The 72,089-nt window shown below is 37.1% G+C and overlaps 3 protein-coding genes across 3 annotated transcripts; 1 reads left to right on the top strand and 2 right to left on the bottom strand.

Moving 5' to 3' along the window:
- Nucleotides 1-25,205: 25,205 nt before the first annotated feature.
- Nucleotides 25,206-26,005, bottom strand: LOC103951465. The gene has a single exon (XM_009362830.3). It carries the CDS (start codon nt 25,941-25,943, stop codon nt 25,308-25,310), a length of 636 nt encoding a protein of 211 aa, XP_009361105.2. The 5' UTR covers nt 25,944-26,005; the 3' UTR covers nt 25,206-25,307.
- Nucleotides 26,006-34,686: 8,681 nt separating this feature from the next.
- On the top strand, nt 34,687-35,405 carry LOC125469380. Its single transcript, XM_048566647.1, has one exon. It carries the CDS (start codon nt 34,790-34,792, stop codon nt 35,363-35,365), a length of 576 nt encoding a protein of 191 aa, XP_048422604.1. The 5' UTR covers nt 34,687-34,789; the 3' UTR covers nt 35,366-35,405.
- A 14,515-nt stretch (nt 35,406-49,920) lies between these two features.
- On the bottom strand, nt 49,921-50,726 carry LOC125469401 (late embryogenesis abundant protein At1g64065-like). The gene has a single exon (XM_048566715.1). It carries the CDS (start codon nt 50,636-50,638, stop codon nt 50,063-50,065), a length of 576 nt encoding a protein of 191 aa, XP_048422672.1. The 5' UTR covers nt 50,639-50,726; the 3' UTR covers nt 49,921-50,062.
- Between the last annotated feature and the right edge of the window lie 21,363 nt (nt 50,727-72,089).

The following is a 72,089-nucleotide window of genomic DNA, read 5'->3' as shown; positions in this document are numbered from 1 at the left end:
TCAGTGGGATTGGTCACTACCTTGCAACCTTTTGGGTTTTAAGCATCGTTATATTCTAAACAATTAACACTACCACATCATCTCTACTATAGAGACAATCAATTAGGTTACAATAATCCAATCATTCATTAATAAAGAATAATGTTTTGTCAAACAAAACATTCATCCATCTCTTATAGTGATGGAATTAAGTTCCTTATTCAAATTGGAATGTAAAGACAGTCTTTGGTTTTCCAATTTCTTTGGTAGTTCATATGAGGAAGTAAGTATTATCTGCTTTCGCAGAGATCTATATTTTATTCACGTTCCGAATGTGAAGTATTTTCTCTTCTCTCATTAATCTTCTACTTCTTATTAGCCACACTTTTACAACTATTGTAAAGCATAGTTACTAATACAGAATCAAGCATTCAAGTAGAAGAACCAACTGTTTTGAACTTATTCAAGAACAATTTACAATACCTTCGAAATGTGTGTTCTTGACACTTGCAAGACATTTCTTGCAAATACCCCTTCTAATGTCCATCATTTCATATATAAAGTTTGTTCCCTTGGAGTTATTTCACCTTCTCCATTTGACTTCTCCTTTGAATACAATAGTCATGGTCCCTAAACTCCCACTATCTCTCTTGAAACTTATTTCAATTGTGTTTATACACATCAAACGATTTGGAGAGTGTGCGGTTAATGTTCACTACATAGTTTACAATAAACTTAGTGAACCATTTGGATAGGGACACAAAGGTGAAGTCCTTGCCTAGTTTCCGTCTCTTGAAGTGGCTTAACACTTCAACACTCAATGATTCAAAATCATGATAAGTCCATGTTGATGGACTATTTTTCTCAATCAACCATTATTTTCTAAACATAATTACAAACTTTCAAGAATTGTTTAAGGCAACTCTCATTTCTTCATACAACAATTTGTAAGTGAAGAATCATGGCACATAAAGTGTCCATGCCCTTGTGCTTACTTCTCAAGTTCCTTGTTCATTTAATAAAGAAACAAGCACTAGTGTTTGCGTTAACTAAGGGTTGTTCAAAGCAATTCTTATTTCTTCATACAACAATTTGTAAGTGAAGAATTATGAGACTAAAAGTGTTGTCCTCTTTTATGATAGAGTTATCTAACATGTTCTTCCAATGATACATTATCAATAGGAAGATTGTGAGGATGAGACTACTTAGGTACATATACAATCCATTCAAGACAATCTATGGTATTGTGGTACCAAGTCCGAAAACTGAAGCCTTCAGCTTTTCTTTGTCAAGTTTTGGAGGAAACTCTTAGTAGGGTATGAGAGGCTCACTATTATCAAGCCCACCTCACAATGATATGATGTTGGCTAGCATCAATAATAATGAGAGAGTACGCTTACTCATTTGCATCTCTTGCAAGTACCCATCTTATTTGGCCTCTAGAGAGTGATGCCTCACAATGATATGATGTTGGCCCCATTGCACTTAGTTAAGTCATTCCCACCATGCAATTTCAGGTAAGGGTTCAAGAACAACCTCACAATGATATGATGTTATTCATTCTCGTTATCTACCTTCACAACATCATGTATGTGTATAGGACTCCTCCTAAGTGTAAGCACGCGCTTTGTACTCCCCCATGATAGGGTGAAGTCGGTGTACGGGTTACAAACGATCGGAGCCTACCACGGTAGAATGACACGAAAAAGTGTTCAAAGCACTCTCACGCTTGTCAACTTAATAATGGTTTGGTTAAGGGTTTTAGGTCTCATCACATAGAAGCCTGCTTTTTAATCTTATTAAAACAATTTGGTCCTATTACAGCTATTGGTCCATCTGATTGATTTAGTAGTATATGATACTCTCACTATGCTTGTAAAATGGTTTTTAAAGCAAGAATATATGGTACTACTAACATAAGCTTTGCATTCATTGATGGACTATATAGTTGCCTTAGGGCCTTAGGATGACTATGAACCTTTGATTTGATCCAACACGAGCCTAGTGTTGGATCTCGGTCTAGGGATGGTGATTGATTTTAGTTACGCGTTTAATCATATTAAGGTGTGCTTTTCCTATTGGGCGTTGGACCCAACTACTCCAATTTCTTGCATATCAAATAAAACAAAGGAGTACTTCAAAGTAAAGAAGAGCTTAAGCTCTTTTACAACATGATCAAAACAAATTACTTTAAAGTAAAGAAGAGCTTATGCTCTTTTACAACATTTGATCTTATCAAATTACAACCAAAATCTAATCTACACATTCCCATGGTTCGAACAAATTTGAGAGATGGCCTTTCACATAGCTCAATTATCGTAGGCCTAGGTTCAAAATCACCATTTCTTTAATTAATTAACACTTTAATTAATTAAGCTTGAATGCAACATTGTCATTTGGTTTTTGTATCCATAGAATTGATTTAGATGGAACTAAATGAAATGAAAATCCAATTCTCATTTAAAGATACAAAACTATTTTGTTCTCAACTAATTTGAGCCAAAAAGCAATAACCTCAACCAGTGGGCTATATTGCAAAACAAAAACTTTTGAGGTCACTTTGTAAAAACACAAAAGTCCCTTACTTCATGTAATTACAACTAGAACCCAAAAATTTCAACAAAAACAAAAACTTCATTAAAGGAACAAAACAATTTGTCCTTTAGTGATTTTGAGCCTTTATGTACAAACGTAAATTTATGGGTCAAAGTACAAATACACAAAAGTATCAAAACTTTATGTAATTTCATAAAAGCCCCAAAAGTACCCTAATTTAATAGGGTGGCCGGTCATTGTGAATGGGGATGGTGTGTGTGAGTTGATTTGTGATTTGAAAGGTGATTGAAAGTTGTAAGTGATTGGTATGGTGTGAATAGTTGAAAAGGTATGGGTGAAGTTTGAAAAATTCATACTATCCATCACTAACAAAAACAAATAAACAACCAAACACCTTTTTGAATCAAAACAACAAACTTTTTGTTCTTGGCAAGAACATAACAAGAACAATGAAGAACATCCATGAAAACCCATAAAAGCTCCATGAACATTTTTCACCTAAAGACAACCCCAAAAACTCTCAAACTCAAGGGAAATAACCTATTACCATACTAGGATACTTAGGGGCTCCTAATGTCACTTTAAAACACTTTTAACAAGACAAGCATGAACCCAAAATTCCACCCTTTGGATTTGGCCGAATTTCCCCATAAACATGGCACCAAATTTTAGTTCCAAAATTCATGCTCATATGAACTACATCTACAACATTTGAGATCACAAATTTTCTAACAAAATTTACGTTCAAAGAAGCAAGAATAAAGCTTGTAACAATTACAACATTCAAATCATAAACTATGAAAATACAAAACCCAAAAGGATTCACCAACTACTAGACCTAGGCTCTGATACCACTTGAATGAAATATTTGTGAAAACTAGTTCATTTGAGCAACATCTATGCATGCAATTAATAATTAAAAGGTTGAATCATGCTTGTATGCACTCAAAAACAAAACTTTACCCATGAAATTCAAGGCCTAGTGAGTGTGGTGAACCAAGACTCAACTCAAGAACAAAGTGAGTGGAGAAATATTATACCTTTGTTGATTCCTCTTTGCATAAGCAAAGGCTAATCACGCAAGAGATAGGGCCTTAATTCCTTACTTCTTAGCTCCATGGATTTCTTGGATGAGGATGGTAAAATGGATTCTCCAAGTTCCCAAAATAGAGAACCTCTAAGTCTCCACACCAAGGAGAGCATTGATGAAGAGATGAGTGACCTAGAGGAAGTAAGATTGCTAGTTATGGGCTCTAGGGTGGTTGGCCTCTTAGAGAGAAAAGAGAGCTTGTGTTCTCATATTTTCTCCAAAAGAAAACCTAAGGATGAAATGGCTATAAAGTTGCCTTTACACCACCTCACAATGGAGTGGCAAACTTGCAATTAAGCCAAGTTCACAACCCTTCACTCTTATGATCGACCTTAAGGGTTTATTGGGCTTTCAAGCCCTTTGTGTTTTCAAGTTGTCATACAACTTGAGTTATTGGACTTGACATTCAAGTCCCATTGCGCCTTGCGGCCCAAAACTACCCCGAGGTCTAAAACAAACTTATTCGTTTGATTAATCATCATATTAATTCATAAATAATTAAACCATTTAATTATCCTTACTCATCTCCATTATTTCTTCAATCTTTACCTTACACGGTGTACAATCCATTAGGTTCCTTTTATCGAGGCAGTTGGCGATTAGAACTCTTCAAATCGATTGTGAATTGAAACATACTTTCAATTCTACCTTTAGTGATTATACACCTTTAGGGCTTCTACAAGCCATAAGTGACACCTAGTAGTATGTCATGGCTACCCAAGCTAATCAGAAGAGGTGGAGAACCTATTCAGTTTAGGATTACAATGCAATACGATCTTTCTCTAACACAATACTCTTGACCGCATTGTTTGGTTTGATAGTTTATTCATGTCTACTATACAATGTGATTCATTTACTTATATGATTACCTTGAATGTGATTTGAAATGATTTCCTAAATCTCATTCATACTCTGGCCAGAGATTCTTAATTATATCATAGAGTATTCTCCCTAAAATGGTTTAAAGGTGAGACATCTCTTGTTGCGCATTCACTTGCCTCCATGGCTAAGTGGCTTAACCCCAACTATGTCGTGGACACCCTCTGACGGAGTGACTTTGACATAGACAAAGATCAAGGACCTAACACAAGACAACTACGATGCCTTAGGTCAAATGACTACTTCCTATTATCTCAACCATGAGTTTTCATGTGACATGAATATGAGAACTCCTTGTTAATCGTGTTCAGTGGACTCATTCTCTATTGGGCACCTACAAGCTTGTCTTGATGTCAGTCACACCAATGACTCAAGACCAATCACTTTCCCTAAGAAAAGACATAGCACGTACTGATTTTAACAGACTATCAATGCCTAATTGGCAATCTTATGATCAAGAACGTTTAGGATATGGATACGAAATAGAATGGTCTCATGAATCTAACTTCTTTAGATCACATTCTCCCAAATACATATTCCTTGGACTTTTCGTTTAAACATATAACATTTATATGAGACGGCTTTAAAGAATAATGTTTGCCCTTTATATTAAACTAGATTAGTTTAACATGTGAAATGTCTGTAAAGTATCATCATATGATTGGTTTTAGGGCACATTTCCAACATAAGGGCGCCTGTTATGTGGCAAATCTGGTCATAAGGCACCACATTTTTATCATAACAAGGATGAAAATCAAGCCAACGAAAACAACAACAGCAACCATGCTAATATGGCAATCACTGATGAAGAGTTGGATGCTGTTATGTCTGAGGTCAACATGGTCTCTTATGTGAGGGAATGGCTAATGGATACTTGTGCTACCAAACACATCTACGCTGACATAAATTTGTTCACTGAATACCATTCTACTATCCCTGGAGAAAAGCTATATATGGGCAATTCTGCTTCATCTGCGGGGGAAGGCAAAGGCAAAATGGTACTCAAATTCACATCTAGAAAGAGTTTGACCTTACTGAATGTGCTCCATGTTCCTGAAATAAGGGCTTTAAACTTGTATTTGAATGTAACAAATTTGTACTTACCAAGGGTGGGATGTTTGTTGGAAAGGGATATGTGGTTGATGGCCTCATGAAACTCAATGTAATTGCCATTGATGATGCTAATAAAATAAATGCTTCTACTTATATTGTTGAGTCTTGTAATATTTGGCATGCTAGATTAGGCCATGTTAATTTTTGTTCCATGCAAAGAATGGTTAAATTATAATTATTACCTAAATTTGAAATTGATTTTAATCATAAGTGTGAGACATGTACTGAATTCAAATTTGCTACGCAAACTAGAAAGTCAATGTTGTAAAGATCAAATGAATTACTTGGATTAATTGATAGTAATCTTTGTGACTTTAAATCCACACCAACTCATGGAGGAAAGAATTATTATGTCACTTTTATTGATGATTGCAGTAAGTATTGCTATGTTTATTTGAAGGATGAAGCTTTAAATATGTTTAAGACATATAAAGATGAAGTTGAAAATCAACTTGAGAGAAAAATGAAAGCACTTAGATCTGATAGAGGAGAAGAATACAAGTCTGCTGCCTCCTCAGATTTTTGTGCACAACATGGAATTATACATCAAACAACGGATCTGTACACACCAACAAAATGGTGTTGCCGAAAGAAAAAAATAAAACGTTCAAGGATATGATTAATTTTATGTTAAATAGTTCTGGGCTTCCACATAGTTTGTGGGTTGAAGCTTTACTTACTGCAAATACCATATTGAATAAGGTTCCTCAAAAGAAGATTGACGAGTCACCTTATGAACTACGGAAAGGACATAAACCCACTTAAAAAACCCTCCAAGTGTAGGGTTGCTTAACAAAAGTGCAAGTTCCGTACCAAAAAGAACGAAACTAGGACCTAAAACTATTGATTGTGTATTCATTGGATATACAAACAATAGTGTTGCTTATAGGTTCCTTGTTGTAATATCTTCGATTTCTGACATTCATGTTAACATTATATTAGAATTGGCAGATGCAAAATTCTTTAAGGATATATTTCCTTACAAAGAGAAGGAATCTTGTTCTAATACAAAGATGATTCATGATCATAGTCATGATGAGGCCTCTTCTTCAGGTGTCCAAGAAAATAATGTTGAACCAAGAAGAGGAAAAAGAATCAAAGTTTCTAAAAACTTTGGGCCAGATTTCATTGCTTACTTGTCCGAGAATGAACCTAGAACTTTTAAAGAAGCAATATCTTCTTCCGAGGCTCCTTTATGGAAGGAAGCAATTAAAAGTGAAATGGAATCCATTGTGGAAAATAGCACATGGGAATTGGTTGATTTACCTCCCGGTAGTAAACCAATTGGTCATAAATGGATTTTCAAGAAGAAACTTAAGGCGAATGGAACCATTGACAAGTTCAAGACACGTTTAGTAGCCAAAGGTTATCGCCAAAAGGAAGGGTTAGATTATTTCGACACTTCTTCTCCAGTTTCTCGCATAACATTAGTTACGACGCTAATAGCGATTGCGGCTATGTACAACTTTGATATACATCAAATGGATGTAAAAACAACATTTTTAAATGAAGAACTGGATGAAGAAATATACATGGAACAACCTAAAGGGTTCATGCTTAAAGGACAAGAAAGCAAAGTGTGCAAATTAGTTAAGTCATTATATAGACTAACACAAGCACCAAAACAATAGCACGAGAAATTTGATCATACTTTGTTGACACATGGGTTCAAAATAAACGAATCTGATAAATGTGTCTACATTAAGAGTAATGATAAAACTTGCGTTATTGTTCGCTTGTATGTGGATGATATGCTCATAATGGGAACTAATAAAGATCTAATAAACAAAACAAAGAAAATGTTGAATTCAAGTTTTGACATGAAAGACTTAGGTCAACCCAATGTCATTCTAGGAATTCAAATTAAGAGAAATAGCGAAGGGTATTCCTTACATAGTCCCATTATGCAGAAAAAATATTACGAAGGTTTGGTCAATTTGATTGCAAACCTGTTGTAACTCCTTTTGATGTTGGATGCAAGTTGGAGAAAAATAAAGGCAATGCCATATCTCAACTTGAATATTCTCAAGTAATTAGAAGTCTAATGTACTTGACGAATTCGACTAGGCCTGACTTAGCTTATGCAGTAAGTAGGCTTAGTAGATATACAAGTAATCCGACACAAGAGCATTAAGATGCTTTAGTAAAAGTGTTAAGGTATTTGAAAAATACACTTGACTACAGATTACACTAGACAAAGTATCCACCTGTTATAGAAGGCTCAATTGATGCCAATCGGATTTCTGAGACTACAAAATCCAAGTGGATATGTTTTTACCTTGGGAGGTGTAGCAATATCTTCGAAGTCCTCTAAACGGAAATGTACATCTCGTTCCAACATGGAGTTAGAGTTCATAGCTTTAGACTTGGCTGGAGAAGAGGCCGAATGGCTCAAACATTTTCTGGTATTCCAATGTGGCCAAAGCCTGTAACTACTATATGTATACATTGTGATAGTATGGTCGTGCAATCAAGGGCCAAAAGATATGTATACAGTGGAAAGTCGCGGCACATCAGGTGTCAACATAATACTCTTAAGAAGTTGCTCTCTGATGGAATAAAATCTATTGATTATGTAAAGTTAAAGGAAAATATAGTTGATCCTTTAACAAAAGACCTACTAAAAGAGCACATATTATTTACATCGAAGATGATGGGTCTCAAGGCAATTCAATGAATCGGACTGGGTGGAAACCTAACCTAGCTGATTGGAGATCCCATGGTCCAGGTTCAATAAGCAAACCGGTTAAGTTTGATTCAAAAGTTGAACACACAACTTACCCATTCTTATGATAAAATGTGTGTTATCCACTGAAGTTCAAGGGGTTATGTTTTATACATTTAATGACATTAATATCTTGTTGTCAAGAGGAATATGGCAAACTATTCTTAATTAATGTCACCTATATATGAGTAAATGGGGTCGCATTTATGAGAATTGAAATGACTAAATTCTCTAATGCTCCTACGAAATCCGGAATCTGTTCTGGGCCAAAATGAACACAACCGTATGAATTGACGTGTGGCAGACATGATATGTGTGTAGCATATTGTCTTGGTTTACTACTGCGGTGAATAGTTCAAGATCTTCCACATCTACTGTGTCACCAAGTAAACCCGATATGTTTTCACTAGGTAAGTTCAAGCCCAAAAGACACTTCACCCGATGCATATCATGTCTATTCTCTCTCAGTTTTAGGTAGCCTAGTCATACATTTGCATCTACATTTGCATTCAAATGTGGAGTGTTATACGTAAATTGGTGGTGTTTGAATGAAATTTCAACTCAAATGTGGGGTATTGTGTGAAATTTTGACTAAAAATTTCATTGTCTCACATTGATCACTACCAAAAGATTCCATCACTTTCCAAGGCTTTGTCCCTTATAAAAATTGATTGGAGTGATGGACCATGTAGAATAAAATTGGGCTCAACCTTGGGGTTGGGTTTTGAGGTGTACTAATTAATTGATAATTAATGTATAATTAATTATCAAAAGATGGGCCTTGGACCTTAGGGCTCTTGGGCTCAGGCTCTAATAATTAAATTCTTTAATTAATTAGTTTTAATTAATTTCAAATTTAATTAATTAATTATTTTTTATATCAACAGACTCATCTTTTCGTCTGAAGTGATGAAAGAACGCTAGAGAGCAAAGCACCCCTTTGAGAAGATGTCTCCCTACAGACGCATCTCATTCTCATACCTGTTGCGAATAGGCATAAACTTATTATATATACATCCATCTGCATGACATTTAGAAAACAGAAAAGCAAATTATTCTTCTACAATCCCAAACATTCTTGTTGAGAAAACCACAAAGAAATTCGCTAGAAGTCAAGTTTTCCGGTACTGGAATTCTGACTTAGATCGTTGAATCTTAGTGAAGCAGACGTCCATAGAACTAAAAGCACTGAGTAGGGACGAAATATCTATTTCAAGGACATTACGGTACGCAAGCCTCGATCTTCAATTTGTCTGTTTAACATTATTTCGTTTTGTTCATACTCTGTTAATTTATTTATTTACATTTACTATTTATTAGCATATATAAATTTGTCATTAATTGTTGATATTTATCCAACAGTTATTCCTAAGAGCAAGGCTGGAATGCTTTCCACCAAAAAGATTGATGTTGAGGTGAGTTTGAATTCGAATCCATTGCCAAGCCGTTCCGCTCTTGGAACTGAATTGAGCAGTGGGGTTCTTACACTGAGCAGCCAAGCTACACTGACTAGAAAGTAGAATTGATCTTTATTATGAAGAAAAAGAAATCTGCCACCATGGACTGCACCATGACATTTGATTTGTCAGCAAAGACGGTCCAAACTTTACAATGCGCAGGAGGAAGAAATGCGGTAAAGAGGAGTTCCAGGCGTAAAACAAAATGTTTGGATAAGTTCTCAATGTCCGATTGATTGAGAGATGAAAACCAGTAGTTTGATAATCAGAAAAGCTTAATAGCGGTGCAGGAGGATTAAAATTACTTGTGAACAAGACTAGTTCTTGAATTTTTATTATATTGTGCAACATATGATTTGGTATTGTATATGACATTTATTCATTCTTTTAACCAATTATGCAATTTTTTTTTTTTGTTCATCTAGCGTTTATATATGGGCTAATTGAAAATTAGGGTCAAGCAACTGTGAAGCGGATCTCGGTCAAAATGTTTCTCTATGTACTCTGAACTGTAGGAGCTTGGACGATATGTTGATCAGAAAACAAAGTGGACTCATATAAACAATTTCAACAAAACTATACCATTTGATTTCTTAGCCAATTCACTTGAATAACTACAGCGTACCAATCAAATTATTGGTACCGTGTGACTAGTAGCTCAAAAAATTGGGTCTAAAGTGGTGACCAGCTACCTTGATTAATCCATATTTGTGAGAAAAAAAAGGGCAGTGTATTTGATGGTGCCTAGACGGACACTTGGGTAGGTTAAGCAAGCTAGGCGGGCTGGTCAGAATGTTTTTTTTTTCTTTGAAGTGACTTAAATAATCAGTTTTTCTTTTTTTTTTAAATAATCAGATTTTGTTGTGGCCTATTTAACTTTAAGGGGGGCAGAGAGAGAGAGAGAGAGAGTGTGTTGGGATTTCTTATGTTATATTATTCTCTTTACACAGTGCTTTTATTTATAGTAGGGAATATGAAGAAGAATTAACTTGTTCTCCAAGTAAATACAATCCGATAAGGAAAGAATAACTATTAACTAAATCTATCTAGGATTTACACAATTACAATCCAGAAATATCTATAACACGCCCCCTTGAGTGTGTAAACATTAAAGTAAATTCGTCATCAGGGAAAGTTGAGAAAGTTGATTTGTCGGCACTAAACTGGGAACACACTAGTCTTAAAGAGAAGGAACTTCCATATAGAAATAAGTCTCACAAAACTCAGCGATGGTATAATCCAATATGGGACAAAAACTCAAAGTCAAACGAAAGCGGTGAGCTTAATGCAAAACCAATTTAACATCTACGAGGTGTACACAAGGGTATGTGATCTCGTCACTTGCTAGATCAGAGGAAGTGTCTGGTTATACTATGACGATCTAGATTGGATTTGTAATGAGACATAGTGTCCGTCCACGATAATTCGCGTCGTTCTTTTAGGAACGTTGACGTTCTTATCTCCCCCTAATGACGGGAAGACTGTCTCATGAAAGTGACAATCTACAAAACAAGTGGTAAACAGATTGCCCATCAAATGTTCTAAGTAACGAATATTAAAAGGAGAATCATAACCGACATATATTTCCATGCTTCCCTGAGGACCCCTTTTTCTTTTGTACCTAAGGGTGGCGCAAATGGCACATAGACCACACAACCAAAGACGCGCATATGCGATATGTCAGGTTCGTATCTGGTAACCAACTAACACAAGCTTTACAAGGATGGGTCGTGACGGGCCTCAAGCGAACCAACATGATTTTTTCTTGCAATATTGCATGGGCCCAAACAGAGATCGGGAACTTGGTATGTATCACCAATCGATCGTGCAATCATTTGAAGGTATTTAATGAATGTTTCTGATGTGTCATTCTAGGTATCAACATGGGGTACTTGATGTTCAACTTCAAAAACCCAACCGACATGCATATCCAACGAAAGTTTTCAATGTAAATTCTCCAACTTATGCAATCAAATAGGTTTGATCAGATAATCAGGGTGGTAAGTCTTTAGCTTGTTAATCTGAGCCACCAGTGTTGAGAATGCAGCTTGTGGACAATAGCCACACATGTGACTAATGTGTAAAAGCATTAACCAAAACTATAAAGTATCTAACTAGTCTACACGGTGGTTGAATCAGTCCATAAATGTCCCCTTGAATCCTTTGTAGAAAAGATGGAGGGTGCTAAGGCATGATGCGCTTCCAGGTATGATGTCTTTACTTCTAGGAAGATGATGCCCAAACAGCACATCACGGATCATCCTAGATATCTCAAATGTACATGCATAGCGAAAATTCCTTTGGAATCGCGGGCTTCTAGCCGGGCATATAGTGAGCCTAAATGGGTGTAATCTACTTGCTAAGCATTCCATCTTCTCTACAATATGCTTCTAGCTATATCCGTAGGAAGTGCAATATGGTAATAAGCCAAGGAATTTTACTCCATTTTCTACATTGGTTTCAATATGGTAATAATGCTCTCGAATATCCTTAAGGCTCAAAAGGCATTCTTCTAGAACAAGTAAGTATAAGGCTTCCCTTTATGGTAAAGTTAGTACCATTGGACAATATAGGGCAATGCCATGCCCTATAATCAGGTTGGATAAGCCTGAAAGGTTATCAAGGGATGATTAGGTATAAAGTTAGCATAAAACCAGACTGTTAACTTCCTCACAAAACATACCTAAGCATGAGTTAATTGTTGTCACATGTGGTAATTTTTGTTAAATAACTTGTATTCGAGAATAATAGTGACATCCAAACACCAGCCTTAAATTCGAGAATAAAATAAATTGTTCACAAAGTAAACAAATATACAAGGGGGTCGGCCAATAAGCCTTCCATGTCAAATTTTGCTCTTCTAAATGTGTTAGGTGGAGCAAAATTAGTCTCACAGATTGACTATAGGAATAATACTCCTAAAAAACATTGCTAAAAGCATAGAAAAGTGCATAACCAATGATCTATTCCGTCAAAACGAAGTTAGATTTTGCAGGGTTGAGGTTCGGGAATACTATCCCTTATCCTTGAAGTTTTAGGTGCCAAGGATCATGCTTCGAGCATGATACCACCTCTTGGTAAGCTTGATTATACCATATGTTGTAAAAACAAACTCGAAATGAGATTGTGAGGGAGAAACAGACCTAAACTTGCGTTCGATAGGCTTTAGCCAAAGCTAAAGGGGTCTATTCAGTAGGCTTCTGCCGAAGCAAAGTAATACCATTCGGTGCATCTCTGCTTAAGCAGAGCATACCTTTCGATGCACCTCGGCCCAAGCAGAGCACAACCATTTGGTATACTCTAGCCGAAACTGGGTTATACTGTTTAGTACCTCTCAGCCGAATTGCTAGGGTACCTTTTCTCTCATAAGTGTAGTATTAATCAGATCCGAGCACTTGATAAACTTCGGCTCTCTATACTGCTACTTTAGGAGCAATATAGAGATATAGAAGAACAAGAAAGATTTTCTTCCATCAAAATTCGACCAGATATAAACTTCAGAATTGTACCTATTCATGGACGTAAAGGTGTCAAGCATGTTTTGCTTCGGGCAAGAATTTATCTTTGCACGATTTGAAACGGTCCATGGTGAGTTAAAGAGCCATGAAGTCTTCGGCAGTGAGGTACTATTGATATGCTTCAGGCATAAGTGTTTGAATGAAGATCATGACTGAGGCTTAGTCAGCTCTTCTACACCATAACTGGCTACAATGATTTTGTAACTAGTCATAGTCAAGCGGGGTGTCACGTCTTATATCCACATAAAGTAGTTTCTTGTTCGAAACTTCCAAATCAATGAAATCGAACTTGTTACGATTCAACAATATGCTGAATGGAGGAAACAAGAATGTGATTGGTGCTTTAGGAAATAAAATTTCCATAAACATCAAAGTTAGAACATTTAGGTTCTAAGACATGGTTTGGTTTAAACGGATTTAAGCATGGAGAACTTCAGGTCTTAGCATGAGTATTGCACATTATGAAACTTCAGGTTCATAATACCTACAAATAAATGCACTATATACAAGACATAATATATAAAGCAAAATAAAACAAATATATTAATAGTGGGTAGCTTCGGGACCCTTTGTGTGAAAGTTTAGGGAAATGGCCCTAAAAGGATGGAGCTTCAAGTCTAACAATATTATTTTAATTGGCTGGGCTATGGGCTAGTGAGAAGAATTGGGTTAACAGAACCTAGGCCCAAATACGGGCTAAGAAAGAAAAAGTGAAAAACAACTCCCATTAAATGGCGCAGTTTTTCATGGACTAAAGTAAATAGGCCCAAAAGGAAAGAAAAAAAATATACATTTTTCATTTTTAGATTGCAAGTCCATAAAAGAAACTGGGCTGAGGAAAAAAAAAATCGAAAAAACCCAAAGAAATTATAAGCCCAAAAAGGGGGTTGAGGCCATTTGGTTTAAAAAAAGAAATGGCCCAAAACAGAGGCCCAAAAACTGAAGGACAATCTATTTAAGCCCAAGACAATGGGCTGGGCAACTGGTCTGAGGACCAAGATGAGGCCCAAGTCCTCGAGTTGGGTTACGGACACCCCAGCAAAACCTAGGTGTTTTGCCATCGATGAGACTAGGCATGGCGTTGCAGGAGGCGGCGAATTCTGAGGAATGAGAAATCTCAAACTCCACAGAGATTTTGAAGGAAAACTCGAAGGGCTCTCGTCGAAAACGACGATGTGAGCTTGAGGGACAATTGCCAGTCGTCAGAATGAGCCATGGGATGACCACAGGTCATCAAAGAAAATTGATTTCACCATGTTCTGGTGAAAAATGGTGGTGAGGTAGGCTACAGGCCACCTAGCCAACGGCCCAATCTCAAGGAGCACATTTGTTTTGCAGATTAGGGTTTGGAGCAGTCAATGGCTTCGGTGCGATGGCTCTGCACGGCTCCAGCGTGAGTTAGGTCTTCAATTTTGGATTTCATCTTCATAGCTTGTATCACGTTCAACATAAGGAAAAATAATAGAATCAATAAAAGTATATGAATTCAATAAAATCAAAATTAACCAATTAAAAATAATTGAAACGTAATACTCCCTTAATTGAAGACGAATAAATTCTCTTTAGCACAACATGAAGAGCGTGTTGATAACGTGTTGCGACCTATATTAAACTGAGGGGTGCGCCATAGAGAGAAAGAAAGTGAAGAATAGGCTTGAGGAATTGTGTGTTAATTCCCTAATCCTTATGCCTTTATTTATAGTAGTAAGGAGGAGAGAAACTTGCTCTCCAAGTTATATAAAGTCTATAAGAAAGATCTTCTAGATCACAAAGGATTCCTAATCTATCTCAACTTAGGACTTACACAATCACAATATGTGTTAGACCATATGTCATAGCAATATGAATATTTCATTTTATGAGACAACTCTTTGCCAAAAACTTGCATGCTAAATCCCAATTCTAGTTTTGATAACTATAATTCAAGCCCCAGCTCTTCTCTCTTGCGGATTGTTCTTTTTTTGTCCAGATTGGTGCTGAACTATAGTTGACACTTTTAAATTCAATGGATGGCTTGCATTAAATTTTGAAACATAACTCATTATTTTCTTTTGCCAACGTCTGCAACTATAGATCTACACCAATCTGCAAGGGAGACACGCATGAGATTGAATTAGAGTTGTGAGATTGTTTTAGTGGCCATGTTAAAGTCAAATAGTTGTTTTAAAAATGAAATGTCCAAACTAATTTTTAATTTATTGTCTATTTGGCAGAATTGACAAAAAAAAATGAGTGAACTAAGACTAAAAGAGATGAAAATGATAGTTTCAGAAGATAAAATGAGATAAAACTAATTTCAAAGTGTAAAATATTGAGACTAGAAGGCATTTTCAAGTGTCAAATCACTTAATAAGCCTAATATTATATAATGCTATAATAAACAGGTTTCTTATCACAGTCTCAATCATCTATTTGCGTTTGTTGCACCAGACTGTCTCGGACTGGACTAGCTTCAGGGACTAAGCTGGATTGGCTTAGACTAGACTAAGCTGGACTAGCTTAGTGAAGCGTTTGGTGCAATGTCGGACTAAAAAACTGGACTAACAATAAATTTTATTATTATTATATTTTAATTTATTTTCTATTAAAAATATCAAAATGAATATATGGAAAAATAAAAGGGCATAGCCCTCTTCTTCTTCACGAATTGCAGGTGCTTCTGCAACTTGTAGAATTATCAAACTTTCAACGACTCAAATTGATAGGCAAATAGAACCAAATTTGCAGTTTAGAAGATGAACGAGCCTTGTTTAAGATTTCTTGAACATTGGTTTCACCCTCACCCTCACCGACAGCTCCACTCAATTTGTTGGATTCTTGTAAGACTACCATAAGAATTAATGTAAAAGGTACTAATTAACCAGGTAAGATCATATACCTGCAGAAATTAATGAGAACAAAACAGATCAGAATTTACATAGAACAACTTTGTACTTCATTTCATAAAGTAGGAAAAATAGCAGATAAATTGAAAACAAATGGGTAGCAATCAAAACCCAGAAACCAATCAAATCTGAGAAATCAATCAAATCGACAAATCGATCAAAAACAAAAATCTATCAAAACCTAGTAATAATTTCACGAATCTTCAAAACAAAACTGAAGAAAACTAAGAAGAGAAAGTGGCAGAGGAAGCCATGATTTACGTGGACGCGGCGGTGGTCCTGGGATGGTCCAGCGAGCTTGTCAAGCAGGATGAGGAGTCGAGCAGAGCTAGGAGTCGAGTGGGATGACGTGAGAGAAAAGAAGGGTCTTAGCAATCCGGTGGTAGTCGGGGGGGTCTCGCTAATCAGCAACAACATAGCACCCAGCAAACCCATGTGAAAAAAAAAAATTAAAAAATTGAGGAAAAAAAAAAAGCAATTGTCTTTACTTGATGGGAGAGGTTGCAGAAGAATAAGAAACTTGGAGAGGATGGAGCAGTTTTCTTCAAGGATTTGATTGGGAAAAAATTATCGGCATGTTAGAAATGGTGGGGGAGACCAAATCGGAAGTGGGTATTGGAGGCCTTGATGCGTTGTGGGCTGAAGCGTTGGGAACTGAAGCTTGCAAGGGCTTGGCATCCATGGCGGTCACGACGACGCTCGAAGGAAATCACTGCCATGATGCCCATTTCCTCCCCACGATCTGCAAATCGAAGCAAATTCCTTTGAGATCCAAAAGAACGTAGTCCATAACTCGTAGAGGGGCGAAGCAGAGATAAGGAAGAAGATGAAAATGGATGCGGGAGCAGAGAAGAAGAAGCAGGGGCGAAGCGAAATGGGCTAAGTGAAGATGGTCATAGCGAGTCCCGTGGTTTGTGGAGGGTCTCGCTAAGAACTCTTAGCGAGGCCTCTAATCCACGCGAGTCCCCTTTAGTCCCATTTAACTTAGTCCCAATGCAAACCAGACATGGGACTACGCTAGTAAGTAGTCCAGTCCAGTCCAGTCTCAGCTAACGAGGCCAAACAAACGCCCCCTTAGAGTATTACAAGTCAATAAAATACAGAGTAATTATTTGCGCATTTTGCTTCCATTTTCCAGGAAACTATGAACTCGGTTGATGTTCCTCTAGTTAGCTCATTACCCCAAACATTATATAATAAACATGTTTCTTATCACAATCTCAATCATCTACTGGAGTAGTACAAGTCAATAAAATAGAGAGTATTTATTTGTGCATTTTTCTTTTCCAGGAAAGTATTAACTCTGTTGATGTTCTTCTAGTTAACTCATTATCCAAAACATTATATATACCAAGTTGCACACAACAAACATTCATACAATCAGCACATTTGCTCATCAGTTCATATTGTACACATAGAAAAAGACAGAAACCAAACAGATCATTTTTCTTTCAAAGCTTGTATTCATCAAAAGAAATTAAGATGGTTGAGAAGACCCAATAGGTTTATCCAATAGCCTCAGCAACCAATGGTTGCCAAAGAAGTGATGTTGAGTCTTTGCAATTAGCTGATGAGCTCAAATGCAAGAAGAGAATCAAGTTGGCCATTTATGTTGCTATTTTCATTGTGTTTCAGATCATCGCCATAACTATGATTAGTTTTACTGTCATGAAAGTTAAGACCCCGAAGGTCAGGTTAGGCAACATCAATGTCTAAGAGCTTACCTTGTTAAATTTCAGGTAGACAAGTCATGGGCCCACTCCAATAACACGGATACTTTCCCCACTTGGCCACCTACTCAATCCGTCATGTGTGGGGTAATTCTATATAAATGGCATGTCCTCAAACCTTCTGCATGATGTAAAACAAGGGAATTCTAATACTCCCCCGCACATAAGACCCCATTTTATGGGTCACACATGAAGTTCCACTCATCAACAACCACGTGGAGCTAAGCCGGGGCTCAGCCGTTCGCACGGGGCCAATGGGGACCCACCCATTCACGTGGCATCTCTTGGCCTATATGGAGCTTAGTTGGGGATCACCCGTTGGCACGGGGTCAAAGGGGACCCATCCGTTCACGTGGATGTATGGGCCCGTCGCCTGACTTTGATACCATGTTAAATTTCATGTAGACAAGGCATGGTCGTCCCAACAACACCTTCATTCGACACAAAATTCACAACACAAATCAAGGTCAAGAACACAAACTAGGGTCCTTACAAGTTTGATGCTAGCATTGTCTCGTTTTTATATGAGGCGCGGCTATCAGACAAGTTGTTATTCCAAAGAGCAAGGCTGGAATGCTTTCCACCAAAAAAATTAATGTCGTGGTGAGCTTGAATTCGAATGTATAGAGTGGTTCCAATCTTGGCAGTGAATTGCGCAATGGAGTACTGACTCTTAATAGCGCAGCTAGGTTGACTGGAAAGGTTAAATTGATGTTTATAATGAAAAAGAAGAAGGCTTCCACCATGGACTGCTCCATTGCATTTGATCTGTCATCAAAGACACTGAAAAGTTTGCAATGCAAGTGAAAACAAACCGAAGATTCATTGTACTTGTTTTATATTTCCGCAGATTTTGAATATTTTTTGGGTTTTTCCTTTTGTCCATATATCCTCTAGTCGTATATATGTATTCATACCAAAGCGCAATTTTGCAATTGTTTTTTTTTTTTTTCTCCTTTGGTTATATAAAGATTGAGAGTGCTCTTGTTCCAGATTATGAACTGATTTTTTGTTTGCTAACTTTCTTTTTGTAAAGCTCAGTAACATAATATTGACACTTGATCCCAAAATAGTAACTAATAGCATTCAAATATTTAGTAATGGGAAAGACCATAAAGATTGCAACATGCACATGTTGCCTTCAAACTAAGAGAAACGTTAGTAAAGTGGTTAAACGATCCATTGTTTGGGATGGTGACCCTTTAAATTCATCTAATCCAACCTTAGATTCAAGTGACTAATACGTAATTCCTAGTCTGTCCTACAAGGGGACAAATTACAAGATGTGGTCTTGTTTGCAATGGTATGATATTGTTGTCTAGTTTGTCCAGCAAGATGTTGTTTGATCAACACTTTGATTAATTGTGGTGTTCTCATTCTAATACATATGTTGTGTATAATATAAATGATTTTCAAAGATAAATATCTAGGGAACATGTCATGTTGTTATGTTATTAAACTAATGCATAGTTAACTTTCTGTAAAAATTGAATGCCAAAATCTAAAACTATGAACTGAGGTCTTGTTTGCAATGGGGTACGATATTGTTGTCTAGTTTGTCCAGTAAGATGTTGTTTGATCAACACTTTGATTAATTGTGGTGTTCTCATTCTAATATATATGTTGTGTATAATATAAATGATTTTCAAAGATAAATATCTAGGGAACATGTCATGCTGTTATGTTATTCAACTAATGCATAGTTAACTTTCTGTAAAAATTGAATGCCAAAATCTAAAACTATGAACAAAGACTGATGATGAAGGCAAGATGAATTTTCTGTAAACCTGCAAAGAGAGTTCGTTGCTCTCAGTGCAGTGTGATCAATTGAATAATTCACACCCTCACACAAGAAGCATATAGAAGAAGGAATCTAGCCGTTTGGCCCTAGAGCTAATTTTGAGCGGCATACATTTAACTTAAACTTCTAACAGAAAAGATTTTTGGCACAATACAACCCTAAGGTTGTTGCACATTTGACCCCAAGCATACTTTTGAGCATATAGTACCTATCTTTGCAAAGAGCTTTGGTAAATATATCAGCAAATTGTTCTTCTGATTTGCAAATCACCAAGTTAATTATGTTGTTCTATAATGCATCTCTGATGTGATGATATCTCCAATGTGTTTTGAATCTTTGATGAAAGACTGGATTCTTTGTCCTGGCAGATGTAGATTGATTATCACAGTAGAGAATAGTTGCATCAATTTGTACCTCACCAAAATCCTCAAGTACAAACTTCAACCAAACTGCTTGAGTTGTTGCTTCAGAATCACAAACATACTCAGCTTCTGCAGTTGATAATGCAACACTATGTTGCTTCATTGATTCCAAAGAAAAGGTACCACTACCAATTGTAAAGGCATAACATGATGTGCTCTTCATATCAATTTCATCTCCTCCCTAGTCAATATCACAGTAGCCGACAAGATTGCTGATTTTTCCTTCTCATACTCAATACCATAATCAATGATTCCTTGAATATACTAAGTACTCATTTTACAGTTCCAAAATGTTTCTTGGTTAGATTGTGCACAAATCTTGACAATAGATTTCCTGCAAACATTATATCAGGTCTTGTGGCAGTGAGATACAAAATACTTTCCACAATTTGTCTATAAACTATTTCATCAACTGGTTCACTCCCATCACCTTTCTTGAGTTTGTCATTCACAGCTAGATGAATACTTACAGGTTTACAATCATTCAAATCAAATTTCTCCAAGAGAGTTAAAGCATACTTCATCTGATTGATAAAAATCCCACGTCCAGACTGCACAATTCCCATTCCTATGAAGTGATATAACAAACTAAGATCTTTCATTTCATACTTCTTCATCATATATATCAGCCTTGAATTCATTTATCAACTCCATACTACTTCTAGTATACATAATACCATCAACATAAATTGATACAATTAGTGACTCTACACTTTATCCTTAGAACCAGGAACAGTGAATCCCTCAGGCTGATCCACATAACCCTTTTCAGTTAGTACTATAATAAAAAATGCTGATTTAACATTTAGATGATATAATTTCCAGCTTTTCTGAGCTACAAGAGCAATAAATGTTCTTATGGTATCCAACCTAGCAACATGAGCAAAAATCTTATTGTAATCCACTCCAAACTTTTGTGAACAACCCTTAGCAATCAGCCTTGCCTTATGTTTCTGTTTGGTGTCATCCCAATTCAATTTGGTCTTGAATACCCATTTCACATCAGTAATGGGTTTATCTGTTGGTCTATCAACAAACCTCATGTTTCATTCTTCTTGATCATCTCAATTTCATTGTCCATAGCATTCTTCTAAGGTTTATCAGCAGTAATATCTTCATATTTCTCATTTCAACAATACTGAGATTACATTTTGCATAAACATCACTTAATGATCTTAGTTTCACTGGAGTAATGCTTGCAGAACTGGTTTCACCAACTTTAGTCACAGATTCAGGAAATACAACTCTTGGAGAATTTCTCCCTTCTAAATGTAATTATCCTGTATTCTGGTTACATGCATCCTTTTCAATTAAACTGACATCTTCATTGAAATGCAAGTTCACAAGAAATGAACTTCACTTTTCATTCTCAAAATTCCAACTCTAGGTAGCATTCTCATCAAATATAAAACTTCGAGACAATATGATCTTCTTTGTTTCTGGAATGAACACTATGTGCCCTTTCTCAGTTTGCCATATCCAACAAATATTCCTTTAATTGAACATCCATCCAGTTTGTACCTTAGTTGTCTAGGAATGTGACATACAACCAAAGACTTTAAGATGTTTCTCTCTTGATCTACTTCCAGTAAAAGCTTCAAATGGAGTTGTGTCATTCACTGCCCTTGAAGGACATCTATTAAATATATCGATAGGTATGTTAATAGCTTCACCCTAAAGATAACAAGGCAGTCTTTTCTCATGTAGCATACTCTTTTCCATCTCAACAATTGTCATGTTTTTCCTCTCAGCAACCTCAGTTTGCTATGGTAAATAGGCATCTGTCGATTATTTCTCAATCCCAATATCTTCACAGAAGCTTTGAAACTCATTTGAGGTATATTCTCCACATCTATGACTCCTTAACTTCTTAATTTAATAACTAGATTGTAACTTCTTAATTTAATAACTAGATTGTAACTCCCACCCGACTTGAACCCTTTAAACACTCCAAGACTTGAGACTTGCATGTTAAGAAATACACCCCACACATTCTGGTGCAGTCATCAATGAATGTGAAGAAATACCTATTTCCTCCCATTGTAGTCACTTGCATTGGTCCACACACATCTGAATGTATTAATTCCAGAGGTTGTGAAGCCCTCCACACTTGTTCTTTGTTGAATGCCTCTCTATGTTGCTTTCCTGCAGCACAACTAGTGCAAATTCCACCACATCCTTTGAGCTTAGGTAGCCCATACACTATTTCTTTTTCATCCAACAGTTGTAAACTTTGAAAATTCAAATGCCCCATGTTTCTATGTCAATCCCATATATTTTCTTCAATCACAGCCTTCCTAGCAACTGTATTTATATCCTCTATAAGTAATGAAAAGCATTTATTTCCTGTGATTTGCATTGTGACCACATGATGTTCATGCTGTCTATCTTCAAAGATTGCCACCATGTCATCAACAAACAACAAAAAATATCCATGCTGAATTATATGACTAACACTCAAAAGATTTTCATCAAGACCAAGAACCAACATTACCTCCTTAATGTACCTGGTTCTATCTTTGGTTTCAATCACCAATGTACTCTTCTATATGGCTTGAACAATTTGTCCATTGCCCATCTTGATCATGGTATTCACTGACCTGCCAACATATATTAGCAAGGATTTATATGAAGTCATATGATTACTACATCCACTATCAATGAACCACACATGCTCATTCATTATCATTGTAGCTGAGTAGTAGGCAAAAATTCTCGCTTCTAGTGGCATTTTCGTAAAATTCATTCTTTTAAAATTAATAACATTGTAAATTTAGGCACATGTTGTCACATTAAACCTTATATTTAAGGTATATTCTTGATATTCATTTTAAATTGATTTATGTGTAAAAAATGCACTTAATAATGTTAATTAATTTATCGCTATTTTATGGAATCTCATACCTTCCTCAATTTAAGGATAATCATATATCTAAATTATTAAAGAAATTAAATATATCTAAATTATTTGTAACTTTGTTTTACACAAAAATTGTTTGTAACTTTTTCTTCATTACTGTAACTATTGTCATTAATGGTTATTTCTCATTCTTTTGTTTCGTCTCTAGAAATTCAAGTGTGATTTGAATTGAAATGCGTCATCGTTCTTTAAAAATAAACATTGATATGTACCAACACAATTTATTCTCAAATTGAAACATACCTATGCTAAACTAAAACGTATTCATACGAATTAAAATGTATGCTTACTTAATTGAAATGCACACATGCCGAATTGAAATGTACCATATAGACTTGAAACATACCAATAATGTACACATAATGTACCAATGACATACCAATAATATAACAAATTATCGGTAAGCTATTTTTCAATATATTTTTACAGCTTAAGATGTCCTCAACAAATCCTCATAAGGAACCTTCCTCAAAATATACCATCTTGACCTTCAAAATACCCAAAACGTCCAGAAACGTCAATCTAAAAAAACTGCGCGTTGGGCCTTCTTTTCTTTGCCACCGTCAAATAGCTTGTAATTAAATTTTGGAATTTTGACACAATCACCTTGAAAGACTAATGAATCTACTCCAATTGGAATTACTCCAAAATTCCTTCATTTGATCACTTTTTGCTCAAAGTAGCATCATTTTTTTCTCAAAGTAGATTTGCATGTCCTTCGATTGAAATATATAACAAAGTATCAAAATTCAACCAACATAATTGTCAAAACATACTAAAAATAGGGTAGAATATATAATATAAAATCGACTCATCACATGTACTTTTCCACATATTTCTTCTGGTAATGAACTATAACTTTTGTCCCAGTATAGTTGAGGCAAGGAAGAAAATCGATGCCAAATATTGATAAGTGCTTTTTGGCTACCTAAGTTCCTCATTACACTGAAAGAAAATTATTTTGTGGAATATATATATATAGGGTTATATATATATATATATATGTATAGGGTAGGATATATAGATATATATATATATGTACGTGTATATTTACACATATTTTCTCACACATTTTGTAGGGCCTATTCCATAACTTTTTTCAAGAATTTGAACCGTCTATATTTAATTCATTATTCATAAATCATCCTTGCCGAAATTTAGAGAACTCCAAAACCATTAAGACATTCATTTGAAATGAAGAAGAAAGACATTAACACTAAAATGACTATCAATAGTCATATAGTTTAGGATTTGGATGATTTTTGGTACACATGATCCTTGAGGGAAAACGGTTAGATTGTTGAAATAAATAACAAGATGGGGTCCTACAAAATGTGCCAAAAAATGATTGCCTCCCCCCCCCCCCCCCCAAATATGTGTGTGCGCGTGGCAAATAATGTCATACTCATGCGAAAATTGCATGTGCTTAAAATTTTCACTGTTACTATTAGTTAATTATGAATTGGATACTCACATTTTGTTATGTCTAATTCATGCCAAATTGGTGCTTGACACTACACAAGAAAAGTATATGTAATTGTAAATGATCTTTAATCTAGTGATCCAAGACCACATTTACGGGTCATCTATCTCTTAGGTGACGTGTTCAGTTATTACTAACTTGTCATAATAGATAATAGTTGATGTAGTAAGTAAACATGTTCCATAAAATGGCTTGTTAATGTGGTCCTTTTAATATTGCTCATGCTATGTAAGAAAGAATTTTGTTTAGTGGTTAACTTACGGTACTGGCTCTTAGTTTTGTTAAGTTGTTGCATGCTTAGAGACCATATGACTACACCTAATTAATTGCCGACTTGCTAGTTTCTTACAAAACTTTTATCTGCATGGACACTTTCAGATTGTAATGCTCAAGTTGGCATTTAAACGTATAAGGCAGGTAATGAAGAAGTACTAGTCTTGCAAGTTTAGACAGTCTTTGTGGACAAGTCAAATGCAATGGTATAGTTCATTGTGGCTACACAGACATATTAGCTTTTGCTGCTTAGCGTCAACACCCCGCTGCTCAACTCAGATTTGAAGTGTTTGAAACTATATATCTTATATTGTTAGAATTTTGTGAATGCATGGAAGATGATTTGTAAGCATATGTTTCTATGTTCAATCATATAAAAGAAAAAAGAAAGTACCATCTATAATAAATCCAAGGCGTACACTAAGAAACATGAATAAACAAATAATAGTAATAATCTTCATCTCGGAAGTCTCTTATCATTTGCACTGCAAACTTTTGAGCGTCTTGGATGACAGATCGAATACAATGGTGCAGTCCATGGTGGAAGCCTTCTTCTTCTTCATTATAAGCATCAATTCAACCTTTCCGGTCAATCTAGCCGCGCTATTGATAGTCAACACTCCGCTGCTCAATTCACTCCCAAAATTGGAACTGCTTAATGCACTTGAGCTCAAGCTCACCTCAACGTTCATTTTTTTGGTGGAAAGCATTCCTGCCTTGCTCTTTGGAATAACAACTTGTCCGATAGCTGCACCTTGGTACAGAAACGTGACGGTGCTAGCATCAAACTTGTAAGGACCCCAGTTTGTGTTCTTGACCCTGATTTGTGTTGTGAATTTTGTGTCAAATAAAGGTGTTGCTGGGACAGAGGTGAGCTCTTGGACGTTGATGTTGCCTAACCTGAACTTGGGGGTCTTAACTTTCATGACTGTGAGACTAATCACGGTTATGACAATGATCTGAAACACAACGAAAATAGCAACATAAATGGCCAATTTGATTCTCTTCTTGCGTTTCAGCTCATCAGCGGATAGCAAAGACTCTGCATCACTTTTTTGGTAGCCATGGTTTTCAGGGGGTGAAGGATAAGCCTGTTGGGTCTTCTCAGCCATGTTACTTCTTTTCTGATATAGAAGTGATTAGCTCTGAGTTGTAAACGATGAAATTTTCAAGTGAGGGAGTTGTTTGCGGAATGATGGACGAGGTGTGTTGTTATATATAGCGTTTGGAGTTTGACCAATTTCAAAAAGTTATATAGTGGAATGAACTTCTTGGAAATTGAGACTTAAGGGAAGTATTTTATAGCAGACGCAAATGCGTCCAAAGCCACGGTGCAAATTGTTGACTTCTAGATAATCGGGGCAGATTGTTGACTTCTAGATAATCGATGACTTTGGTAAAGTGTAGGACTTTTCAGATGTTTGCTTTCAGCCGCGAGGAGACGACATTATCTCTAAGAGTGTACTATCCACACACTATTTTTTTATTTCTCACACAATTTTTATTAATTTTTATTTTTTGATCATTTTCAATTCATTCAATCTAACGATCGAAAATTAAAAAAATGTGTAAAAAGTAAAAATATTGTATGAATATCACATCCCATCTCCAAATGACAAGTGAGAACGTGATGTAGGACCTATATTTATTCTATCTTGATTTATTCTTTTCTTTTTTTGAGTAAGATAGGCAACCAGGAATTATTTTTTCCAGTTTTCCATCTGCATTTTATTTTGGGAGCTTTATATATAAAAACAATAATTTTTACTATATTTCAAGGAACTTCACTAGTTTTTAAACATGTTAGAAATAGATAAAAGTATAAAAATACATAACACCCAGCTCAAAAACATGAGAACAATGTTTGAAAATAGCTACCATGCCCATAAGATTTTAGGCCTTTAATAAAACCCAGCCCTCACAACTGCAACAAAATTAATATGTGACATAAGCTCAACCAATCCTCAACTATTGATGCAGAACAAGTTTTGAAACTATATGAAGTATAAGTTTGTATCATATATTACTATAATCAGTTCAATCAGGCCAAAATCATTTTTGCAAAATCAGTTCAACCCATCTTCGACAATTTTTGCAGAATCAATTCAACCTTTCTTTGACAATTTTTGGAAAATCAGTTCAACCCGTCCTCGACCATTTTTGCATAATTAATTTAACCCGTCTTCGACCATTTTTGCATAATCAATTTCAAATACATCTAAAATCAGTTTTGTATACTTTTTTACTTTAAAAAAAAATATGCAACTTAATTGACTTTAATACTTAAAAAAAAAATATGCAACTTGCTTACTCATGCGAGGGAGGTGAGGGTTACGGAAGAATTGAGAGCTTCATGGAGCACTAAATTGAATCAGTTTTATATGTTTTTTAGTATAATCAGTTTGTATAGTTTTAGAAGAATTAGTAAATGGGGAACCCTAGTTTGTGTTGGATTTGGTTAGATTGATTCTTACTCGGTACTTGTAAATTCCAAAGAATTTATTTTTTTATCAATCAAATTAATTTCAAAGTTAAGTAACATCCTCCTTCAAATTAAATTAATCACTGTGTATTAATTTAATTTCTCTTGTGCAGGCTCCATCATGTATTTAGTACTTGGAAAGTTGATTGAACGATATCCAAATGTATAAGGATATACGTTTGACACTTGTTTTGTAATTTGGTCTTTTGTTCACTTGGATCAATTTTTTTTATCCTTTTAAAAGTTTGAGGGCATATTTGATGTACTTGATGAAATAATAAATTTGAATTAAGTTTTCTAAAGTCTCATTCCCAAGTGTAAATATAATTGCTTTAGCTTTTGTACTAGCCAACCTCAAGTAATGATGGGAAGCTCCTTCTTGCGGCAACAAGATGTAGATAACCCAACCTCCACATGCTACATCATCTCTTTGAAGTTTGAACCCGGAGAAACAAGGCATCTAGGTGGCACGAACAACTTCAATGCTCGGGAGAGAAGTGTGAAAAGATACCAAAAATAAAGGGTATTTTCATAAGTTAAACTCTAGAGGGAAAAAAAAAAAATAAAAAAAAAAGAAGCAAATGATGTCATCTTTTACATTTATTATTTTTTGTCTCTCCTTGAAATGTTTAAAAGGTGTTGTCTCAATATAAAATTAAGTATTAAAAGTATACTTTATGTCTAATTTTTTTCTTTTATTTAATTATTAATTCTTGTTTATTTATGCCATCTTAAATATATAGGGAAAAAGAAAGAGTGCGAGCGGAGTGCATAGGAGAAACAGAGTGTTGCTTCAAAAAGGATCGAATGTTCTAATTATAAAATTAAAGATTGCCCTGGGACTATTCATTCAAATCCAAGAGATTAAGAACTTAATTTATTTTTCTAGCTAATTTTTTGTTCACGTGTGATTGAAATGATGAATATAAAATTTGTGGCGTAACAATTCTAATATATAACGGTAATGGAGATGTCACCCCCGCGTTTACCAAAAATTCTCGTCAACACGAACATTGCCATTAAATCCTGAAGGGCCTAAAAATAAGGGTAACTGGGCCTAAAAAATAAAACTTTATAAAAAACCTTTTCGAAAACATAGTAACCTCTCGCCGTAAAATAAGTATAATTTCCAAAATATACATACTATATATAATATGAAAATACTTACTGTAGCCTGCAATATCACAAGAATGTCATACGTCCCAATATTGCGTAAATAAACACATAACGACCGATATCACATAATCTCACATAAACAAACATATCATATCGAGTGCTCATCGACATATGTTGACACATGAGTTCATGTAGACATATTCTGACATGAATAGGACTGGGTGTAATAATGATTTACACTCTAGTACTACAATCACGTGAAGACTAGCACTACACGCATCACATACAAGTCCTAATTACCTATAGCAATCTAGGATAGGACTGGCACCTACAATGGATCCAAAGTGAGCATACGGTGCGATGTGAACATAAATGTGAAGCCTGGCCCTGACTCGAGAGAGTACTAACACCAGTGCAGAAACGATGAGCAGATAACGTAAATAAAGTCATACAACGGTACATCAATATTTTACATCAACATAATACTATTCATTGCCGTAAATATAAATAAGGCATCCTATAATAATATGCATACATGTGCATCCCATAGGATTCATAAAAATTTCATAGACAATTCTTATAATGTCAATTTAATTATGGCATCACGTAGAAAATGCATTATTAATATATGTATGGAAACTCAAATAATATATATACTATATAAAAGAAAAGATCTACTCACAGATACTTGCAAAGTCATAGCCATTCGAACGAGGAAAGCCGGAGTCTCTGATAGTAATTGCACCTAACCATAATATTGGGACACCTTAGTAAAACTCAATTAAAACAATTAAATTTGAAAAAGCGGAGTGCGAATTTAGAATCAGGACGCCGAAATACGCTAATAAAGGTCCCGGAAAATTTTCGTGAAAAGTCAACGGTTAACCCTAAAAAGTCAATTGAGCCACCCTGGAGGAAATTTCACTACATGAATGCCATAAACATACTTGGTGCTTCGAAGTTAGCCAAGAAGGGTTTCCAAGAAAATTTTGAAAAAAAATCAACACAAGGAATATTCCAAGAATATTCTGAGCCCATTTTGGAAATTGGCAGGGCTAGATTCAAGGTTCGGATCTAGATCGCGGGTTCGGTCGCATGTTAAAAGAAGAAGCAAGTCGAAATTTTAGCCGGGAAACATCCACGGCTCCGTTTATCTTCAAATCTCAACCATTTCTCACAATCTACCTACCAAAATGAAGCTTAAGAGGAGTTGAATAAAATTAAACCCTAGGTCCTGCCGTGGCAAAAAAATGGTCGGAAAAGCCTATAACATTCTCAAAATCTCGCCGGAAAACTGGCGAAGTTTCCCCTTCATTGATTCTATGTTATTTTGTCACCAAAGTCCACATATAAGTCTGGAAAACAACGTAAACGATGACGAGGACAAGATTTGAGGGTTTTGATCCTTACCTAGTTGGAAATGTCGAGCTCACCAGAGAAGACAATAAATAGTGGCCATGGAAGCCACTGTGCAACGTAGGAGATAGAGTTGGAGTTCGTGTTTGTAGCTTAGGGTTTGGGTTTCAGTACTAAGACAAGGGTGAACCTCGATCGGCTGATAAGGATGGACGGTGATGGTATGATACTCCGGCGAGTTGTGTGGTGGTGGTCCAGTATCTCTGCACTTACAAAGAGAGAGAGACAAGTGAGAGAGTTAAGGGAAAATTCCGATGTTAGTTTGGTGAAGCTCGCCAGATGAGAAAGGGGGCTGATTGCCTAGGCCCCGGTAGTTACAGAGGGAGGAGAGAGTTAGAGTAAGAGGGACGAAGAGAGTTCTAGAGTCTTCAAGAATGGGGAAGGAAGACATGTGGAAAGAGATGAGATGAGAGGTTGGTTAAGTTGTGGGCCCCATGGGTCAAAAAATTTATTAAAATAATTAAAATATCTAAATAAAGGAATTGTGTCATGATAATGGATGTTGGTTTATATGTGATGATACTATGTTTTTCATACAGAATAAGGCAACCAGTGTGATACTCTACAAAGGAATGAATGATGGGGAACTCTTCACCATACCTATGACAGTGTTTTCAAGATCAAGGTTTGTTAATGGAATGGAACAAGATGTAAAAGCTAGTTTTGTGGGAAGGATGATGAAGACGGCAATTTGGCACAAGAGACTAAGACATCTAACCGAGGAGATATTGACAGCAATGTTGAAAGCAGCAAGAATACCAGTTAGTATAGATTCTTCTTAGTCACTATGTACTTCATGTATTTCGAGTAAAATGTGTAGGCAATCATTTCCTGTAAAACAAAGTAGTGCTACCTTTATGTTTGAAAAAAATACATTCAGATGTATGGGGGCCTTCTCCAAATATGTCAATTGAAGGATATAGATATTACATCATTTTCATTGATGAGTATTCAAGGTTCTTGTGGATATTTCCTTTGGTTACTAAATCTGAAGCAGCTTCTGCATTTACAAAATTCCATGCTTTTGTCTCAAATCAATTCAACACTAAGATTAAATGTTTGCAAACTGATGAAGGAAGAGAATATATGAGTAGAGTGTTTATTAATTTTCTGGAATTAAAAGGGATTCTTCATAGAATATCATGTCCATATACTCCTCAACACAATGGCATTTCTAAGAGGAAACACGGGCATTTGGTATAAACAACATTGACCTTAATGTCTGAAGCAAATTTATCTTCTTCCTTCTGGTTTCATGCTTACTCATATGCAAATTTCTAATTAATAGAATGCCAAGCAAAGTATTACAAATGAAGTCTCCATATCAAGTGTTGTTTGATAAAGTTCCTGATATTCAAAATTTAAAAGTTTTTGGGACAACAGTGTATCCATTTCTTAGGCCCTATAATGCAAAAAAGTTGCAAGCAAGATCTGCTCAATGTGTTTCTTGGTTATGCTCTGGGATACAAAGGAGTTATATGATATAACATTGGGACAGGGAAATTGGTTTTATCAATGCATGTAATTCATGATGAGTCAGTGTTTCCCTATAAAGTTTAGCTTAGTACCAAGTTCAGTACAAATTCACTGGTTCTACGTAATAATCAGAGACCTGTTGTGATTCAGGTTCCTATTCAAAATATTACAGAAAATCAAGTTACTCATAGGGAAAACAACAGTGAGGCTACACATGGTATGTCAATCTCTATGTCTGAACATAGTGCTAACTCTGCTAGAAGATCACTCTCTGGAATCAACATTTGTCTCAGAACATTCATCGCTTTTACAGGGTTCTTCATCAACTCGAGATTCCCATCTCCTCAAACCTAGTTCCTTTGGTGTATCACAAATGTTGCCTATCCATAATGACACATAACTCAAGGTAATTATTTCTCTCTCATCCCCTATATTATCCAATCCTGGTGAATCAAGTAATGTTTCTTTTCATCCAATGATCACTAGATTGAAGAGTGGTACCATACCACAGAGAAGTTATAAAGGATATTTGACTGCATTATTTGAACTTTAGTCACTTCAATTAACTGAAGATGCATACTTTGGTGGAGGTTTCTTATTTTTTGTTGTTAATAGTGATGTTGCTGAACCATCTAGATTCAGAAAAGTTGCTATAATACCATATTAGCAAAGTGCAATGCAAGAAGAGTATGACTTTCTTAGGGCTTAAGGAACTGATAGGTCCATTATTGGCAGCAAATGGTTATACAAAATAAAAAAGAATCTAGATGGTACTGTTTCAAGGTATAAGGCAAAGGTTAGTGGCACAAGGGTTTTCCTAAGAGCAAGGTGTTGACTATTCAGAAACTTTTAGTCCAATAATGAGGCATACCATAGTTAGAATTGTCTTGGCATTAATTGCAACCAATAATTGGGACTTGAGACAACTAAATGTTAAAAATGCATTCTTGCATGGTGAATTGCAAGAAGACATTTACATGAAACAACCTCAAGGTTTTGTGGATTTAACGAAGCCAACATATGTCTGCAAACTAATTAAATTCCTATATGGACTTAAGCAAGCCCCAAAGGTTTAGAACTCTAAGTTCACAAGCTATCTACCTACAATGGGATTTTAGCTTTAAACTCTGATTCGAATTTATTTGTCAAATAGTGTGAAAGTGATATTGTTATATTACTTCTCTATGTAGATGACATTATTATTACTGGTTCTAATTCTAGTAAAGTTCAAAGGGTTATCACAGAGTTGTATGAGGTATTTGAGCTCAAAGATATGGGTAGGTTAACATATTTTCTTGGTCTACAAGTCAATTACAAGCAGAATAAGGATATTTGTGTCAATCAGTACAGGTATATTAAAGATCTTCTTCACAATGCTAGTATGGACTCATGTAGACCAGTATCAACACCATGTAAGCCTCATAATCCTTTGCTTCTTACTGAAGAAAATGCATTGTCAGATCCAAGTTCATAGAGGAGCATTGTTGGATCATTGCTATATCTAACCTTTACAAGGCCATAGATTGCATATGCAATACTGAGATACATTTTGGGCAGTTAAAAGAATATTAAGGTTTTTAAAAGGAACTATGCAACATGGAATCACTTTTTCAGCTAATACAGAAGTTGGAATTGCTGCATTTAGTGATGCAAATTGGGTTGCAGACTTGAATACAAGGAGATCTGTCACTGGATATGTAGTTTACATTGGAAATAATCCAATTTCATGGCAATCAAAGAAACATGATTCAGTGTCAAGAAGCTCTATAGAAGCTGAGTATAATGCCTTAGCTCACACAGCTGCTGATATGGCTTGGATAAGAAATATTTTGAAAAATATGGCAGCGGTGTTACATTTTCCCCTTGCAATATACTATGATAATAAATCTGCCATTACTCTTAATGCAAATCCAGTGTTTCACTCAAGAAGTAAGCACCTGGACACATATTATCATTTTGTAAAAAAGAGAGGGTCCAAAAAGGAGATCTTCAAGTTCAATACCTGCCAACTGAGGATCAAACTGCTGATATATTAACTAAGGGACTCCATAGTCCATCATTTCTTAAGCATTCTTTCAATCTCAAACTCGGGAACCTAGTTGAGATTAAGGGGGGATGTTGATTGATATACACAGCAATGATACACATCAGCAAGGTTGTGGTTAGCTAACACATCAGCAAGGTTGCTAAACAGTTAGGATTGTAGGAAGTTAAGGATGGTTGTTAGTTTGTTATTAGCTTACTATTGAAGCTAGGCAATTTGTATAAAGAGCAAACACTTCTCTGTAATTCAATCCATTCTGTGTAATGCAAACTTTCATTTAGTTTTCTCTCTATCTCTTTCTCTTTTAATTCTTCTGCAATAGTTCTTCATTCAATTCTTCTTCTTCGATTCATAGATTAGTGTTAATACAAATTTCACAAATTTGATTCACTGCTGAATTTCATACTCGAGCTCTTTCCACAACGTCTTCTAGACCTTATTGATGCTTAATTTCAACTTCTATGACTCTAGCCTCCACAAACTTTGTTCTAGAAATTATATTCGACAACTGATGTGCGACCACTCTTTCCTGAACCCCATCGCCACCATTCATTTCATGATCTTATGGAGGTTGTTGATGTAACTAGAAGGAATTATGTCAATCATGATGTCATATACGCTAATGGACTGAGCATTTGAGATTTGGTCGTGCTTGCAACCATTAATGACCTTTTCTTTTTTGTCGCAGAGAAAGATAGGAGAGAGGGAGGAGAAAAGATGGGAGAGAGTGAAAAGAAAGACGTGAGAGAAAGTCGTAGGTTGTAGATAAGAACGGAGAAAGGCGAAGAGAAAAGGCAATCAATAAATTAAAGTGAGAAAAGGATAGAATAGCTATTTTCTAATAACCTAAACCCATCACCAAAGGCAAATTCGAATCACATTATTGTTCGTCCATTGTGAGGCTAAGCCCATCCCCTCCCTTAGTGTAGAGAATATTGTTCGTTAAATAAAACTAACCTAAACTCATGTGGCCTGCTTCATTTACTTGTGTATAATTATTATAAATAATTTAATGATATATTCAAAACCAAAATTGATAGTTTGATTTCTAGCTAATTAGTAAAAATTTATTTGACTTTTGGCTCAATAACCTTTTTATTATCCATGTGTAAGGTATGTCACATAGAAGACTTCTTCCTAAAACCTTTGTAAGCTGTCACATAAAAGACTTCTTCCTAAAGCCGTCTATATTGACAATAAGTCTATACACTATACATGTGTTTGGTTACATTATAGCCATTTCGTTCTTATACCACTAAACATCATATTTCACCTTAAACCCTTATATATAACCCCACAAACAAACTCCTTCCACTTACAAGCTTTCATCCCACATAAAAAGAAACCAACAAAAGCTAGCAGATAACTTTTGTTTCAAGTTTCAAGTTTCAACTTTCATATCAAAAATTGAGAAGGATGCTAACATGGCTAGGAAAAATAATGATGCCGAATCTTTGCAATCTACTGATGAGCTCAAGCGCCAGAAGATAATCAAATTAGCTACGTACATTGGTATTTTCATTGTGTTTCAGATAATCGTCATAACAGTAATTAGTCTCACTATAATGAAAGTTAAGACCCCAAAGGTCAGGCTAGGCAACATCAATGTCCAAGCCCTCAACTCCGTACTAGCAACATCTTCATTCGACGCTAAATTCACAACCCAACTCAGAGTCAAGAACACAAATTGGGGTCCATACAAGTTTGATGCAGGCACTGTCACGTTTTTGTACCAAAGAGTGGATGTCAGGCAAGTTTTTATTCCTAAGAGCAAGGCTGGAATGCTTTCCACCAAAAAGATTGATGTTGAGGTGAGTTTGAATTTGAATGCATTGCCAAGCCGTTCCGTTCTTGGAACTAAATTGAGCAGATGGGTTCTTACACTAAGCAACCAAACTATACTGACTGGAAAAGTAGAACTGATGTTTATCATGAAAAAAAAGAAATCTGCCATCATAGACTACACCATGACATTTGATTTGTCAGCAAAGACGATCTAAACTTTACACTGCGCAGGAGGAAGAATTGCGGTAAAGAGGAGCTCCAAGCGTAAAACAGAGAGTTTGGATTAGTTCTAAATGTCAGATTGATTGAGGGATGAAAACCAGTTGCTTAGGTTAGGACTCCCATTCAATTCAATCTCTCAACAGGGAGATCAGAAAAGTTTAATAGTGGTGCAGGAGGATTTAAATTGCGAGTGAACTAGACAAGTTCTTGAATTTTTATTTTTTGTGCAACATATGACTTTGTATTTTATATGATATTTATTCATTCTTTTAATCAGTTATATGCAAAAAAAAAAAATTGTTTGTCCTGCGTTTATATATGGGCCAATTGAAAATTTGGGTCAGGCAACTATAAAGTTAATTTCGGTCAAAATATTTCTGTATATACCTTGGAAACTATAGAAGCTTGGAGGATACATTGATCAGAAAACAAAGTGAACAATTCTGACAAAACTATACCATCTAATGTCTTAGCCAATTGACTTGAATAACTATTGCGTACCAATCAAATTATTGGTACTATGTGACTAGAAGTACATAACTAAGGTTATCCTTTTCCTTTTTTTTTTACATCTTTTTTGATACAAAGAATCAAAAATGTATTTTTAGTTTTCATTTTCCACAACTTGCATTTACGATCCAAACTAATACTTATGTAATGAAACACAATAATTTATACTTCAACGTTGAAATTACCGAAAGAAAAAAAATATCTTATTGTTTCGTCTAATCTTCTGATGAAGCCTAAACCATCAGCCTCGTAAACCAAGAAGTAGAAGGTTGAGTATAGAGATTTTAGAGAGAGAAGTTGAGAGAAATTGAAGAGAAAGAGAGAGAGAATACTTTTTTCTGATTTTCTTACATAATGAGGAAGTTATTACACTATGAGAGTATTTATACAAGAACCTTTATAGTTGCATATTCTAACAACTATAACTAACTCTCCTAATCTTATTACAAGTGTCACAATCATAGTTCATACGAGTTGTACATTATCTCTATCATCCCCCCTTAAACGCATAAGTGGTGGAAGAACCAAGCATGAGATTGCTATAGTGAGTTCAAAACAATGGAGCACTGAGACCCTTGGTAAGAATGTCTGCGAACTCTTCCCGAGAAGATACAAATTGCACAAACAACTTCATCTGAGCAATCATTTCATGAACAAAGTGAACGTCGATTTCAATATTTTTGGTCTTTTGATGTTGAATTGGATTAAAAGAGAGAGCTATGGCTGACAGATTATCACAGAAGAGCACAGGAGCACAAGTCATTTGAATATTCAAAAAAGTCAAGAGTTGTTGAATCCAATCAAGTTCAGCTACAGTGGATGACATAGCCCGATACTCTACCTTTGTAGATGACCGTGAAACAGTTTGTTGTTTCTTGGAGGACCAAGATATTGGATTTGATCCCAAGAAAACAATTAACCCTGTTGTAGACCTTTTGTCATTTGGGTCATCTGCCCAATTTGCATCACTAAATGCCTTTAAACATACCTCACCAGCAGAATATGTAATCCCAGAAGACATTGTTCCTTTCAAATATCGTACAATGCATTTGACATCAGTGTAGTGAGATAACATAGGTTTTTGGCATAAACTGACACACTTGATGCAATGAAAAAGCAATGTCTAGGCGAGTAAAGGTGAGGTACTACAAAGCACCAACTATATTTTTGTATGCACTAGGATTTGGATATGAAACTCTATCCCTCAGTAATCGATTATAGGGAAAACATGGAGTGTCACAAGGTTTGTAGTCACTCATTTCTATCTTGTACAACAAATCTTGGATGTACTTGGTTTGTGGTAAAAACAAACCAATAGTTGTTTGAGATATTTGAATGCCCAAAAAACAATGGAGTGTACCCAAATCTTTAATATCAAACTCATTAGTAAGAGAATGAATGACAAGTTGTATAGCAACTGTAGCACTCCCAGTTACGATTATGTCATCAACATATACAAGTAAAACCACTATCTCAGAACCAACATGATTCACAAAGAGAGAGGAAGCTGAATATGTAGATTGAAAACCCAGAGAAGGAAGTAATGTTGTGAATCTTTCATTCCAAGCCCTTGGGGCTTACTTTAAGCCATACAAAGACTTATGTAACTTACAAACTAAATGAGGGTACTTGGGGTCTTCAAATCCAGGTGGTTGTGCCATGCAAACTTCTTCCTGCAAGATTCCATACAGAAATGCATTTTTAACATCAAGCTGCCTTAAAGGATAATTGAATTGAGCAGCTAGTGCTAAAACTAATCTCACTCTTGTAGGTTTAACAACAAGACTGAATGTTTCTCCATAGTCCAATCCTATCTCTTGACTAAACCCCTTTACAACTAATATAGCTTTGCGCCTTGCAACTGAACCACCTGAATTCTTTTTTATCTTAAGAATCCATTTACATCCCACTAAGTTCTTCCAAGATAGAAAGGATACAAGAGACCAAGTACCTTGAGAATGAAGGGCATCAATCCCTTCCTTCATAGTAGTTAACCACATAGATGATTTCATAGCAGATTTATATGTAACTGGTTCAATGAGAGACATATCAACCTCACCAGCTGTCCCTAGAGCACTCAAGAAAGCTTTATGTTTGATTATACGACTTTTACTTATGGTTTGCATCGAATGCATACTTAATGGTGCAACAAGTAACATAACTTGCAAACATTCTAGACTAAACTCAGGATCCACAAAGAGTTGAATATTTTCACTTGTTGCAATAGTAATGGACTATGACATATGTGATGATGAGGATTGTTGTGATGAACAATGTTTGAGGCATGAACAACAGGACTAGGAATCGGTGCACTAAAGTTGAAGCTTGAATAATAGGATTTGAGGATGGTGTATGGGGAGGAGAGACAGGCAACACCAATATATTATTAGCATTGGGAATTGGTGTGATGCATGGTTGTTGTGTATAAACAGATTGAGCACTGCTTTGTTTTGACAACTGAAGTAAACTGAGATAAGGAAACTCAGTTTCATCAAATACAACATGTCTAGAGACAAAAAAAATTCCTTTTTAACACTTCATAACAGATGTAACCCTTATATTTAGAAGCATACCCTAGAAAAACACACTTCGTTGTGTTAGTTTAAAGTTTGGTTGTGTTCTATGACCTAAGTAAAGGATAGCAAGAACAATCAATGCCCTTAGGTGAGTCATGACAGGTTTATGCCCATATAATGCTTGAAAAGGTGATTGATTGTGTAACACTGGTGTTCGCATCCTATTTATTAAGTAAATGGCTGCTTGGCAAGCAAAGGTCCAAAACTGAAATGGAAGTTTGGCATATTGTAACAATGTAACAGTAGTTTCAACAACATGTCTATGCTTTCTCTTAGCTAACCCATTCTATTCAGGTGTATAAGGACAAGATTTATGTTGTACAATACCCTTGGATTGAAGAAAGTTTGTAATTTATGACTCATGTATTCACCCCTATCACTTTGTAAGGTTTTCACAGAAGTAGAGAACTGAGTGGATACAAAGGCACAAAATGTAACAAAAACATCATAAAAGTATGACTTGTTGTATAAAGGAAACAACCAACAAAACTAGGTACACTCATCAATGAGAGTAACATAGTATTTATAACCATCAATTGATTTACATGGTGTAGGACCCAAATGTCACTATGTACAGTATCAAATGGTATGACAGACTTGGTATGAGTGGATTGAAATGGTAACTTTGTAAACTTTCCCTCTAGATAGCATTGACACACATTAAAGACTGTGCCTTTATTACATGTAATGTTTGCTTACTTAGTAATGAACCTATATGGTTGGTTGGATGTCTTAACCTAGTATGCCATAAGCTGGAACCAACAAGTTGTCCAAGATAAGCAACAGCTAAAGATTTGGAAGGTTGGTATATAAGTGAACTAGTAGCAAGTGAGTGGATGAGATAGAGTCCATTAGTGCAGAGTCCCTTGTACAGAATTCTCCATGTGGTCTTCTCCTGAATCCAAAAACAAAATGCATCAAAGATTAGCCAGCAATTCTTATCCAAACAAATCCTATGAACTGACAATAAATTTATGTCAGTTTAGGAACATAAAGGATGGAATTCAATTTGATAGGATTGACAGGAGTTGTAAGTATGGAACTGCCAATATGAGAAATTCTCAAACCTTCACCATTAGTAGTTTGAACAACTTCATTGTTGGAATATGGAGAAGCTGTTAGAAATGTGCCCTAAAGCTAATCATATGATGACACTTTACAGACATTTCACATGTTAAACTAATCTAGTTTAATATAAAGGGCAAAGATTATTGTTTAAAGTCATCTTATATAAATGTTATATGCTTAAACGATAAGTCCAAGGAATATGTAATTGGGAGAATATGATCAAAAGAAGTTAGATTCACGAGACCATTCTCATTCGTATACATATCCTAAACGTTCCTGATCATAGGATTGCCAATTGGGCATTAACAGTCCGTTAAGATCAGTACGTGTTATGTCTTCTCATAGAGAGAGTGACTGGTCTCGAGTCATTGGTGTGACTAACACCAAGACAAGCATATAGTTGCTCAATAGAGAATGAGTCCACTGAATGCGATCAATAAAGAGTTTTCATACTCATGTCACATGAGAACTCATGGTTGGGATAATGCAAAGTAGTCATTTGACCTGAGGCATCATAGTTGGCTTATGGTTAGGTCCTTGATCTTTGACTATGTCAAAGTCACTCTGTCAGAGGGTGTCCATGACATAGTTGGGGTTAAGCCACTTAGCCATGGAGGCAAGTGAATGCATAACAAGGGGTCTTTAACCTTCAAACCGTTTGAGGGAGAATTCTCTATGAAATGAGTAAGAATCTCTAGCCAGAGTTTGAATGAGATTTAGGAAGTCGTTCCAAATCACATTCAAGGTAATCATATAAGTAAGAGAATCACATTGGATAGTAGACATGAATAAAATCAAACCAAACAATGTAGTCAAGAGTATTGTATTAGAGAAAGACCGTATTGCATTGTAATCCCAAACTGAATAGGTTATCCACCTCTTCTGATTAGCTTGGGTAACCATGACATACTGCTAGGTGTCACTCATGGTTTGTGGAAGCCCTAAAGGTGTATAATCACTAAAGTAAGTTTCAATTCACAATCGATTTAAAGAGTTCTAATGGCCCACTACCTCGCTAAAAGGAACCTAATGGATCGTACACTGTGTAAGGTAGACATTGAAGAAACAATGGAGATGAGTAAGGATAATTAAATGGTTTAATTATTTATAGCTAAGATTAATTAATATGTTAATTAATCAAATGAATAAGTTCGTTTTAGCTTTTGAGTAATTTCGGACCTCAAGGCCCAACCATCAAGCCCATTAACTTAAGTTGTATGACAACTTAATGACTAAATACTCAAAAGGGCCCAAACAGCCCAAAGCCTTTAGAAGGCCGACCATATCATGAATGAAAGTTTTTTGGTTTTTTTTGTCACTTAAGTGAAGTGACTATATAAAGGACTTTATAGCCAACATTCATTAGGGTTCTCTCTTGAGGAAATTGGAGAGAACACAAGCTCTGTTTTTCTCTCTAGGAGGCCGGCCCCTTTGGAGAGGATTTGCTAGTATCAATCTTCCTCCAAGGTCACACATCTCTTCTTTAAGTCCTTCATTGGTGTGGAAACTTAAAGGTTCCCTTTCTTGGGAACTTGGAGAATCCATTCAACCATCCTCCTCCAAGAAAACCATGGAGCTAAGAAGTAAGAAATGAAGGCCCTCTCTCTTGGGTGATTAGCCTTTGCTTGTGCAAAGAGATGCTTCAGAGGTATAAAAGTTTCTCAACTTTTTTCTTTAAGATTTGAGTTGAGTCTTGGTTCACCACAACTACTAGACCTTGAATTTCATGGGTAAAGTTTTGTTTTTTGAGTGCATACAAGCATGATTCCGCCTTTAATTATTAATTGCATGCATAGATGTTGCTCAAATGAACTTGTTTTCACAAATTTTTCCTTCAGAAGCTAATAACAAGTTGCTAAGATCAGCTGTTATATGGTTAATAGCTCCTAAATCTGTCAACCACACTTATGGTGACCGAGAAGTAGATGCTACAGTCCCCATTTGTGAATTCTAAGATGATGGAGAAAAGACAATATTCATTGCTTGCATTGAATGAGGTTGAGAACCATTCATCGAATGAGGAGCATTATATGAATATCCTTGCATTGAAGCACCTGCCCTTTGAGAAAACTAAGGTCCCATATAAGAAGGCCCTTTTTCATTGTAAAAGAAATACTAGGTGGTATGATTGAATTTGCCACAGATTTGGCATTGTTGTCTTTTAGAAGACTTATTGAAACAATAAGGTGTAATGTGACCTTTAATATTGCATAATTGACAAGTCTACAATGGAGGTGCTAAAGGACTCCCAAATTGATTTGAAGATTGACCAAGTACACCAATATTAGGTGTAGGGAAAACATGAGTTTGTGTAGGATACACTGGTCTAGGATTGTAGTATCTTTGTCCTGCATCAAACTTGCCATTTCCTTTGTTTTTGCTGTCATAAGGCTTGAATCCTCCAGATACAATAAATGGCTGACCACCAGTATGATGCTATGATTGACCACCACCAGAGTTATATGACTGAGGTGACATGTTAGATCCTTTGTTTATGGCTGGAAAATTATTGGTAACCATGGTAGATAGAAAAGGAACAATAGATTGACTGTCTACAATTGCTTCATCAGTAAGTAATTGAGACCTGAATTCTTTGATGGCCATGACACTTTCTCTACCTCTAACAACAGTTCTTAATGTATTATAGTCTGGAGGTAGGTCGAGATAACAATATCTTCATTAGCAAGAAATCCACCAGCAGCAGACAAATAATCTCTAACTTCTTTAATTTTCTGCAAATACTGAGTCACAGAGTCTGAACCCTTCTTAATGGTTTGAAGAATAGACTTCATCTAAAAAATACTGGTATTTTGAAACAGTGGAAAATTTTTCCTTAAGTCTAGTCCACAAATCCCTGGAACTAGAATTACAAATTGCATATGACATAGCTACTGGGGACAATGTTGTAGTAATTAGCTGCATAAGTGCATGCTCATGTACTTTCCAAACAGTATATTCATCTGTGTCTGTAATAGATGATGAATTAGCAGAATTAACTCCAGATTCACCAGAGTTTGATGTAATTCGAGTAGGACAAGGTGTTAAGCCATAAACAAACCTTATAATACCATTACTTTCTAGCAGTAATTGCATCTGAAAATGCCAATTGAGATAATTCAAATCATCAAGGTTAACATTGACAGATGTTGAAATTGTAGAAATTAGGGCAATAATTGGTGACTGAACTAGCTCAAGTTGAGAAACAGAAACTATTTTTGCAGAAATTGAATCAAGAAACTAGTAGAGAGAAAAATCAAGAACCGTGATTGTAAGAGCAGTGAGCAAGATAAACAAATACCCTAAAACCCTAGAATTGTGCAAAAGAAAACTTATCAGAGCACGTCGGAAAAGATTAAAGCTCACCAGAATACGATCAAGGAAGACGAAGAGCGAAAGCCGATTAAGGATCGAGAGATGCGTCAGCAACAACGACAATTGATACCATGTAAACAAAGAACTAGAAGGTTGAATACAGAGATTTTAAATAGAGAAGTCGAGAGAAATTGAAGAGAGAGAGAATAGTCTTTTTTATTTTCTTACATAATGAGAAAGTTATTACATTGAGAGTATTTATACAAGAACCTTTATAGTTGCATATTTTAACAACTATAACTAACTCTCCTAATCTTATTACAAGTGTCACAATCCTATTTCATACAAGTTGTACATTATCTCTATCATAACCATTCTAACCATCTTAAGGTTCAGAGATAAGGGTGATTGTAAAACAGTGCTAAAAAAATGGATCTAAGAAGTGACTAGCTACCTTAATTAATCCATATTTGTGAGGAAAAAAAGGGTAGGCGCTTAGGCAGGTTAAGTGAGCTAGGGGAGCCAGTTAGAATGTGATTTTTTTTTTTTCTTTTAAAGTGATTGAAATAATCAGTTTTTTCTTAGGATTTGTTTTTCTCTCCATCATGTCTTCTCTCTTTGTCTCTCCTTAATTCTTTTTCTTTTCTATGGAGAAAAAAATAATCAAGAAAATTATGAAGGTGACACGTGGACTTTTCGGTTAAAAGGACAAAATTACCCTCAAGGCACACCGGGATTCCCACACGCATGGAATGGACAATAACGGCTCAATCAAGAAAAAGTCAAAGGTAATCAAAATGGTATTTATTTAAATCCCTCTAATCAAATCCTTATTCAAAAGGTAACTTCCAAAACTTCCTATTTAATTTGGGATTAATTACCATGTTAATTGCAAGATATTATTTCACATAATATCTTGCAATTATTCTCCAATTACACTATATATGGCCAACCACTATTCCCCAAATAGGGCCGACCACTCCCCTATAATTAGCCCTATTATCCCACTAAAAAGCTAAGTCATTTGCTACCCATAAACTCCTAAACACATTATTTTTAGAATTCTAACTTTGGCATCAGAGATTTTTCGGCCAAAGCTCCCCCCCCCCCCAACAAATTCATCGCGGGCGCATGAGGCTTTTGGCCTTCATCTTAGGTGTTATTATTTTGCAGGTGCATTTTCGTCAAATGAGAAGAAGGCAGAAATTTGCATCCATAAATTGGTGTTTTCATTGAGAGTTTGATTCATATGCTTGAAGAAGACTCTCGTATTCAAAGTTTCTCATTTCTCTTTACTTTGTAAATTTTTCGTACTTTCTTATTCCTATAATTTTTTAATTCTTTCAATAGAGGTAAGGGAAAAATACAATGACGGGAAATTTGGAAACCATGATGAACAGAACTTCCTACGTTTAAAGATTCGAATCGAGTGATGGAGGATGAGATGTAGCATCACCACGATGATCCACGAGGCTCAACATGATGGCAAGAAGAGAAACTTTGCCACCAGAGAGCACTACCACCATGGCAACCACGCGGACCACCGTGGCAGTAGGGAGTGGGCCAGAGCAGGGAGCAGCTATGCTAGCAACCTAGTAAACAGCCTAAGCATCCCACACAGCAAGGCAGCCGAGCTAGACCCGTCATGAACCGGCCCAAGCCGCTGCCCCATCAACACAGATCCGACGCACTCCAAGTGCCCATAAGCCCCACAAGTGGCTCGGCACACTTTCATGGCCGAACTCATTCTCGTGGCCACTTGGCGATCCCGACCTATCCAAGTTCGATTCAATTATCTTGGCTTCAGATTTCTGGATCGGCAATTAAACCGGGGGCATTTTCACCCTGAGTTTCTGCGGAATTGACCTGAGTTTCTGCGGAATTGACCTATCCTGGCTCAAATTTTGCACCTGGAGTCAACTACACTTTTGAGAAACCTACCATCTAAGCTCTTCCATCCCATATGGCAAACAACATTTGTCTCAACAAACCATAAAGTTGATAAACGCTTTCACGCAGCAAACGACCTTGGTGAATCAGCTTTTGCAGCATACCGAGATCTAGTATGCCCCCAAATGAGGTATCCCGAAGCAGAATAAGGGCAGATGACAAACCTCTTCAGTAGCATCCTAGCAAGCAGCCCCTCAACTAACCACAAATTAAGCATTCTGGCAATTTACACTCCCTCTTGGGTCCTCAGGATAGCGTATACTCTTGTCTTAGTGTGCGGATGAGCGTTTACTCTCGACTAAGCTTATGGACAAGCAGACATTCATAATTGAGGCCACACTCCGATTATCAATATGGACAACCTTCCAGGTGAAGTGCTCATTCGTACCTAGGCTCGCAATGAGCATTCTCCACCTCACATCGGAGTAGGTAGCATGACAGATTGAAAGAAGCGATCACTCAATCCGGCTCAAGTTCAATCGCTAGCCTGTAAGCGACCCGCTCGCTTATTAGGAACGTGCCACATACACTGTAGCTGTGACATAGATGAGTCGAGCAAAGGGAAAATTGGTTTAGACCAACTGATCATGATCGGGGGTAACCAAAAGTTCCACTGCCCCAATAGAGGCAAATTCAGGAAGAAGTTAAGAGGTTCCTGACTGAACGATTACGCAATTTCCAACGTAATGAGACTAATAATGAGGTGCTTCAATGAAACATGACCAACATAAGTGAGTCACCATTCATAGATAAGATCGAGCAGACAGATCCACCTCGCGGGTTCACTATGGCTCACTTCACTCCGTACAAGGGAGACGAAGATTCAAATCAACATCTCAAGCATTACCGTAGTACCATGATCCTCTACAAGAACAACGACACACTTATGTGAAATTTTTTTGCCACAACTCTAAAAAGTGAGGCACAAGACTGGTTCCATACCCTGCTGTCATGATTGATTTAGAGTTTCAACGAACTTTCCTTAGTTTTCACTAAAGACCATTCGTCTAACCGCTCAATCAAAAGGACATCCGATAATCTCTTCAGCATCGTAAAACACTTGAGGGAGATAATTCGCAACTATGTCAAGAGGTTCAAAAGTGGATAAGGCCAAGATTGTTGGCTACAATGAAGGTATAGCAACGGCCACATTCAGAAACGGGCTTCTCACCAAGCTCCCTTTATTCGGAAAATTGATCATGGGAGAATAACTGACCCTGGTAGCTTCGTATGCTTTGGCGAAAAAGCACGCAATATCAGACGAGGCCAAGCAATCTAGTAAAAATGAGTGGAAAAAAAACGCAAGGAACATTCCCTAACCAGAGAAGACTCAATGCTCAAAACATTCACCAAGTTCATAATTTCAATCAGCCAGATTCTTCGTAAATTCAAGAACGAACCTTGGTTCGAACTGACACCACCCGTGAATGACAATCTTACTAGGGTGGATCAGACAAAGTATTGCACATTCCATCACGGACCAGGCCACAATACCAACGACAGCCTGAAGTGGAAGCATCACCTTGAGAAGCTGACAAATGAAGGTCAGTGCAACAAGTATCTTGACAGGTCAACGACACAACCCACTCAAGCAACGGAAGCTAACACTAAACCCTCCTCAAAGGCAATGTGAATTAATGGCACCTTTGCTAGGTCTAGGCACTTTTAGGCTACAGGTAGCTCCGAAAAAAAGAAGCATCTGACTTTCATTGAGTAGCAACATGATGGAATGCTAGGGGAAATCTCCATCATCTCTTGAACCTCATTCAAGCTTTTCATAATAAGTTCAAAGTCTCAAGCAGCTCGACGAACACGACCTCGCAAGCCGAAGATTATCCAGTTTTATGCAGTTTCTACCTTTCAACACAGCTGATACATTTCTTTATTCTCAATGAAGATTCAAGAAGTTATACATAAGCCTGGCTCTACTATGTATGACAATTTCTCAAACCCTTATCTAGGAAAGCTCTCAAGTGTGAAAGGATAAACTAATTGCTTTCCAGTGCGAGAGGGTAAACTAATTCCCCAACACCCATCCGGGTATGCTCTCCAGTGCAAGAGGACTACCTAATTGCTCTCTCGTTTTAGAGGGTAAACAAATTCCCGAACACTCATCCAGGTATGTTCTCCAGTGCAAAAAGATAAACTAATTTCCCGACACCCATCTGGGTCTGCTCTCTAGTGTGAAAGGATAAATTAATTGCTCTCTAGTGCAAGAAGGTAAACTAATTCCTCGACACCCATGGATCTGCTCTCCAGTGCAAGAGGATAAACTAATTGCCCTTTAGTGTGAGAGGGTAAACTGATTCCTCTACACCCATCTGAGTATGCTCTCCACTACAAGAGGATAAACTAATTGCTTTTTAGTTTAAGTGGGTAAACTAATTCCCCGACACCCATTCGAGTATACTCTCCAGTACGAGAGGGTAAACTTATTCGCCGACATCCATTTGGGTCTGTTTTCCAGTGTGAGAGGATAAACTAATTGCTCTCCAGTGCAACAATAGGATAAACTAATTCCTTGACACCTATCTGGGTCTGCTCATGAGTGCGAGATGATAAACTAATTGCTTTTTGGTACAAGAAGGTAAACTAATTCCCCAACACCCATCTAGATATGCTTTCCAGTGCGAGAGTATAAACTATTTGCTCTCTAGTGCGAGACAGTAAACTAATTCCTCGACACCTATCTAGATTTCTCCAATGCGAAAGGATAAACTAATTGCTCTCCAGTACGAGAGGGTAAACTTCCAACACCCATTTAGGTAAGCTCTTCAGTGCAAAAGGATAAACTAATACTCCGACATCCATCTGGGTCTACTCTTCAACGGAAAGGGGCAAACTGCCAATGAATTTCCACACAACTACTCATTTTGATGTGATTAGTTAATGATTTTCATATTCTATATATCTTTATCATGTTGTGATGCAGGCCACACAGATCAATAGATCGAATACTCGAAGACCAGCTAAGCAGCAAATGGTCAGGGGCAGTAGCAACTTCGCACTCAACAATTCTCTTATCCGACACTTCATCTTTAGCAGCTTTGATCTTGGCATCTCCATCCTTGATTGCTCCATCTACGGCATATGAGAAATCAAAACTTAAGCAGTTTCCTCATTCTTAGCAAGCAGCCCTGATGTGGCAACCCAAACCGTGGCCCATGCCACACCACTTCCTCGACCCATAACGAGCCAGCCCTTGGCTCTAGTTAAGCTGAGCAGCACAAACTATAGCCCCTGCCGTACCACCTCATCGACCCATGCCGATTCGACTTCTGGCCCTTGCCAGCCGATGTGATGCACTACCTCGATGGCTGCCTCATGGTAGCACAACCTAGGAAGACGACAAAGAAAATTAAGTTTTTCTTACATTGGTGTGGTGCGGAGAAGATAAAGAAATCAACGAAAGACAGTTCTTTGCACAGGCAAGCTAAGAAGAGTACTAGGGGAGGAAGAACAAATATCCTTTAGCTTTCTCTCTTTCTTGTAGGGATAAATAATTGCCCTCCGAAGTTGATTTAATCCCCCACTTAAGGTAGGCTTAAATAAGCTTTAGAGGCAATTTATATCCCTTTCCTAGAAGATTCTAATTCCAAGTCCAAGTGGGAATCTGCATCAAAGTTGGAGATCTCTATACCTGCTGCCCTTTCCTGCGACCAGCCCAGCAGGTGTGAGGGCATTTGTGGAGTCAAAAATAATCAAGAAAATTATGGGGGTGACATGTGGACTTTTGGGTTAAAAGGACAAAATTACCCTCGAGGCACACTTGGATTCCCATGCGCATGCAACGGACAATAACGGCTCAATCAAGGAAGAGTCAAAAGTGATCGAAATGGTATTTAGTCAAATCCCTCTCATCACTCCTCATCAAATCCTTGTTCAAAATGTAACTCCCAAAACTTCCTATTTAATTTGGGATTAATTACCATGTTAATTGCAAGATATTATTTCACATAATATCTTGCAATTATTCTCCAAGTACACCATATATGGCCAACCACTATTCTCCAAATAGGGCAGGCCACTCCCCTATAAATAGCCCTATTATCCCACTAAAAAGCTAAGTCATTTGCTACCACAAACTCCTAAACACATTATTTTTAGAATTATAAAATTGGCATTGGAAATTCTTCAGCCAAAGCCCCCCCCACCCCCATTCATCGTGAGCGTGTGAGGCTTTTGGCCTTCATCTTCAGAGTTATTATTTTGCAAGAGCATTTTCATCAAAGAAGAAGATGGCGAAATTTGCATTCATACTTTCCTCGCACGTGAATCTCTCCTTTGCTTCTCTTCATTCTCCATCTTCCAGACACCACCATCCACCAAAGAAAGCCTTGGCGGGATATGGAGAAGAATACTTAAAGGCTTAGCCTTGCAAATTGTTTTTTCCTTGTAATAAGTTTTATTTTTTAATTTAAAATTAAGGAAAGGAAAAGAATTCGAAACTATTACAATAATTTAGGGGTGAGCGAAGTTTTTGTTGTTGTTGTTATAAGTACTCATTGTATACTTAACTTTATGGTTTCAATAGATTATAGTACTTTATACAAAATCTAGTTTTATATAAATTCGATGTACAATATTTTTGTAGCATCAATAACTTTTCTCATCCCTAAAAAAAGATCATCACAAACTCCACATAATTAAAAACAAAATGAAAATTTAATATAACGAATAATGCAGGGTAACATTTTTGAAGGGGTTAATAACAGCACCTAACAAGAGTTGTTATTTTATATTTTGGGGAAATTACCTTTATAACCAAAGCCTATAAAAGGAAATAATATTCTAAATTTAGACAAATATTCTCCTTCTACAACTCTCTCTTTATTTTCATCGTGTAATCGAATAATCAAAGGAAAATAACGCATATAATTTAATAGAGATGATGTATGGATCATGTTTATCATTTCCTTAAGAAGTATGTATTTGATGAGGGCATGTTTATAGGATCAATATTTAGTGACAGGATGTTTGTAGCATTAAGACCATCTCACCTTTTTAGTCTTAGTAACACTTTTCTTCCAAATGTTGGAATAAACGCATATTTCCCAAAACACTGTACTCACATGTTTTCCAAGCATAAATTTTAACTTTGTAAAATCGATTAATTAATGATACTCCGGAACTCAATAACAAATGATAATGTCCCAGGTCTCTTATTAAATTTATAACGATGATGGAATAAAAAAATAAGCTACAATGAACTACGTATAGCATATTCAAACGCAGCCTGAGAAGAAAAAAGAAAGAATAAAGATAAAATCACGCTCATTTACAAGCCAAATCGTAAACAAGCTGGTTTGGCAAATTAACAACCATTGAGCAATTCATATGTGCTGTTTTGCGCTTCTTCATCATCTTCATCAATGTCACCTTACCTCTAACACTAGCAAGAGTGCTCAATGTCACATTCCCTGAGCTCACCTCAGTCCCAAGCTTAGCACCGTCCGATATCCCATCAGAGTTCACTTCAATCGTCACGTTCATTCTCTTCGTCTTCCTAGCCTTGGCTCTTGCTTTGATTATATCACCTTGCCCCACTATGACGCCCCCAAATGTGACATTAGCTTTTGTGGGATCAAATTTGAAGTGACCAAAATTCTTGTTCCTCACAGAAACTTCAGCAATCAAAGTCATGTTGAAGAATGGAGAATTGCTACCTGAAGAACTGTAATCTAGGCTTTGGACCGTCACTGATCTCAGCCGGACATTTGGAGTTTTAATTTTCATCACGGTTGCTCCGAATATGGCCAGGACTATGATTTGGAACACAACAAAGATAGCGATGTAGGCAAAACATTTCCTGTTCTGCTGAATTTTCTTGAACCTCTCAGACTCCAACATGGCTGTTGGTTTGTTTTTTGAGTACCAAAATTTGATATGTCTAGGTAAGAGGGGTTCTCTGCAAATTGTTGTTTGGGATATTTGGGGTTGGTGCTAGCAATATATACACAATTAGATGACGGCCCAAGGAGCATGTAATTCTTGAATATTTCATAGGAAGAATTAAGGAAATTATGTGGTGTACTACTTTTCTTGTAAAGTGAACGCGTTGAAAGATACATGGTACTTGTCAATAAAGGCGCTTGGACATTTTTTTTCTTTTTTTTTCGAAAAAAACCTTCTTGACTTTGGTACGGTAGTCTTTTTTTTATTTTTTTTTTTTTTTATTTTATTTTATTTCATTTTTTTATTAAGGATCTAAAAAGGACTCACAGAAACATTTTAGCATCCTGTGGTCACTTTCGTGTGATTCATCAGTGCTAAAAATCGAATCCTAAACGTACCGTGTAAAATACAAACTTAAAATTTATTATCAACAACTGAGCCACCTCATAATAATCGAAGCGCTTGAACTTGGAGGATGCCGATCTGGTATAAAAAAAACAAAGGGCAAAATAAATGTATGAATAACTAATTGAAAAGTGGACTAAATTGAATAGAAGCTTCGACACAACCTAAGAGGCTAAGACCGAAGAAATATATGGTACAAGAATTAGCCGTTGGCTGAATATCAAGGTTTACCAATCAAATTGAGGTGGTCTCTGACCGTTGTGTTTGAACGGTGACTCATCAATCTGGTCCGACCTGAGAAAAGGAACTATTTGTTACCGGGCTTGAATTTCTATTTTGTGCTGGTATTGTGTGTTTGTGTTTAGGATTAATTTCAGTTTATTACTTTAAAGTTTCTTGGTTTCAACATTTTTTATATGAAATTTTTTTCGTCCCAATTTAGTACTTTCAATTATAATTCTGGAACATTTTCATACATCTGTTAAGTTTCTATCAGAACCTCTATTAACTAATAATGTGGTGCCCACGAGAATGATGACTAGATGCCACATGTCAATGTGGGCCACGTGAATATTAAAAAAATAAAAAATAATAAATAATAAAATTAAAAAAAAACAAGAAATACTTTTCTCTTCCCTTCCTCCTCTTCCCCGATACCTCTCACTCTTTCTTTAGCGCACCCAACCCCAACCATCCGTCGCTGCCCCAACCCTTACTATTCTGACCTTTGCAAATTTCCAAATTCCCTTGCTGTCGCCATGGACGATGACTTCGCTGCCTTTGATGGAGAATCTCTCTGCAACTTACTCGTGGAACGAGGCTTTCGCGCTCAAAACGCAGAGCAAAAAAGCGAGAGTAGGAGCTGGGGAGCACCATTTATAAATTCAAATCCCTAATTATCAATTCTAAGAAACCCTAGAAAACCCAAATCTGAGAGACAGATGAAGAGAGAGAACTGGAAGCTTGTCTCTTTAGAAGAGAGAAGGGAGGGGAGGTGAAGAGGGTGGAGGAGAGGGAGGAGGTGGGTTGGATGCATTGAAGAAGGAGGACTGGGAAGAATCGAGGAAGAGAAGACGAAGGGGAATAGAAAAGAACTTTTTTTTAAATTTTTTTAATTTTTTTAATTTTTTTAATTTTTAATACCCACCAGGGCCCATATCGACATGTGGCGCCCAATAATTATCCATGTGGAAGCCACACCATCAGTTATCGAAGTTCTGACGAAAAAGTTAACCAAGGTACGAAAGCATCCTAGAATTATGACTTTAGGTATCAGACTGGGACCAAAAAAACTTCATAAAACTTCACATATGAAATGTTAAAAACCAAGAAATTTCAAGGTAAGAAACTGAGATTAATATGACTTTGAGATTTTACACTAGTGTAAGAAAATAGGTTCTCTTTTTTTTTTTTTTTTTTTTTTTTACATTAGTGATTTTCACACACTCTTTTAATTTTATTAATACTTATTTGCTCTCTTTTTTCTTTTTCCTTTTTTTTTTTTTTTTTTTTTTTGGTCTTTTATCATAGAGGGTGTGCCACCAACACTACCACCATTACCACCATCTAGCACCACCATATCCGCCTCCATCATCCCTACCTCTCAACCGTCATTTTCGTAACCATTCTTCATAATCATAGGTTATTACACAAACACACTCTAAAGTTTATCAAGTTTTCACAAACCCCCTCACATTTGAGACATTACATTAACACCCCCTCATGTTTTAATTCACTTTCACATAACTCCTTTAGTCAAAGTTTTGCTAATAAATTGAAAACTTTGACCCTTATAACTAATTAATTAAATTAATAAAAATATATATTAGAAAAATAAAAATAAATTAATTAAACGTTGAAAAATAAATTAAAAACTTCTCCCTCTCTCCTTCTTTCTTTAACTTCTTTTTTTTTTTTTTTTTTTTTTTTTTAGTAATGTAACTTTCATTCAAAGAACTAAAATATACACAAATCCCTCCTCTAAAGATCCAAACAAAAGGCATTAGCCTCGGCCCAAACAAACCCTAGCACAACAAGCCAGAAAAAATAAAAAATCCCCAACTGGAATCCATACACAACGGCCACCGAAACCCCATGGAAATCAGTCATCCATCCCCAAGGTTGCCAAAATTGCCCCAATTTGCACATAGTCTGAGTCATCCAGATAAACTCCACACTTCTAGTCATAGCATCGTCACCCAAGGAGCTTCCAGATCGTAGATCAGTCATCGAGGAGAACAGTCTCATCGAAACAGTTGCGGTGGAAAGTGACAGTACAAAGACCTAAACCAAAGTTCTACACACCTTCCCTTGCAGAATTGAAATTTCTTCAGAGAAAATTTCACATTTGAACGGAGTATTGAGAACATAACTAAGAGCGGGAGTTGAAACCAGAAGATCGGATAGATCTACACAAGGATTCAAGTCAAAAATACAAACTATCAAGAGAAGAAACATAGGAGACAGGCCGAATTTCTTTAACTCTGCATCATTGTTGGCATTAGAGAGTTCTGGGGCCCCTATGGCCATGAAAAATAACCCATGTATTCTATGGGTCGTACAATCTGGAAACACAATCCAAGATGGGTGTGTAAGGTTTCAGTTGGGTATGGTCATGAGGGATATGGGTTGTACGATCTGGAACCACAATCCAAGATGGGTGTGTAAGGTTTCAGTTGGGTATGGTCAGGAGGGAGCAGGACCAATATAGATTGGGTTGGGATGGTTGGGTGGGTGGGAATGCGCTGGGGAATCGGAAGTGGTGAGAGATGAGGTTCAGATGATAAAATTCACAAATGTTTTTTTTTTTTTTCGACATTCAGGATTTTGGGTTCTTTCTTTATTTCTCAAAATTAGCATATAATCTCATCTTGAATTTTTTTTTTTCAAATTGATCAAAAAACCCAATTTTGGTGAAAATTTTGGTGTTTGAATTTATGGGTTTCTCTAAAAAATGGTGACTATAAATCTGGAAATACTACATTATGTTCTGAACCATGTGTATGGTGCATTCATACAGAGAACAATGATGACTCCTTTTCGAGAGTGTGGGGTGGGGGAGAGGAAAGGATGAACGTGTTGAAATTGTTAAGATTTCCTAGTTGTTAGGGTTAGGTTTCCTAGTTTGTAGGGTTGTTTTCAATAATCCCTATTCTTTAAGGACAAGTTGTTTGATTTGCTTTTGACTTTAGCCGTGTACCGAGTTATTAGGTTTGTTAAAACGTGCGCTGCTTATTTCTAGCTTTCAGTTTTCTTGAAAGGCTATTTCATGCCATTGTTGTTCTTTCGATTGAATTGTAGACATGTAAATTTCATTGCATACAAATGATGCATCACAAAAACTCCAAGTGGCATATGACTTATCACAAATGGACAAATCATCAATGACATGTGGCGCAAATCAAGCAAAGGAAGTAGAAAACTTTCCCAAAAACTTTGCAAACAAGGGGGAATCCCTTTTAAGTAGAAAACTTCCCCAAAAACTCGGCAAACAAGGGATAATCCCTTTTAAGTAGAAAACTTCCCCAAAAACTCGGCAAACAAGGGAGAATCCCTTTTAAATTCGGCAAGGGCTCAAAATACTCTCAAAACCGGAAAAAAATTAAGGCATCTTCATAAAACAAGCAAGAATTGAAGATTACTCACAAAATAGGCAACAAGGCCACATAATTTCGGCAATGGAGTAAAGTAGCTGAAATTAAGACACAAAACATGCCTAAATTCTCCCATGGACAAATTAAGACATAAATCAAAGCCAAATCCACCCAAAGGCAAGCTTTGTAAAGCCTATAAATACAAGGTTCTCCCACAAGCATAAGGGTCGAAAAATCTCTACACAAAAAAACCTTTGCCAAACCTTTGATGACTAATACACTGCTAAAGCTCTCTTTGAAGAACATTCAACCAAAGTTGAAGCTTTCTCTCGACCAAAGCCAAAGCACTTCCCTGAAAAATCAACAAGCGCTCATGCTGATTCCTTCAAGACTTTGTTGCAAGCTTATATACTTGTAACAATGTTCGTTTCAAGATAAACTTGCCAAGACCCTTGAAGCAACGAAATCCCGCATCAAACACTACCTTTGCCGCACCCTTGAGGTGAAGATCATCCACGCGTTGTTTCAAGCTCAACACTTAAAGCAATCATTGAATCGTTCGTCCGAGATCAAGTCATCGCGACCCTTGGATCAATAACCTACACATCTATATCAAATTTGAAGACTAAATCAAAGGAAAAGTTGTAAACAGAGATTGTAACCTTCAAATTCAAATCAATACAAATCTACTTTGTACACGTGTTCTCATTTCATTTGATATAGAATTTTCGTGTTTCCAAATTTGGCACAGTGAGACATCTCTACCTCTCATCTTCATCTTCAAATCCACAAAAACAAATGGCACCAAGAAAGGATCAAGCTATTCCCGCTACCAACACGAAGAACAAGGGCATCCTTGCTGCAAGTGGTGGCACTTTGGGTGTCACAATCCGAAGCAAGGCAAGAACTCTCTCTGCTATGCCTTCCACCCCTCCATCAACTCTACTGAAGGAGTAAGAGCACTCGAGGTACGAACCTTTGATCACCTTGGCCTTGCTAAGGGTGCCAAAGGAAGAAAGTCCGAAGAGGTATTCTAGCTTGGGTCACGTAGCCATACAAGTCATAACTACTGGCGCAAATTCCATCGAGGAGTAACTAGCTCAAATGAGTGATGCAATTACAAGGCTGACAAGGACCGTAGAAGAGAATGACTTGCAAATTGCCACACTCATCAACCACTTGGAGGCGTAGCACGACGACAAAGCTAACCCAAAGGCTGATCCACCAAAGGAGGAAACCGACAAAAAGGAAGAGCCTCTAGTGGAGAAAGCAAAAGAGAAACTGGACTAAGCAATGACACTCATGGGATCTCTTTCTATTCAGCAGTTGTAGAAGATGATCACTAGCACCATCAATGTACACTACCAAGGAAGCTCGCATGACTCTGTGTTGTACTCAAAGCCCTACTTTAAGAAGATTGACGCCTTGAGGATGCCAAGGGGTTATCAGCTGCCAAAGTTCATGCAATTTGATGGAAAGGGCAATCTTGAACAACATATTGCCCATTTCATCAAAACTTGCAACAATGCTGGGACAGAGGGGGACTACCTTGTCAAGCAGTTCGTACGCTCGCTGAAAGGTAATGCCTTTGACTAGAACACGGACCTTAAGCCTAAATCTATCAACAGCTAGGTCCAGCTTAAAAAGGAATTCCTTAACCATTTTTACAACACTCGCCACACCGTAAGCATGTTGAAGTTAATGAGTACGAAGCAACGGAAGTAGAATCGGTTGTCGACTACATCAACAGATGGCATTCATTAAGTTTGGATTACAAGGATCAACTTTCTGAAACCTCCGTCATTGAGATGTGCGTTCAAGTGATGCATTGGGGGCTACATTACATCCTCCAAGGCATAAAGCCAAGGACATTTAAGGAACTGGCAACTTATTCCCACAATATAGAGCTGAGCATTGCCAATCATAGGAAGAATGAGCCAATCATCGACTTCAAGAAGGACAAGGTGTTTGCTCCGAAGGTAGACAAAACTGGGAAAAAGCCAGCCAAAGAAGCTTTTACCGTCAATACTACCCCATCAAGACCTCCCTTGCGTAGAAGCTTTTACCGTCAATACTACCCCATCAAGACCTCCCTTGCGCCCTTCAACATCTCCTCCAAGAGCAAATCGAATGAGATAAAGATAGGTGAGCCTTCTTGCACCCAAGATAGATAAAAAAAACACCTTGAGGGAGCTGGAGCAGAAGACCTACCCTTTTTTAAAACTCTAATATGGCCACAATGTTAGACGACCTGTTGGAGAAAAAAGTGTTCGAGCTACCTAAGTGCAAACGCCCCAAAGAGATGAATCGCGTTAATGATCCGAAGTATTGCAAATACCATCGTATCGCGAGCCATCCTGTTAGCAAATGCTTTGTCCTTAAGAATCTCATCATGAAGTTGGCATAACAAGGGCAAATTGAGCTCGACCTTGAAGACACCGCTGCAACACACACTACTGCGATTGTGTTTAGATCCTTCGATCTCGTGCCTCTCTAAGTGACGCATGCCTACTCCCATCCTTGCTCAAGCTGGGCGGCACCTTCTACACAACCATCGCTTGAGGCAAGTGACCAAAATGCACATGCTAATGATGAAGAATGATGAACATTGGTGACCTACAAAAAGACAAGGAAGCCAAGACCCCAAGCCGTAAAGCCAAAGGTGGAATAAAGGAGAAAGCACCACCACCGCAGCAATAGAAAACCTAAAAGAAACATAAGAGCTGCTAAGCCAACACATTCCTGTCTCCTTGCACAAGTACTTCCTGAAGGACTTCTTCTAACAGTGCACTACCGTTGCTTGTCATATGGTTGAAGTGGAGAGAAGAGCCATCAAAAGAAAAGCTATTGTCATCGAGGAAGAGAAAACTCCTACATCTTAAGAAAGCACGGGGTCATGCTTTAGTATCAAAGAGGCGCTGTGATTGCCCATGACACACTCCAACCCGAAATGTTCACTTGGACTCTGAATCGAGCTGTGCTGGCCAACACCTAGAAGGTGACGAAGCTATAAAGTGTACTGTGGTGGAATATGTGAATAAATTTAAACCTAAAAGTGCCTAAATATAAGAGTGCATTGTGAGCAAGAATGAACCCATTTTACACATGATGTCAGAACATAAATACAATATAGTAAGATAGGGTGAGAATTATACCGTCGAAGCTAATCGTCTACACCAAGATTTTCCAAGAATCCTCGTCCATAAGAAAGCTCAGCTACTAAAACCTGGAGGGGTGAAAAACAAGGGTAAGTAGGCCTGAAAATAAAGTTTTAATAAAAACCTTTGAAAACGTTATAACCCTCACTGTAAAACATGTATAGTTTCCATGATATATACTATATATAGTATGAAAATACTCATCGTAGCCTGCCAAAATGTCAAGATATCAATACAACACAATAGTTCATATATAAGTGCATGACGTCAATAATCGTATACTTTCACATAAGTACACATATCAAACCAAGTGCTCATCGACACATACTGACACACGAGTTTATGTAGAGTTATTTGACATGAACAAGAATGGGTGTAATAATGATATATGCTCTAGTGCTACAATCATGTCAAGACTGGCGCTATTCGTGATCATCAACACTTGCTTAATGAACCCAACGAATAAGTTATTGATATTACGGTATGTAGCCTGCAATACCGACAACTCAATGCTGTCTCGATAAACAAGTAACAAATTCCCGAGGGTGCAATATTACCATTTTGCGCCTCATTGGAAAATACGTATATTTGTCTGATTAGCGCTTCGACTGCACTCACGTAATATTCTCTCAGGCAACATAATATGTACCATAAAATTTTTTGTATCGTAATCTCGATCATTCAAATACCTGGTTACAATACTTAACTATCAATCATGTACTGTGCATAGAATCTCTATACCACGACTCAAACAGTACCATGCCCAAAAACCAATAGTGTAACTGTAGTTACACGTAACTTTAACAAAGGTTAGTATATACTACTATCATGCTAAAACTATAGAATGAATAATGTAACATGCCACAAAGGTCCAAATAATTCTTTCAGAATAGCCATTAGTCTGAGGGTGAAGTTTGGTACTGGACAACAACTTTGTACCCATAGCTTTCAAGAAGACTTCCCAATGCTTGAAAGTGAACAACGTGTCATGGTGAGATGCAGTAGTGACACACATACCAATATTCAAACAATGCAGTTCACAACACCATAGTGAGCAAATTCATATTGAATTTCTTTTGAATTTAGCGGAAAATTTAGTCAAGAAGGCTAAAATAACACTTAAGAATTTGAGGGTCAAGACAAGTCCATCAAATTCAAATTATAAGATAACCAGATCAGATACGTAACATTTTGCTATCACGGGAGCTTTCGAAATAATCAACCATCAACGATAAAGATTCGTTCAACAGTGTATTTGTAAGGTGATTGAAGCATTAAATGTGAAAACTAAAAATTTAAATGTTCGAGCAATTCACCTAAATTGTCTGTCTGCTTCAAAATTAATATGAAGTTCAGCAGGGTAAACATGTATTCAAGGTTGACCAGAAGTGCTTTACGGTGCAAAGAGGTGAATATGAAATCATAGTCATAATAGACGTTGATCGAAATGCCAAAAAATCTGGTAAATTCAAGAATGGGTTATTTTACCAAGTGGTTTAAAATGCGGTCACTCTGGGCCAATGAAAAGTGAGCTGACTTGCCAAATTGGTCGATAATCACTGAAATATCATCATAATCTCCACATGTACAAAATACCTCAAACTAGGAGCTTATGGTGATATTTCCCAACTTCATTGATATACAAGAAGTGATTATAACCGCTTGAACGATTCATGCTCATTTGTAATTAACGTCAGATCAATACTCGTGAATCCCAACTAGAATGGGATAAGGCAAACTAAAGATGTTCAACAGTAGTTGTGTCTTTTGCTGCTGTAATAGTAATTAAGTTTGAAACCGAGGTGATACACGATAGTGCAGTTGTAGATGTTGATTTGGTTTTTCCATATTGTTGTAAAAAATTTAGTTCCCTTCAAATGAAGATATATTTGAGAGGTATAAGGTTGATAAAGATTTTGGGCATGCTTCTCCACAGAGAAGTGTCATCAAGTTTTCAAGTAAAGATGGTAAATGTTGACTCTAAGTCATGAACGAGATAGTTCATTACGAACGGTTCTAACCGTTGGAAAATATACGCGATACTCTATCATGCTGCATTTACACAACCAAAACATCTAGAGAAAACATTATAAAGGATTTTGAAATGATTAATGTCATCGAAAGATGTAAAGCAAAGGTAAGGTGAGACAATAGTTCGGTTGTCAGAAACTTTAATCATATCCAACATCCCGAACCAAACTAGCTTTCATTGGTCAATAAGTGAGGAAAACACTATAATCGAAAAATTGCTAAACAATTATCAATAAAATCGACAAGACTAAAGATATCTCGAATTTCACAAAACTTTGTGAGATTTTCAACTTTCTTCCTCTACAACCTTTTGGGAAAAAGAAAAGATTGTCGTCAGTAAGACCACTACAAATTCAAAGAGCATGGCTCCCAAGAAACGTAAATGTTCTAAACAAGTTTAACATTCGAAGAATTTGATACAAAGCTGACTATTGGTGTTTAGAGAATTTAATCTCGTTGTTGGGATAGGTGGGAAAGTCATCAGTAAGACCACTACAAATTCGTTAGGCTATGGAAGAATACTTAGGTTACAAAAGTTGGTTAGGTAGACCATCAATTCGAAATATGGTTATTAACGGTTTTAATCGTCACCCGATTGGGTCGCTAAAATCTAGGTACAATTCTAAGGTTCGGTCTTTTGCCTTCACAAATAGGTTTGAGGTTCCCTAGATAAGGTGTTTGGTTGGTAAATTTCTAATCAGTAAGCTTTTGTAACTAAGTTCTCTCAATGATGTTGGACTTATTCGAAAGGATGCAAGGAAAAACTAATGTAGTATGAGAAAATGGACTGATGGTGTACTTCACTCCACCATTTGGTGATATCCTAGGTAAAATTTGGAATATGACGCCAGAGGTATACGTCTTCGAAACGTACCATGCTACTTCCTTTCTATATGCCACGTACTAAAAGATATTCATAACTTCCTTGACACTCAATTCATTCTAACAATGAGAAATCGACTCGTACTCCGATTCTACTCTCTACCTGTGGAAGTGATAAAAAAGGTGACTAGTTGAAGAGGTTTTGATTACCTATGTGAAAACATGGTTAAAACAACTGCGAGTTTACGGTCCTCCTACAAAACTTGCTCCTAAGTTTCTGTGATTTAATTTCTTTAGCTCAAGTAGTCACTATTAATCAGTCTATCAGTCGCACCGCTAATTGACGCATATACGATATTTTTATATTCTTCACTACCCTAAAATTGTAAACCGACATTCTGGTATAAAGGTATCACTCCTAAATACTAGTAACTGTGTCCGGTATCAGAAATCATACCGCCTGAATATTGGTTAATAGTTTCTAGATATCGGACAGTATCGTCAATTAGTAGCGCCACCATAGGTTGATTATTCTCCCTTCCTTGATTTCTCACAAAGTAATTTTAAAATCAAAATATAATAATTATGAGAATTATATAAAATAAAAAATAGTAATCTTTACAAAAGTATTTTTCAAATTTATAGTTTCGTAAAACCCCTATCATAACTTAGGTTTCGATTCGGATTATGCTCACGTGATCATCCTGTTGAGAACCTTGAGAGTACAATAAAATAATAACTCGTACACATCACGAAGGGCGGTCAACTAAAGTCAACAATCTAGCCTTTAGGGCATTTTCATCAATTCACTCATTTAAAAATTAATAAAAGCATAAAATTAAGGATGGGTTATCATAGCCCAAGGAGATGCGAAGAGCATTAGTAGCGGTCTTGGCGAGCCCCGACATCCATGAAGCGTAAGAAAGCAAGGATCAAGGCTTAAAGCTTTGGCCTCATGAATATGGCACATGTTGTTCTGTCCATGACGCCATCAATTTCATTGACGAAGATTTACTGCTGGGATCAAAGCCTCATAACCGTTATCTCTTCGTCTCTAGGTACGTAAGGGAGCATAAAGTCAATCGCATGCTTGTGGATAGTGGATTGGCCATAAACATCATGCCAAAGTCAACAATGACTACAATCGGCATCAAGGTAAATAAATTATCCCGAAGTCGTCTTTTAATCCAAGGTTTTAACCAAGGAGGACAAAGAGCGATGGGCATGGTCCGAGTCGAAATGACCATTGGCGAACTTAAGCCAAACACGTTATTCCACATAATTTACGTGAGAACTTACTACAGCTTGCTCTTGGGAAGGCCTTGGATCCACGAGAATGGAGTAGTGTCGTCCACTCTCCACCAATGCCTAAAGTTCTCCCGAAAAGAGGTGAAGGTGGTGCAAGATGACGCCAAGCCATTCATCGAAGCCGAATCACACTTTACAAACATTAAGTTGTACATGGATGAAGAAACGGTGCCTGAAGCTCTTCCAAAAGAAATCAAGCCCACATGCAAAATCACACCCAAAAAGAAGGAGTGGCAAGCCATGCCTAAATATGTATTTGCATAGACTTCCGAGACCTCAACGATGTTTGCCCAAATGATAACTTTCCCTTCCCAATGATCAAAATCATGGTCCATTGGCCACGAGGCGCTATCATTCATGGATGGCTCATCTGGGTACAATCAAATCCGCATAGCTCCCAAAGGTTAGGAACTAACAACCTTCCGCACTCCAAAAGGTATCTGCTGCTACAAGGTAATGCCCTTTGGCTTGAAGAATGCTTTAGCCACATATCAACATGCAATGCAGAAAATCTTCAATGACATGCTGCACAAAAATGTAGAATGTTACATAGACGATGTAATTGTTAAGACTAAGAAAAGATCTGACTACTTGACGGATTTACAAATGGTGTTCGATACACTACGGCACTACAACCTCAAAATGAACCTGTTGAAGTGTGCATTTGGCGTCACTTTTGGGAAGTTTCTTGGCTTTATTGTCAAGCAGCATGGCATTGAAGTAAACCAATCAAAGATCAAAGTTATCCAAAGCATGCCTGAGCCATGGAATCTACACAAGTTGAAAAGTCTACAAAGAAGGCTAGCCTTCATTAGGCATTTCATCTTCAACCTTGTTGGATGCTGTCAACCCTTTAGTCAACTCATGAAGAAAAACACTCTATTCAAATGGGATGACACCTGCTGCAATGCCTTTAAAAGCATTAATAGGTACCTGGCAACCTCACCTGTCTTAGGGGCTCCCATGCTTAAAAAGCCGCTCATACTATACAATGCAGCACAAGAAGGCTCCATTGGAGCACTCTTAGCACAAGAAAATGAAGACCAAAAAGAATGAGCACTCTACTACCTAAGTAGAACCCTCACTGGTGCCAACTCAACTACTCACCAATCAAGAAGATGTGCATTGCCTTAGTCTTTACCATCTAAAAGCTTAGACACTACATGCATGCTTATACCATCCACTTGGTTGCTAAAGTTAACCCAGTCAAATACGTTATGTCCAAACCAGTTTTAACAGGGTGACTAACTAAATGGACATTGCTTCACAATCAGTATGAGATCATCTACGTCCTAGCCAAAGTCGTCAAGGGACAAACCCTAGCAAACTTCCTTGCCGATCATCCAATCCTAGCTGATAAGAAAATCTCAGATGACTTGCCTACCGAGGAGGTGTTCTACATCGACATCTTCCTAACATGGACAATGTTCTTCGACGGATCCGCATGAGCAAACGAAGTGGAGGCAAAAGTAGTATTCATGTCACCTGTAACATCCCACATCACCCAAGGGAGTGGATCCTGTAAGCCTTAATGTATATTCCCATCTCTACCTAACACGAGGCCTTTTGGGAGCTCACTGGCTTAGGAGTTCATCGGAACTCCAAAGTTAAGCGAGTTCACGCGAGAGCAATCCCAGGATGGGTGACCTACTAAGAAGTTCTCGTGTGAGTTCCCAAAAACAAAACAGTGAAGGCGTGGTCGAGGCCCAAACCGAACAATATCATGCTATGGTGAAGTCAAGCTTAGGATATGGTGGGGGGCCAGGCTGGGATGTGACATCACCACAAAGACAAATACTACCCTATTCTTTCTGACTAAGTGAGCCATGTTCCAACAACATCACTGAGTACAAAGTGCTAATTATCGGACTCTAAATAGAGATCAACATGTAAATCACAACGCTAAAAGCGTATGGCAACTCCAAGTTCATAATCAATCAATTTTTGACTGAATATGAAGTAAGGAAAGATGATCTCGTCCCATACTTCTTGCTAGCAACTCAACTGCTACGAAGTTTGAGGCCGTGATGCTAGAACATGTGCCAAGAAAATAAAATAAAATGACAGACACTTTCGCTAACTTAGCCTCAAGTATAGCGCTAGGAGAAGATGAAGCTGCAGACGTGCCAGTTTGCCAAAGATAGGTGATCCCACTTGTCACTAAAATGTTACTAGATAATACAAACGTCATCTTAGTACTTCTAGTCAACACTGAATGGTGGAGATAGCCACTAATTGACTACTTAGAGCATGGGACGCTTCCAAACGATCCTAGACACTGCTCTGAAGTATGTCAACAAGCACCTCGCTTCCTCTACTACAAAGAAACACTCTACGACACTCTTTTGAAGGAGTACTTCTAAGATGCCTAGGTGAGGAAAAAACTAATGAAGCCATGGAAGAACCACACTCAAGCATATGCGGAGTGCATCAGTTTGGGCCAAAGCTACACTTCCAACTCAAAAGAATAGGCTATTACTAGCCAAACATGGTGAATGATTACCTGGAGCACGCTAAAAGGTGCCAAGCTTCCTAGCTCTATGCCAACTTCATACATAAATCGCTTAAACCATTACATTGTATGGTTGCTTCATGGCCATTTGATGCATGAGGATTGGACGTTGTGGAACCAATCACACCAAAATCATCTGCCAAAAAGGCCTACATCCTAGCCATAATGATTACTTCTCCAAGTGGGCTAAACTCGTACCCCTAAGGGAAGTCAAGAAAGAAACTGTCCTCCGCTTCATCAAGGAGCATATCATCTACCGATATGGTGTGCCTCACTATATCATCACTAACAAGGGAAAACAGTTCTCCAACCAACTCGTGGATGAGCTCTGTGAGAAATACAAGTTCAAGCAGCACAAGTCTTCTATGTATCATGCTTCGACCAACGGTCTTACAGAATCATTCAACAAAATGTTATGCAACCTCTTGAAGAAGGTGATCAGCCAAACAAAGGAATACTGGCATGAAAGAATAAGTGAAGCACTTTAGGCATATAGGACTACACATAGGACTCCTACCTAAGCTACACCGTATTCTCTCGTATATGGCATAAAAGTTGTTTTGTCGCTTAAAAGTCAAGTCCCTTCACTAAGGATGGCTAGAAGGCTTGACTAAAGAGGAAAACGCAAAGCTACAACTTCAAGAGTTGGAAGCACTCGACGAAAGGAGACTCGAAACTCAATAACACTTGGAATGCTACCAAGCACAACTATCCAAGGCATTTAACAAGATGGTCCGCCTAAGGTCTTTTCAAAATGGAGATCTTGTCTTGGCCTTATGAAGGCCCATCATCATAACTCACAAAACAAAAAGCAAGTTCACATCAAAGTAGGATGGACCTTACGTAATACAAGAGGTCTACACCAACGATGCCAACCAAATCATGGCAGAATGCGGCATGAAGATTAGCCCCATCAATGGCAGATTCTTGAAGCATTATTACCCTTAAATCAAACACTCAACGCTCCTTGCCTGCACGAGCCTAAACTGGACACGCACAATGCTCCTTGTTTGCACTAGCTTAAAAGGCAACACTAAACGCTTCTTGTTTGGACAAGTTTAAAAGGCGACACTTAACGCTCCTGGCCCACAAGAGCATAAACTGTGTATGGCAAAACAAAACAAAACAAAAACAAAAAAATCACCATTAAAATCGCCACAATCCATCATTCCTTAAACTACGTCATGACTTGATCCTTCCTCAACCGAGGGTACGTAGGCAACTTGAAACTTCAAAACTTCAAGTACAGTAACATCATTAAAAAAAACACAAATACTTTGAAGAATAAAGAAAATGTGAATACTTCATTTCTTTAAAGGAAGAATTTGGCTACAAAACCGTATTACAAAATGAGCAAAAACAAAAACGACTTTTCCAGTAGTAAAAAAAATGTATTCCAAGTAATAGCTCAACTACGGAAGTGATCGCCAAGAAGCTCAAGCGAAGTTGGTGAATTGTCACGAATATGGTGCGAAGGATTCAAATTAAGAATCCTTGATGTACATGCCTTTTTCTTCGGAGTTGGTTGACCAAAATCTATCACCACTCAAGACACTTCAGAAGACCACAATTTGATGTGCATCGAGTTGTCTTTCGCAAGAAGAACAAGTGCCTTATCTTGCAGATCGCCTTCATTTGCTAGAATAGTAATGGTATTATTCTTAAAGCACTTGAAAAATACCATAGCTGCAACGAAATAAACAATGAAACATAGGCATAAAAGTGGGCCGGCAAAGAAAGAAAAAAAATCGTTTCACTAAAGCAAAACACATGCGAGACAAACCTCGTGAACATTGAAGAAAAAAAATGACAACATTACAACAACAACAACAAGAAATTAGCCATGAAGCTTGATCAAACATGGCGAAGAGAGCATCTACATAATGGTCCTTCAAAGTGTGCTACAATAGCAAAGAAAACCAAAATGCCACGTAATCGCACTACGCAACCCCGCAACAATTACGCAAGCAGTTTCTTGCACTGCACGATAATGTCACCACCTAGGAAAGCTGTGACCAAAAGGTAATATGCAACATAAACTCACTACGGTCTTTTGAACAGCCCCACACGGTAAAAGTGATGCACTGCAACAAGCTTTAAGTAGCTACAACTCGCACCGAGGGCACAGCAAGGAGCAGCAACAATGCACACGGCAGCAGCACCAACAAATGCATATGGCAACGTCACTACAAAAGGAATACTATGACCAAAAGGCACTACGCAACATAAACACGCTGTAGTCTTTTGTACAGCACCACGTGGTACACAATGGCTCACTACAACAACTTTAAGCAGCAGCAACAAGCAAAACCCGCAACAAAAGCTCCAAGCAAGCCTGAGGCAAGGAATTGTGTGTGTGAAAAAATACACACCCAATGGTCCTATAAATAAGGGTCAATTGCTTCCTAATGCTAGAAGGAAAATACATACCCCAATAACAAAAGAAAAATCAAAACAAGGAAGCACATTCCCACCAAAAGAATATAACAAATTCTAAGCAAAAAATGGCAAGTTTCAGCCAACTGGAGTTTTGATGCAAGATCAATTGGAGAAGGAAGCTAAGTGGCTGAGTTTTGATGCAAGACCAAATGTTCTAGCTATAGGAAAATGCAAAGTTGAAGGCTTTCCCGATTTTTCGTAATAGCATGTGATATATGCCTGAAAAGATAAGGGATAAAGCTATGTTTCCCATATTTTTACAGAATTTTTCAGAAGAGAAATCAACCTGAAACTGGGCATGCAAATCAGATGACATGTTTCCCAAAACAAAAAAAGGGAAAGGAAAAATACCTCCTTGCCGTGGGGAATAAAAAACAAAACAAAAAAAAAAAAAAAACCTTCATTTCTGTAAGAAATCAAAAAGGGAAAGAAAAACTCATTTCTTGTCATGGGAAATAGAAAAAGAAGGAAAGAAAGTTGTACTTCTTGCCATGGAAATCAAAACAAGAAACAAAACATCTCCTTCCTTGCCATAGGAAAAAGAAAAGAGGAAACAAAAAAACTCCTCCTTGCCGTGGGGAAGAAAGAAGGAAAGAAAAATGCACATCCTACTTACCTAAGGATAAGCATTAAATCTTTCCAAAACCTTGAAGGAAATCACCAAAGCTTTCCAACACTTTGAAGGAAGTCACTCTAGTTACCAAAATTGAAGGGGATTCCTACCGAAGGAAGGAAAACATTTTCCCTACAACCACAAGGAAAAATTCAAAATGCGCCAAATGAATTTGTCAAAGATTATGGGAAATCAAATACGCACAATATGTGCCGATTTATCCATTTTCAAAATTTCTTTCAAGATTAAGCCTATGCGGCCCTTGAAGAAACAAATTTCATTTCTTTCAAGATCAAGCCTCTACATCCCTTGAAGAAAAGTTTCATTTCATTCAAGACCAAGCCTTAATGGCCCTTGAAGAAAAGTTTCATTTCATTCAAGGCCAAGCCTCAACGGCCCTTGAAGAAAAGCTTCATTCAAGAAATATGCCTCAACATCCCTTGATGAAATTCATCACCTCTATTCAAGACCAAGCCTCAACGGCCCTTGAAGAAATGTTTCATTCAAGAAATATGCCTCAATGGGCCTTAATGAAATTCATCATTGCAATTCAAGAAATACGCCTCTATAGCCCTTGAAGAAGCAAACTGATTCAAGAACAAGTTTTGACGACCCTTGAGTTAGAAAATCAACATTGCAGGACTTCAAAACACATTTCCTACATGTGACAAGCACATGCCTATAACGTGCCTTGAAGTCGGGGCATTTGTAGACATCTAAATTTCGTTGCATACAAATGATGCATCACAAAGCTCCACATGGCATATAACTCATCATAAATGAACAAGTCATCAATGACATGCGGCTCAAATCAAGCAAAGGAAGTAAAAAACTTCCCCAAAAACTTGGCAAACAAGGGAGAATCCCTTTTAAATTTGGCAAGGGCTTAAAATACTCTCAAAACCGGGAAGAAAGTTAAGGTATTTTCATAAAACAAGCAATAATTGAAGATTGCTCACAAAATAGGCAACAAGACCTCATAATTTTGGCCAAAGGAGTAAAGTGGCTGAAATTAAGGCACAAAACATGGCTAAATTCGCCCATGGACAAATTCGAACATAAATCAAAGTTAAATCCACCCAAAGGCAAGCTTTGGAAAGCCTATAAATACAAGGCCCTCCCACAAGCATAAGGGTCAAAAATTCTCTACACAGAAGAACCTCTGCCAAACCTTTGAAGACTAATATGCTGCCAAAGCTCTCTTTGAAGAACATTCAACCAAAGCAGAAGCTTTCTCTCAACCAAAGCCGAAGCACTTCCTTGAAAAATCAACAAGTGCTCATGCCGATTTCTTCAAAACTTTGTTGCAAGCTTATAAACTTGTAGTAACGTTCGTTTCAAGATCAAGTTGCCAAGACCCTCGAAGCAATGAAATCACGCGCATCAAACACTACCTTTGCCACACCCTTGAGGTAAAGATCATCCACGCGTTGTTTGAAGCTCAAAACTTGAAACAATCATTCAATCGTTCATCCAAGATCAAGTCATCGCGACCCTTGGACCAACAACCTACGCATCTACATCAAATTTGAAGACTGAATCAGAGAAAAAATTGTAAACAGAGATTGTAACCTATAAATTCAAATCAATACAAATCTACTTTGTATACATGTTCTTGCTTCATTCGATACAAAACACCATCATGGGGCCTAATCAAAGCTAGTTTCATCCTTCAACAACAACAGCATGACCACTGAAAGTAGCTTTGTGCAACGTGCAATTCCAAGATTTGTTGGACACTATGATCATTAGAGCATGCTCATGGAGAATTTCTTGTGCTCCAAAGAATATTGGTACTTGGTGGAAACTAGGATTCCTACAGTAGCAGACAAAAGAAAACCATTAATGATCAAAGGTAGAAAGATTTGAAGGCTAAGAACTATTTGTTCTAGGCTATTGATCGATCAATTATGGAGATGATATTGAAGAAAGATACTACGAATGACATTTGAGACTCCTTGAGGCAGAAGTACCAAGGCACAGCACGAGTCAAGCGTGCATAATTGCAAGTTATTTGCAAATAGTTTGACATTCTGCACATGAAGAAAGGGGAATCAATGAATGGGTACTTCACACAAACTCTCACCATAGCCAACATGATGATGATTCATGGGGAAAATATGGGAGATATGGTGGTCATCGAAAAGATTATGAGATCAATGACTCCTAAATATGACTATGTGGTGTGCTCAATTAAAGAGTTTAATGTTCTCGACATCTTGTCCATCGATGAGCTCCAAAGTAGCTTGTTAGTGCACGAGCAGAGAATGGGCAAGCACATGATGGATGAACAAACTCTGAAGGTGACTCATGAAATCCAACTAGGTGGGATACGTGGTCGCAGCAGTTTCAGAGAAAAAGGACGAATGAGGGGTAAGAATGGACCTGACAAGTCTACCCTTAAATGTTATAATTGCCATGAACTTGGGCATTTTCAGTGGGAATGCCTTAAGAAAAGGAATGATTCAAAAGGTCTCTACTCAGAGACAAGTGAAGAAATGTTGTTGATGGCTTATGTTGATATCGAGGAAGCTGACATAGATGAAGTATGGCTCCTGGATTCTAGATGGAGCAACCATATATGTGGCAAGCAAGAGATATTCATAGATTTTGATGAAACCTTCAAGAAATATGTGAAGTTAAGGAACAATTCAAGCTGAGCTATGCTAGGGAAGGGAAATGTTCGTATAGAAGTCAATGGGATCATGCAGGCCATCACTGGGGTATTTTGTGTGCCGAATTTAAAGAACAACTTACTGAGCATTGGGCAGTTGCAAGAGAAGGGTTTTGCCATTTTTATAAAAGGTGGCAAGTGCAACATTTATCATCTTAAGAGATGACTGATCTGGGAAACATCAATGGTAGCGAATAGAATGTTCATTTTGCTTGCTCGCACACAACCACAAGAACAAAAGTGTTTCAACACTGTTGCAGAAGATTAACTCCAATTGTGGCATCGTATATATGGACATCTAAGTTTAAGCGGCTTAAAAATTCTTCAACAAAAGAATATGGTGAAGGGTTTACCAAAGTTCAAGGCTCAAGCGAGGGTTTGTGAAGAGTGTTTAGTAGGGAAGCAGCAGAGAGATACATTCCCGAAGGATAGTACATAGAGGGCATCTCAAACTCTTCAACTTGTGTATGCTAACATATATGGGCCTATTAATCTGATCTCCAACAATAAGAAAAGGTATCTCATTACCTTTATCGATGATTGCAGTAGAAAGACATGCATATATTTCTTGGTTGACCAATCAGAAGCCTTGAATACTTTCAAAATCCATATGGCTGGGGTTGAAAAACAAATTGGTTCAAGCATAAGGAGTTTGCGTACAGATCATGGGGGCGAATTCACATCACTCAAGTTCACAAATTTTTGCAACATGCATAGAATTCAAAGGCAATTGACCGTTGCTTATACTCCCTAACAGAATGGGGTCGCGGAGAGGAAAAATCGAACCATTATGAATATGGTTTGAAGCATTCTTTTAGAGAAAAAAATTCCAAAAGCTTTCTGGCCAAAAGCAGTTAATTGGACCATCAATGTACTCAACAGAAGTCCAAAACTAGTAGTGAGAAACATGACTCTAGAAGAAGCTTGAAGTGGCTCGAAACCATCAATGGAACACTTCAAGTTTTTTAGGTGTCTATCACACGTACATGTCCCTAACAGTAAAAGGATTAAACTTGATAACAAGAGTATGAAATGCATCCTAGTTAGAGTCAGTGAAGAATCCAAGGCTTATTGACTATTTGATCTAGTTTCTAAGAAAATAGTGATAAGCCGATATGCGATTTTTGAAGAAGATAAAGCTTGGGACTGGAGCAACAATCATAGAGAAGTAATCATGGCTAATCTTGAGTGGGAAATGGATGAAGAAGAAGGTCCAGAAGATGATAATAGCATAAAGGAATCCAAGACTGATGAAGCAGTAATAAAGAGTGGGGAATCTGATCAAGATGACCAGCCAGAAGACACTACCATTGAAGGATGAGTCAGAAGACGACCAGCTTGGATGAGAGACTATGTAAATGGAGAGGGTCTCTCCAAGGAGGAAGAAATGGCTCACTTAGCCTTGTTGGCTAATGTTCATCCAATTTCTTATGAGGAAGCTATGAAAAGTGACAAGTGGAAGAAGACTATGGATTCATAAATTGAGGCTATAGAAATAAATAATATGTGGGAGTTGATAAAGATGCCATTAGAAGGAAAAGTGATTGAGGTAAAATGGATCTATAATACAAAGCTTAATGAGAAGGTGAAGTGGACAAATACAAGGCTCGCTTGGTTGCAAAAGGGTACAATCAACAATATGGAGTGGATTATTCTGAAATGTTTACACCTGTAGCTTGCTTGGATACAATTCGAGCCATATTATCAATTGCAGCTCAGAATAATTGGATAGTTTACCAGTTAAATATCAAGTCAGCATTCTTCCATGGAGATTTGAATGAAGAAGTGTTTGTTGCACAACCTCCTGGTTATGAACAAAAGAAGCAGGAGCACAAGGTATATAAGCTTAAA

The sequence above is a fragment of a genome, unplaced genomic scaffold (genome assembly GCF_019419815.1).
Source record: "Pyrus x bretschneideri cultivar Hongxiangsu unplaced genomic scaffold, Pyrus_bretschneideri_v1 Contig42, whole genome shotgun sequence".
Lineage (NCBI taxonomy): Eukaryota > Viridiplantae > Streptophyta > Magnoliopsida > Rosales > Rosaceae > Pyrus > Pyrus x bretschneideri.
Note: the sequence above shows the minus strand (reverse complement) of the source record. Positions and strands in the feature narration are given on the sequence as shown.

What these genes read in the sequence shown, in the direction of transcription:
- LOC125469380 (XM_048566647.1), top strand. Translation starts at nt 34,790, where the DNA reads ATGGCTAGGAAAAATAATGATGCCGAATCTTTGCAATCTACTGATGAG.
- LOC103951465 (XM_009362830.3), bottom strand. Translation starts at nt 25,943, where the DNA reads ATGGCTGAGAAGACCCAACAGGCTTATCCTTCACCCCCTGAAAACCAT.
- LOC125469401 (XM_048566715.1), bottom strand. Translation starts at nt 50,638, where the DNA reads ATGTTGGAGTCTGAGAGGTTCAAGAAAATTCAGCAGAACAGGAAATGT.